The sequence below is a fragment of the Ruditapes philippinarum genome, unplaced genomic scaffold (assembly GCF_026571515.1).
Source record: "Ruditapes philippinarum isolate M1 unplaced genomic scaffold, ASM2657151v2 ctg895_1_1_1_1, whole genome shotgun sequence".
NCBI classification, from domain to species: domain Eukaryota; kingdom Metazoa; phylum Mollusca; class Bivalvia; order Venerida; family Veneridae; genus Ruditapes; species Ruditapes philippinarum.
In genome coordinates this window covers 150,775-222,863 of record NW_026856197.1, presented here as the reverse complement: position 1 = coordinate 222,863, position 72,089 = coordinate 150,775, and the positions used below count along the sequence as shown (strand labels likewise).

Genomic DNA, 72,089 nt, shown 5'->3' with positions numbered 1-72,089 from the left:
AGCTGAAGCGGATAAATTGCGTTTAAAATAATAAATTGTGATTAGCTTAATTTTTAAAAATCTTTTTTTTAAACACAAAATTTACGGTGTAACGCCTGTCCCGATCCTTGACTTCCTTAATTGACGCCGCAGTCAACGTTGACTTTCTCCCACGACCCGTCGTCTTCAATGTCCTCCCAGCCGTCTCGAAAACGCTTATGCCACTTAGAACGAGTGATTGACAAACAGGAGGTCTCACTTTTGCAATCTCCAACATCTCCTGCGTGTGTGTTGGCGTCTTCCCAAGATTAACACAAAACTTGATGACAGTCCGATGTTCCGCGTAATCCGTGGACGTTATTTTTTGTTAAATATCCAAGAGCAACGGTTGTCAGTTGTCCGCTGGTAAACAATAACGGAAACAGCTATGACGTCAAAATTTCAAACGAACGTTCATATGACGTCACTGCATATGCTAACGACGTCGCGCCATTTTTTACGTATAAATACGCAAGATATACGAAAGTAAAGACAACTTATTAATACAAAATATTAGACTGCCCCGCCCTGCGCATACTGCGTTACTATAGCGACGTAAAATATAGAGAAGCAATGTTAGATATTTAAAAATAATGGACATATTCATTAAGGATATGTTAAAGGTATTGTGTACAAATTTGCTAAAAAATGCATTAAAAAATAAAAAAGTTATAGCAAAAGTCCACGTAATTCTGGGACACCCCTCGTATATAAGATAAATTGTACATTAATAAATAAAAGACTAAATGCATGGTGCTTTGAAAAAGATATAATTTCCGAAGGTCAGAATGGGTGTTAAAATGTTGAATTCTGCTTAAGCCGGTGCTAGGGGGCGTGGACGGTAACTTGCACTTTCCAGTACCGTCCATGAACAGGCTCAATCAAACCGAGCCTGCAACATTTTCAATTTTGCCGTGTTGGGCTTTCTTTAGGGATTCTGTATTTATCTATATTAGACCAGGTCGGAGTACAGTAGATCACATTCAATCTTTAACAAGTATTATTGATACTAGAAAGAAGCAACGTCTGACAACTTTCTGTGCCTTTATAGACTTTAAAAAGGCATTTGATTCAATAAATAGAGAGCTTTTATACATTAAATTGTCTAAACTTGGGTTTCCCAATCAACTTATAAATGCTGTAAAGTCAGTTTATCAAAATGTACTCTACTCTGTTAAACTGAACAATTTTAACACTGATTGGTTTTATGTGAACACCGGACTTAAACAGGGTTGTTCCTTGTCGCCTGTCACCAATCCTGTTATATGCCGATGATATTGTTCTTATAGCAGAAAGTGAAAATGATCTTCAAAGTATGTTAAATGTTCTTCATAATTGGTGTATTACAAACCATATGAATGTTAACCCACTAAAATCTAACATTCTTCACTTTAGAAATCCATCTTTAACTTGTTCAGATTATGTATTTAAAATAGGAGATACAACTTTAAACTATGTTACACAGTATAAATATCTCGGTCTTGTTTTGACCGAACACCTTGATTATTCTATTACAGCTAAAACTGTTGCTCAGGCTGCTCATAGAGCATTAGGAATGTTAATTGCTAAAACTAGAGTTTTTGGAGGTATGCCTTATGAAATATGAAAAACAAGATCAACAAGGAAAGGCGGCGTTCAATGAACGCAACCCCCATATGACCCAGCAACAAGAACCAATGGCAAGGAGCCCAGACTGAAGCATACACAAAAATGTACGAAGCTACTGTTGTTCCAGTTATCACATATGCATCGTCTGTTTGGGGATGTGATACTTTCTCTTGTATTAATGCTGTGCAGAATAGAGCTGCACGCTACTTTTTGAATGTTGGAAGATATACTCCAAATGCAGCAGTCTGTGGAGATATCGGTTGGAAACCTATAATATATTTTTGTTGGAAAACTGTTTTAGCAAATTGGAGTAGATTAAGTAATATGAATATAGGGAGGTTAAATAAACAAATATTTTTATGGGCAAGTGATAAGTCAGGTAACAGATGTAAGAATTGGAATTTTAAAGTCTGTACGTTGTTTAAGAAGTATAATATGGAACGATTTTGCAATGTTGAAAATCCGATACAAAAACAAGAGTTTAATATTATATTGCCTAAAGTACTGGAAGATTACATTCATAATTAGAACTGTACTGTTAATCTAGAATCAGGCCGAAATGGCTCTGGTAGAAACAAGTTAAGATTATATAAAACATTCAAGAATAACTTTGAAACTGAAAATTATTGTAAGTTAATTTTGAACAGGTCACACAGGGGTGCCTTAGCTAAATTTCGCAGTGGCACAGCTCCAATTGGTATAGAGTTAGGACGCTACAATGGTTTGCCAGTGGAACAACGATTGTGCTCCCACTGTCAAACTATTGTAGAGGATGAAAAGCATGTATTATTATACATTTGTATTGCCCTCTATATGATTCCATTCGTAACGACTTGGTTCGAGAAGCACAAATGCTAAACGATGGCTTTGATGCTCTCTCAGACATTGATAAAGTAGGATATATTCTCTCAAATGCAGACATTGTATTTTTAACTGCCAAAACCTGTTTTAACATATTGAATAGAAGAAAACTAATTTTATACAACTGACATTATTTTAAATAACTTTTATGTGTTCTTAGATATACATGTACTATCTAGAAAATACCTTTGCTAATAATCTTCTAAACCGGATTTTGATTAAATTTAACCACAACATAATTTCTATATAGAATTTTTGGAGGTACTTTGCTACCAATTACATCAGTAGATTCATTTTATCATGTGTTATTCATAACTCTAGTTTAAATTAGCAAGGGTATTTTAGAGTTTTACATGTAAATAGTAAGTCAACCTTTAGTCTCTTGTAAATCTTATAGATTGGCAATGTGCATTTATATTGTATTTTATATGTATTTTAACTGTGTACATTGATGAGACTGTAATAAACTAATAAATAAATAAGCATTATTATACCTTATTTTCATGCGCTTTATGTTTTGGACATGTCATGAGATGGGATAAAAACCAAGCGTACACCTTACGTAGCTTTAAAACACATGTCATTATATGAAAAACTGATGGCGAATATATGTTATATAAATCACTTATTACATCAACTATCTCTCATGTGCAAAATCTAATAAGGTCTTTGACTCAATCAAACCGAGTCTGCAATTTTCATGTTATTTTGCTGTTTTTGATAGGATCACATTTTTTTCAAGATATTTAAGTAAAATGTTTATTTACTGTTTCAGTTAATCCAGAGTTCATGTAGCAGAACGTCAAAGCTTTCATGTAATTAGCATGCTTATCAGTTCCAACTGCCTACCTATTTTTGCAGGCTGCTTATAAGAGTCGACTGCTTATAATTGTCGGACTGCACATTAACCCGAATGCTTGTCGGCTGCTTAAAAGTGTCCAATTTCTATTTTTGTCGGGTTTTTATAACTGTCGCATGATTAATAAATAATGAACCATCAAAAATTCAAACACGAAACAAAACATTGTACTACTTTGTTTCAAGAAATAGTATGTATGTGAATAAAATCACGTTTACCAATTAACTATAAAATGACTATACATGCTATGAATTTAAATTTATCCAGCTTTTGTTTTAAAAGTATAATAATTATTCTATATTTGCTCGTTATAACCTTTAACTTGTGTTAATGATTTAAACAAATGTGTTACCATACCACATTATTTGTAATTCCAGCATCATTAAAATCAGTTTATCATTACTGCTTTGATATTCTACTACGCTGGCGATCAAGTAGAGCGTCAATTAGGGAAAAAAGTCTGATTTAAATGACATTGTTAAAAATGAAAAGACCATCATTATAGTTTCATTGTATTTGTCCCTTTTATATTACAAAATATTAACAAAAAAGAAACAACAATTTGTAAACAACCTACAGAGCACGAACCCATTGAAATAATTGGTAACCGCAAATTAAATATTTACTAATTTATTTCTTTACTAAGGGGAAAAGTCTTTATTACATACGAGATAAAACATTATTTATAGATATAAAACATATTTAAATATGTTCAATGAAAAATATGATACTACTGAGTATGAACCGCGGATTTAATATACCTAGTATGATTCATCATAAATTATATGTTATTACATGTATGTTTTTGCCATGGCATATATTACAACGATTTTCAATAATAATCTTGTAATCATCATTTTGATTTAAAATTAATTACACAACATAATACTTGTCTTTAATATAAAATTCTATATAGTGAACGCTGTTTGATTTCACAATGGTGTAAATAAAATAAGATTTTCATTGATTAAAAAAAAATGTTATAAAATTCATTATTCAACATAAAACATTTCGGAAACAAATCTAGAACTTGGAACAGCATTTATTCCAAAGTTACAAAGTTACATAAAGGAGTTTCGGAACCGAATTTTCTGGTTTGTTTTTCAGTCATAAATCATAAATGGTAATGCTTAATCTACACGTAAATCGTATTTTATTCTAGCAAAAGCGTTATTAGGGAAAAAAAACACCAAATTATTAAATTCGTTCACTAGTGCCCCTTATACATGTACATTTCTATCACTATATTTTAAATTTTCTTCGAGATTTTCGTCATTGGTATAGTGATATGTGTCAGTTAGATTATCACGGATGTCTAGCGAGATTTTGCATGTAAACACATATACAGAACATAAATTAAAATATTTACAAAAATAATAACTATGTTTCCCTTGAAAATTAATAATGTAAAGCGGTTATTTGCGTAGGACATTATTGTCATTTTATTGCACGACGTCAACGTTTCTTACGAACCATATATTGCTTAATTTGTGTTATTTGCATACATCCTCATGTTGTATTTGTAATACTTTGAGTGAAAATAAAGTTTACTGTCTGTCTGTCTGTCTGTCTGTCTGTCTTAGTATCAAAATACCATATTGTCTTAACTCCGATAATACACAATTAAAACCCCATATTTACGCTATGCTTTTAGGGTTCAAGAAATATTAGTACAAGTACATACAAACTACGAAAGAACAGTTTCTATCAACATGCCTCATGCTATTGCTGACCATATAAATAGTTTCTGATCGTGCCTCGCCTATGTATGAAGTGCTACATGAACATTTGTATTAATGTAAATATTTCGCTAAAGCAATATTTCTGAAAAGACTCACGAATCCATGCGCTTATGTGTGAACACGATAATTGTACAAATAAGTGAAATAACAAGTTAAATGTTGATGCTTCACACCAAAGACGCCGACAAAGGATGTGAACAATCACAGGTAATGTACAAATTTAGCCTTGACAATTGTTCTCTATTACAGTTGAATATCCAAAGCACTAATCAATTTTTCTTCATGTTCTTGGTATATGCTCGTTGTTTAATAATTAAGTAGAACCTTATGCATGAATTCACAAAGTAATGCCATGTATGAAATTCTGAAATGTTTTTCTGTTGCGACAAAGATTGGAAGGCATGGTCGAGACAAAATAAATTGGATAACAAGTAAAAATAAATGATTGGTAAACTTGAAATAAAATCAAGACAAATACAGAAGTAAGAAAAATATCTCCGTTGTGCCGAGAATTTGTCCATTTAAATATTTGTGCGAATTGCATAATATTCGAATAATTTTGAGGACGAACTGTACTGTTATTTACAAATAGCAAAAATATGTCTGCAATATCAAATAATAGTTAAGAATAAATTATAAATATATTTATTAGTTACGTATTGTTTACTTATTTATTAAAGATTAAACTACTTGATTAAACACAATATTGCATATTTGCCTGGAATTTAGGTAGAGAACCACTAGATGTAATAAAAAATACTTAAAATAACACAATTATTCCCGAATGCTTCATGATAAAATTTGAAAATCTCCATGATTGTAATAGTAGACTGAACCATGAAAAGATATGAAAGTAACATTAAATGACAATTCATCTTTCAGCTGTAAGTCTATATCAAGATGGAAAATATAAGCCACAACTGTATTACAGAACCATATCATTTGATTTGAAAGTGAAACTAGACATAGATATGAAAATATTTTTTCCTGACAACATTTTGTTTATTTCTTTTTTTTCTGTGTGCGTTTCTTTTTTTTTTTCGTCATTCGATATCGAGATACTTGTTGAAAAGATTGATATCAGTTTCTGACAATGGGGTCTTATCTTTATACAATCCCTAAATACAAAACTTTTGAAAATGTCCTTCAACATCGATATAATACAGATGTTATACTAGAGGTGTGACCTTCAAATAATGTATGTCAACGCTTTTATCACATGCCAGACTGGTGCTCTTTAAAGATAGTTTGATAGATATTAAAAGTGTTGGAGAAGAACTATATAAGATTTTTTATCTTTCGTTCTAATCCATTTCAACATTGTATATATTGAACGATTGTATATTATGTACTGTGTATGATTATGAATAAAATATGTTTAAACTAAGTGTTGGTAATTTTGCATAGTCATATTTCAATTGTTATTATTGTATTTATTAATACAATACTTTTGAGAGCTGAAAGTTAATATTTATTAAGGTAGTACACCCCTAATGCACTATCTCCACTTTGAAGAGTATTCAAATAGGCTAGAATCACTGTAAAGTCTATTGAAACTGAGGGGGCGTGGGTTCAACCCCCAGAAGGGGCAACTTTTTTTCTTTCTTTTTTTTTCTTTTTAACATTTTTTATTAATCTCTCAGATCCCTAATGGACGAAAAAAGTGTTTCATTTTAATTATATAATTATTTTAGTTATTTATTTACTAAATAATGCAAAATTTAATAGCAAATATGATACCAGATATTTTCAAAGTTTAATAAAATAAAAAGTACACGGTAAAAGTATTTTATATTTTGCAAGATTAACCAATATACATTAAAGAAAAATTAGGCAAACTTTGAAAACAGCCCCTCATTGTGGAAAATTTTAGGGATATTTTAAATAAGGCTTTTTACATAGGGAAATGGTCAAATAAGTGTTAAAAGTGGGTGGGGTAGGGTTACATTTTTATACATATTGAAAATATTTCGTTTAAAAACAATCATTTTGCTTGTTTAATTTGTTACCTTAATGTCATTATTTGTTTCTTAACAATGAGCAATAGGAAAACATTGTTCATAATGATGATATTATAGATTATTTAGAGTTTCCTCAATTCTTAAAAAAGCCCTTCTAATGGCAAAGTTTTAGATCAGAAAAATACTCATTACTCATAAACCATACGGTAAATTTTGTTTAAAATTTGCATACGGGTGACATTTAAGGCATATAACTTTCCTATGTTGTCCATTTTACAGTTCCTTATAGTGCCCATTAGGGGCGTTCTACCTTAAGGCCAGGACTTTGGATGTTTTATCTTTTGTTAAATTTCTAATTAACTAAAAGATGTGAAAGATGTGCAACCCTCAAATCATTTATTTCATCAACTAAAAAGAGTATCGTTCCTTCTTTGATAGTCTTTATTCAATTCACTCACACTGTATACGCAAATTATTTATAATGATAAGGCAAATTACTTCTACTGACGAAGGTGATATCATATACGTGCAACACACCTTAGGGAAACACATTAATATCTTGCATTAAGTCCAACCGAAGTAAGAGATGATCTTATTTCTTTACATTGTGACAAAGTAATAGGCCCTGACGGCATAAAATAATAGCTAAATAATTTCTTCTTTGTGCGACCTATTCAATGCACCTTAAAAATGTTGCATACAAAGAACCAAATATTTCTGCAATTAAACAGGGAAATAAATAGTTCTGCAGTTAAAACGGGAACAAAATAATTCCTAAGTTTATTATATATTTAGTTTACTAAATTGACATAACATCATTCCCAAATAATTGCAGACAAATAAAAATTTTGAACACTTAGGGGTATTTCAGAATATATGCAATTTCACTAAAACTTTAAAAAAAAAAAAAAAAAAGAACAACACAGTAGTAACAACACATTTTAATTTTGATCAAAATTTCATCCACATTTCAATAGAGTTTCAAAGAAAATTATTTTATATCGCTAGAAAACAAAGATAAGAGAAGACTAGAAGTACATTGTCAATAGTTTTAAACCATCTGATTGACCGATTTAATTACACCCTTAGTATTACTTACAGCACATTAAGTGTTAGAAATTGAATACCATTTCAGTCGCTGCTATATGGCGAGAGGGATGTTGCACACGTGAATATGCTAAATCAAACCGAGTCTGCAATTTTCATGTAAGTTTGTTGCTCTGTAACATCTGCGGATGCTAAGGGTGTAGACGGTTGCTTGCACTTTCCAGTACCGTCCTTGAACAGGCTCAATCAAAACGAACCTGCAACATTTTCATTTTGGACGTTCTTTACGGACTATTAGTTTGTGTCTATTACTAACTCCCTTTTTCAGATATTTATGCCGGATGGAAGCTGAGAAAATTGCTTGATCAGTAAACCCTGAACTCTGACTTGTGCCATTTCATAGTTCTCTTAATTAAATTGTGTCCAGATCATATCTTTCAATTCTTTTTACTTAATGATATTTTATTTAACATATATATATTTTAAGCGGAGGTTGAGAAAATAAATCTGCTGTTTAAAAACGAATTATTATATTAATTTTTCTACCTTGACAACCCTCTTATTGAAATAACAACGATACTCATCAAAAATATTTAATCGTGATTTTCTATGCAATTTCTTACTAATGGAAGATACCTTTGATACAAATAGATTATATTATTGAATTCGTAAGCTTTTAAAATGATGTTTTACCTTCGGCCATTTGACTGAATATACGGAGAATTTCAAACCCTTTTTGTTTGAATTCCCGACATAAGTCACGATTCCATTTATATATTTTATTTATGGCAAAATTAAATTATATTTATCTGTTGACATAACAAATAAAAGAAGAAAGAACTATTATAAATTTTTTCTTTTGTTTAAATTTGTGCCTATTTTAAGCAAGATATATTATTATTTTTAAACCTATTATTAAATATTTATAAACCTTATAACCTTTATGTGATAAACGTAAACTGTGTTTTCTCCAGAAATTATGTCAATTGCCAAATGATTGCCTTAGCAAGCACATATTTGATATGCGGTTAAATATGTTTATGTTTAAAAGCGCTTATCATAAACTAGGATTTATCCCTGATAAATGCAAGATATTGGTCAAAAATGGGTTATTCAAGTATTTAAATGACTATATCCAATTATCTGAGCTCCCAACTAAATGGGCTTGGGAAAACATAGTAAGAAACAGTATTAATTCCTATCAAGATATTTATTGGGAAACGAGAATAGAATTTGATCCAGAATTCTGCAGATTTTGATCAATTCATATAGCAGTCTCTCCCTCTAGGTTATACCTTTTAGCAGATACAAAAATATTGTACGTTACGTCCTCAACGTCATAAGGATACTTAAATTCGCCAGTACAGGTAACGAGATCACTTGCAGTTTGACCATGGCAAGGCTGTGATATAGATATGCATTTATATCCGATCGCCCATTATTTAACGAAATAAGACTCGCATTTCTGGACTTTTTATAAGTGTTTAATGTCAGTCTAGTATATATACAAAGACTGAAAATTATGTCAGAATATATTTATATCACACATACATACAATGAGGTATGTCGGTTTGTTTTGCATTAGTATTCTTAGAATTTATCCTAAATTTTCAACATTTAAATTAAGTATTAAGTCATTAGAATATTGTATTATATGAATCGTTCATTTTCTGTTAACTAATAATAATAATTGAAAGTATTATTAGCTTCATCACTCTGTGAAATTGTGAATGCCTTAACCTCATGTTTAACGTGCATTATATTTACACCGGACGTTATTATAATATTTAATATCTTAAAATATTGTATTGAATGCATTTTTGTGGAAACGAAAAAAAAACAAAAACAAACAAACAAAAACAGCCAAAAACAAATGTTTTTAAATATTTGAGAGATAGTAGATAGACACACGAGGTATTTAGTATTCAAAATATGAGATTCCCATGATGTGCTACTAATGCCACTCTTTACCAAAACTAGTTTCACTTGTGCACGTGTCGGGCATTTATTAGATAAAGTGCAAAATTATAACCGGAAAAAATGTTAATAGTTATCATTTCAATTGGATTATTGATAAATAATGCTGAATAGTTACGTATCATGCTAACATATCTTGATTTCTATGCAAGACTAATGTCATGTTATCATGCTTGAATACTGAGACTTGGGAATGGTCGTGCTGTTGGTAATTTTGAACAATATCAGTGCCTACAGTGCTTTGATTACAGTGTGTCAGATACCATATATTTTTATTTTTGGTACAAGATAGTACCCAAATTAAATTACAACGTCTAAATTAATGTATAATGATCATGTTGAACATGAGACAGCCTTTAATGTGTCTATTGAATATTTTACAAGTAATCCACAGGGTTCAAGAAATGTGTGATTATGAAAATATATGTAGGCAGATATGGCCATGAAAAGTGTGCTACATTTAACAAGAAATCTTGTTTCATTTAAAATCTGAGACGTAAAATATCAATCTCATTAACGTATAAAGAACAAATAATCAAATATTCTCCTAATGTGTAATGCTGCTTGAGTTGAATGATGTAAGACAATCAATCTTGCAAGTTTTTTTTCCACAAAAACTCTATTTATTATTTATTTTTTTCTTTCTATTTTGAACAATCTAGCCGTTTAGAAGTGTGTGATCAATTCTAGGGAGGGTAAATGTATGTAATTTCTGAAATCTCCATATCAAATCTCTTAACCTGCTATATATGTATAGTGGATTTGCTATGCTCGAAATTTTAAATTTGAAACAATCCATTCAAAATTTAAAGGCCCACTATGCCTCAGAAATTAGAAATGCTTTAATTTCTATTATTCAAAAGCTGTTTATTTTAGTGTACTTTTATAGAATCAAAAAAGTTACTCATTGCCCAATTACATCAACAATCTTTTTCATATGTTGTCTTTTGGCAATAAGTACAGTTTTAGTGAATTAGTATGACAAATTATTTCACTTTTATAGCTACTTTAGTCAGGTAACAAGCACCTAAAATTCTCTAAAACCATTATCTAAACATACTCTTTATACAGAAGTAAATTTTTATTATTTCTCTGAGGCATAATGTGCCTTTACAGATATTTTATCTTTAATATTACAATACAAAACAATAATGAGGTAGCAACTGTTTTGAACCAATTCAGACTGCGCCGATCTGCAGGAAGGCCCTGCTCTATACTGCAAGCACATTAAGAGTTATGAAATAGACCTGAAAATTATCAGATAGGTAGAAACGTTAAAAAGTTTATGAAATTGGCAACTGCAAAATCCAACTTTAAAAGTATAGTTAAACTATAACATTTAGAATTATATATCTGTAAAGAAAGTATCAAATTTCAATAAGGATTATCTGAATGTTTTGTATGTTGTTTGTTTTGTTGTTTTTTTATTTCCTTTTTTTCATAAAACAAAATTATTTCATTCAAGTTTTTTCTTTGTTTTTTTATGCCCCTTAAGGGTTACCCCGTTAATTTTAAACATAATAAATCGTACAAGCATAAACACACGCTAAATTCAAACAAACGTAAGAAGAAACGTGTGATTAATCCAGAATCTCTTTTTTTTCTATGTATAGTTTTATAACCCTGTAGGTAATTGAAACAACTATATTCCTTGCCATATTGAATCTAAAATTATTAAATGCATAATACCATGCCCACACTCAATCATGAAATAAAAATACATTTGAAACTTTCCCATAGTTTGTATGTTTATTTTTTAATAGAAGGGAAGTAACTATCCATTAATAGTTTCTATATTCAATCAAGATTTATCCACCGTGTTTGATACAATGCATACTTTATTTCAAGAGTTATCTCCTCTTAGTTTAAGAATTTTAAAAATGTTATATTCTGGTAACAACCAGTGATGTTTAAATATTTACCCTCAGAGTCTCTGTCAGTTGGTCAGTCTGTCCGTTCCTAAAAACTGTTTCTTGAGATCACTTTTAAAGAACTTTTCCAAAACAACTTAAAATAGAAAAAAGTTATAGATATTCATCCTAAGAAAATTGGATCTTTTGATTATCAGTTGTATAAACATAATTTCCTTACTGGACAGGCAAACTTAGCACATTGCTATGTGTAAAGTTTCCGTGCCCAGTAAGGTAATTATGTTATTGCACTTGTCTCAAAATTTTTAAGAACAGTCAGCCATGACGTTTCGTTTGAAGACAATCGATGAGAAATTAGAAAGCACAACAAAAGCAGAAGGAAAATATCCTGGGAGGGAATCGGTTTATACGATTTTAAACTAAACTTTATTATGATCATTAACTTTCAGAAGACACCTGACAGGTAAAGGGAGTAAACTAGTATAAATATAAGCATAATAACATGTCAGGGTTGACTCCCTTCTAATAAACTGCATGATTTCGTATAACAAAGGGCGGATAATTTGGGACTGTAAATAAATCTAGTGCAGTAGATTTATGTTTTCTGAGAGTTATTTTCACCTAAAATTGCAAAATCTAAAACTTAGAAATTTGCAATTAAACATTGTGTAGCTTATTGTTTTGTGGAGGTTTTATTCTGTCATGTTTCGAAAAATAGTAACGGTAAAATATAGTTACAATATCAATTAGTCCTCCACAAGAAGTTTTGTTTTTATTTCAACATTTCTAATCACATTTTGTTGTAGAAACAAATTAGTCATTAATAGTCAGGGTCATTGGTGTACGGCTCAGTCATTTTTAGATAATTTTGATCATTCCTTATTTCAACTTTGGTAAGTGTACGCAGCGAAAGGCGCGCACCAATGAGGGTCGCATAGAATAAGTTTTCCCAGGCATGCTTGTTCCAATTATGAAAAAGTCCCGCAAACTAAACGTTCTACTTTTAGCCCTTCGATATCTCCATTGTGAATGTTTTTGACAAAATATCAGACTTAATGAATGCACGGGGGGATCACGTCACTTTGTATAGTAATACAAACGAGTACTTCTAAGCCTCGGTAAGTTCATTATTTGAGAAACGTTTCCTAAATCCAAAATAGCCCTTGCCTATCATATACAGGGTAACTTTTTTTAAATAAAAATACCAAGTGCATTGTTCTACGTTTTATGATTTTCTAGAACATTGTTTGAATTGTGTGAAAATTGCAAATTCAGCTTAAGTACGGTATAATTTTGTACCAAAATGAATGAAAATAAGCTTTCTTCCTTCATTAAAAAAACAAAACCAAGCATAATATTGACATCTTTTATTGTAGAAGTCCATATAAAATCTTGCTGAAAGATCTGTACAGTATAAAAGGTCTTTAAATATTTCTTGTCCCAGATGTAATTCGAAATCAATAAAAGGTCACTGTTTTCAAGACTTTAATTAGTATGTACTGTCCATATACTCAATGAACTCAGCTCTGTCAATGCAGCCTAAAATAGACAACAAATAAAGCATTTGTACAATACAACATGAACCAAGTTGCCTACTACAAATAAAGGCGGCGGGAAAATATCCTCGTAAAAAACATTTTCTCATTTTAGATATATATATATTTATATGTACATAAATAAAAATGTAATATCGCTCCAGTTTTGTATCAAAGTCAAGTGCCGGACAAAAGAGGAACCTTATTAAAACATTAATTCATGTATTTTGCTCCTGGCAATCACTTCAAAAAGCATATTTTATTACCTTACTTTAAAATATGTGTTTGTACCTATTATTAAATATAAATAACATGGTAAAAGTAAAAAAATAACCTGATCCATCTTTGTCCGCAATTTCAAAGCCTTTTTTGAGCGCATTTTTATCTGTAAGACCTTAAAAAAACGTCATTTTTTTGTGAATATTTTGTAATAACTGTGGCAGAATTTGAAGAATATGATAAACAAGATCAACAAGGAAAGGTGGCGTTCAATGAACGCAAGCCCACACGACCCAGCAATAAGAACGAGAGACAAGGAGTCCAGGAGGACTCCAAACAAAGACAGGACAGGGCACAAGGCAGAGCACGGACGGAAAGCCTCGGTCACCATTTGGCAAAGAATTTGTTTTTTTACAAGTTTTTTTTACACAAATTGTATTAATTTGTTTTACGTGGACCATTAATTCATTTTGAGGGACTGCAATGCAGAAAGAAACCTAACAGTCGATTAATTTATTTATAAAAATATATGTAAATAAATGTACAGTGTGTATGTATTTTATTGATGTATAAGGTTTTTTAGTATACAACAAAAATAAATAACTAAAATCGGGTTTTACAAACGTGATGATAACGTTTCTATTTATAATTATATTACCTGCTAATGCACAAGCTTTCTCCATTTCATCTCTTGACAAGCTACCAGAATGGTCTAAGTCAGCTTTATCAAATATTTCGTCAATAGTTTGCCTGTAACATATTGAAATGTAACATATTTCTGATTAAACTGATACTATCAAATATATACGAGTAAGTGACTTCATAAATTGAAACTAGTTTGCATTATTTTTTTCCTTTTGAGTTTTTTTCGGTGCCTATTATTAAGTGTCATTTTATAAATATCTGGAAAAACTGATCCATCAGAAGCATTAAAACAGCAAAATTACATAAAAATTGTAGATTCGGTTTGATCGAGTCTGTACATGAGGAATAATGAAAAATGCAACATCCCTCATGCCTCCCCTAGCACCGACTTGATCTGTACTCAATTTTCTACTCTTAAAAGTGCTGGAATCAATGGAACCATCAAAAAATGCAAAAACCGTATGTTTCTTTTTTCGTACGGTATTACATTTTCCTAGGCATGTAAATGTAATTGCCGATTTTGTGAAAGTGATTTGTTGAAGGTTAAATTTGACCAGTGCAACTCATTCAAAGTTATATATATTTTAATGTTAAAATACAAAAAGTAAGATTAACACAGTTTAGAGCCTGACCAGACTGAACGGAAATGTTGGCTCCCCTGGCTCTTTACTTTTGGCAAGACTAACAAGAACCGGTTGAACCGGTGATGCTCTCCGAATAGGTTTTGGACACAGAAAAGTATACCTCTTGTAGTTTCAGAGAAATGTCCCGGACAAAGTTCAAAGTGCAATAATTCCAAACTTAGGCAAGTTTGTGCACTGCACGTCTACCCAATAATATCTACCATAAATCTATCTACCTACAAAGTGTCATGTTGATATCTCAAATACATGTAGTTTAACAGTTATGTCCCGGACAAAGTTCAAAGTGAAAATATGAACAAACGGCAATAACTCCAAAATTAGGCAAGGTGGAGTTATGTTTCTTTGCACTGCACTTCTATCCAATGATATCTATCAACCTACTAGTTACATGTTGATACCTCTTGTTGTTACAGAGCAATATCCCAGACAAGAAAAGCGGACGGACGGAAAACCGGGCGGACGGACGGAAAACCGGGCGGACGGACGTACTGACGTAGACTTTGATCTTTTAAGCTATTTTTAGTCACACGAGGCTTAAAACAGACACACAAGTAAAAACGGAGTGAATAGGATCAAAGAGAATTTACTGTAACCTATTGTTCTCCATGTCACAAAAGTACCTCTGGGTTTGTACGGACAACCAGACGGACGGACAATGCGGCGACTATATCCCCATCCTTTGGGGAGCATAAAAATATTTGGTTCCAGTAGCAAGTTGATTTTTTACCTTCTTGGTACTTTACACACTTCGTTAATAAACTCTTCATATGTAATTACTTTGTCACAATCTTTGTCAATGTCAGCAAACCATTTCTAAAATACATTAAATATGCCACAATATGTAATCTATAATGAAATGATAAGCAAGAGCAATTATCAAGAAAGCAAAACAAAGGAAAGTATCTGTTTATACAAGTGGTTATAAATAAAACAGCATCTCTTACGTTATTTGTAAGAGCTACATTTAATACTGAAACTATCATTTGACTTTTTTTGCAGTTTGCTCGGATATCTCAGAACGATAAGCTTTAAATTTGAATTCGAGTATTCGTTTATTGGCGAAGTATGTGGTTTATTTTGACCATAGTTGATACGATATACGACAATATTCCTGATGCCATTTGTCTAAGTTCAATCTACACGATCAGCAGTTTTGTAGCTCATGAAACATGCGGAAAAATCGGCTTTAATATAGTTCAAAGCTAAACATGACATTTTGATACATGGGACAAACGGTATGGATGTGTAAATATAGGATAAAACCAACACTTTACCTACCACTCAACACCTGTAAAATGAATAAACATTCACGAACGCGAGCGCGCGAAATCACAACGCACACATACACTTGCATGCATGCAAAGAAAGAAAAAAACAATACAAAAATACACGATACCATCACTTCTTTTTCGTTGAAGCCTTCCAGTACCATGGCGGAAACAAGTTCTCTTGGTTGAAGTTTCCCATCGCCGGTCTTGTCAAGAGAAGTAAAGAATTGTTGACATTCTTTCCTAGATGGAACTTTGGACATGCTTTTCGAATATAAAGAATATAATTGATAATGAAGAAATTACTATTCATGATACAATATAAAACTAACAAATGATAAAAAGACTGCCTTACTCATTTTAAGAATTGAGCGTTGCCGATACATTCTGAAAGATATTTATAGACATTTCAGTTGGTCATGCGGATTATTTTAATCATAATATAGACAAATAACTTTACAATCCACATACAGAGAATATTTAATACTTTATAAACTATAAATGATCATCTTTTCTTCCTATGATAAACTGGCTATGAATTCAGTGTCCCAACGGTGGTGGAGGTTTTTGTACATTATAGTTTACCATCCGGATCACGGCAGTAAGTATTATATATATCTTTTATTAAGTAGTAAGCCATTTATGGCCCATGTACATGCAGCAATATAACATTCAATGTTGAAAACAATATGTAATTATATAGGTGTTAACAATATTGTACTGGATATACATGTAGGTAATCATATATCAATGACAGATTTATTTCTACATTTCATTTCTATACTAACATACATGTAGGGAGAGACAAAGCATCTATTTATAGAAAACATGTAAACATAGTTAGTATAATATTATAACCACATGTGTGCATTTCTTTTTTTTTAACATTTAAACATATAACTAAATTGTTGATAGCAGCAATGTTCTTTTTTCAAATGCATTGTAAATATAAGCTGCTAACTTCTTTATGTCGACTACATTTGTGGTATTAATCAACTCTACAAATTTAATATAATTTGGATGAACCCAGTAATTTCTATTTATATAATGACGCCTGAGATCAGCGTAAAGTGTACACTCAATAATAAAATGAAATTCATCCTCTAGTACATTGCAAAATTTACACTTTCTTTGTTCAATTGGTGTGCTTATAGGTTTCCTCCATCTACCTGTTTTAATTTCTAACCTATGGGATGACATTCTCAATCTAGACATTGCCTTTCTATATTTTTCTACATTTAAAACATTTAAGTAATTCTGAAAATTAAAACTAGAAATTGTTCTGTAAAATAATGCTCTTGATGATTCCTGTAAACTTGCATTCCAGTCCTGTTGGTATATATCGTACAATCGTGTTTTTAAAATATTCAAAAATATATTGACATCACCAACTCCTTGGTTTAACCAAACATCATAAAATCCTAATCTAGATAATAACCTTTTTACATTGTATACCCAACCAATATGATTAGGATGGGATTCAAGATCACTTTTTAAAACATTGTACATTTTCTTTGCATATTTAACATCATCACTTTGACATAACTTTAACCAGTACCGTATTATATGTAAATATCTATGAGTAATATAAGAGACTCTTCCGGTTTCACCATAAACAAATGCATTTTGACAACTTATTTTAACACCTAATAATCTTTTGCAAAAACTAAGATGCGCTCTTTCTATATGAGTAGCTTTGTGAAATCCCCATACTTCAGAACAATAATTCATTACAGGCGTGACTAATTTATCATACAAATTTAACATATGTTTAGGTGTGATTGGTGTAAACTTATACAAATATTTATCAAGTTGAAAAGTTGCTTTCAAAGCTTGGCCTGCTAACATTTTTGTCCATTTCATTAAAAACACCTCCTATCGTAAATATAACACCTAGATATTTAAACTTGCTAACAATTTCTATATTTTCATCATTATAAGTGAATACTAAATTTTCAGGAAGACGTCCAGCTTTTCTAAAAATCATAATTTTTGTTTTCTTAGTATTGACAGTAAGCTTCCATTTAGTACAATATTCTTGTAACACTGTAACAGTAAGTCTATGTTTAATTCAATAAATCACTGTTCGACTACAGCGTCGTTCCTGTATGGGCTGTTTAACAGTGCAAATAAGACTTTTTATATCGCTTCTGTTTGACTGAATGCTTTCCTTTTCGCAAAGATATGCTATTACTTCTGTACCTGCCAGAGCTGAGGTATAAAGCGAATGACTGTAGTTTTCCAACGGATAAGATTATCTAAATAATAAAACTTTCCTAACAAGGAAACTGATATTTTTAAATACGATAAATTAACAATGTTTTAAGATTTAATAAAATTTTGCTTACTTAAGATAAACACTTTAAGTGAATTCCTACTTTCTTTTTAACTGGAATTATAGACAGAATAAAAATTAAAACAACTGAATGTTTGCCCGGTGAACTGACGGATGATCAGATACATAACATAGATGACATTGTACAACGATTTTTTTCTTGGTCGTATGGAAATAATGAAACAAAAAAAATGTTTAATTATAAAATTAATTCAAAATATAATAAATAAATTATTTTTAAAAAAATAACATTACATGAGCAAGTAAGAAATCCTCCAAACAGTTCTATCCAATGTTCTAACAAATATAGAGAATATGTTTCGTGATATTCCAAATATATTATGGTAGAATAGCTTATATATCAAGCTTTTTCGATAGTCGATATTTGGCAACCATTAGCAACCTTTATTTTGGAAATATCGTTAATATCATTGTCTATAATTAATTTTGGATGATAGCTGTTCTATGGCTCAGAGGGAATTGAAATATTCGACCTTTTTCGCGTTAGTATGCATGATAATCGGACAGATATAAAAAGCCTCCGAGGATTTGAATGTTTCTGTAACATTTCGGAGAGCTATTGAAACACACCGCTTGACGCCAACCTTCATAAATTGATGGAATTTATATCCTCTCACCTAATTAGCATGTCATGCCGCCAATGACATAAACTCGGATATGAAACCCATGTAACAGTATTCTGGTGTGACTTGGAGCGCATGTTTTAAAGGCGTTAAATGGGTAATTCACGTACCGATGCTCAAAACGAAACAATTATCTCACATATACATAAATATATACAAAAAACAAAAAGATTTGATATATAATAATATCCGTTTAAAAAGAAAAAGATCCTTCAACTCCATTAGTAAAGTGACTTTCTTTCTTTCTCTTGTTTCCTATCTCTTCTTTTTTCTTATTACTTCTCCTTCAATGCGCATGTTTTAATAAATAAATTTTCTCAACATATTAGTTTAATAGACCAACCACTAAACTAAGCAATGTATTTCTTTAAAAAATGAATTCATACTCGTGCTTATACATCTAATCTAACAGAAATGTATCTTAAATTTAGTTCATGAATAATTGACATAAACATAGTATGTATAGTAAGAGAGCAAAACAAGTCGATGTGATATTAGATATTTTATATTTTGTTATCATTTTTTTGAAATTTGTTAAATACTGATTACGGAGAGAGTTTTCAAAAAAGCTTTACAAGCTTCCTGCTCAATCCGTAAATTTTATTTTATGTACTTTATTATGTAAATGTGTGGATTATAAATAAAATATTGTTTAAACTAAATGGGTAAGCAAACAAATTAGTTCATGCCTAAGCTACACAATATATCAAGGCAAATAACTAAGCTCTAACTTTTGCCGTTTCAGGGGAAGAGTATTACTATGTGATAACTGTCAAAAAACACGCAATCTACTTGCACTATATCTATTTAAGATATATTTACATTCCAAAATTGTCCGCCTTTTTGAAGTATCGGAAACCCTATCTATTCACTTTATTAAAGTGTGCCGGGCCGATTAGTTCCAGTAAGTCTCGAAAGGCACGAAAATAGTACGCCGGTGTATTATTTTAAACCTAATCATTAGCAGTAATTGTTGTAATAATAAATATCGGTATCTTCTGAGCCGCAAATAGACTACAATTCCTCGCTTATTCAGGCCAGTAACTGGTTCCTGATCATAAACATTTCGTTTTTTATACCAAAATGTTCGGATCTGGATCTTTAGACGAAAGTACTGGGGCCTTTTTCACAACTGATTGATCTTAAGTTATTTCTTAAGTTAAAACATAAGTTGAAAAAAAATCTTAGCTAAGAATTTTTTCCGAACAAGAGTGCGTCTTGTTGATGGAGATACTGGGTTAGGTTCCGGAGTTAAATCCAAAACTCACCAAATATCAATATCTGATACATAAATTTACAAATGGTAAGTAATTTTAAGCTGTAACTTGGTCAGTTACCAGCAGTGACATGCGTATATATACCATGTATACGTCTTATTCAGTCGTCCATGTCTTTACTGTGTACATGTATTACACAAAGTAACAACAAATCTTTGTTAAGGATAAAAGAAAAAACAATTGGATATTTTTAAACCTCAAAGTAAATTTAAATTGAACAATATTATGTTTTTTCCCCGGTATGTCTGAATACTGTTTTCCCTTATCTTTCAAAAAGTTTGCCTATGAATATTCTTAAAAACCTTTTTTTTTTGTCAAAAGAGAGCAAAATGAAGGTTTTCTTTTTACCCCTTATGCATTCAGTACTATCACTTAATTTTAAATTTCCAATATGCCTATTATATGAATTATTAATCTTTTATTCCCAAATTAAAATTGTGTTGAAGGTATTCTAAAATATTCTCTTTGATGGTTACATATATGTGCTCTAACTGAGTGATTTAAGTGTGGAATAAATGATGAAAACATCTCAAGTTCAGGGTTCAGATTGTATTTTCAATGAGGAAATAAAAAAAATCACTGCATTTAAATACAAAGAACAGAAAATAACTAACAAACAGAATATAAATTATGCAAAGAATATAGCTTTTCATTTCAATAGAATTCAACATATATATAATTCATATAATTCAAAGCACATTATAGTTCTTAAAATTTCTAAAAAAAAATATCATAAAACAAAACATTGCCAGCTGCAACTGGCTGATCTATGATAATTTTTACACTGATCATAAATTTAAAGATTATTTCTTTTTAGAATTAAATAAATCCCTTTCAATAGAATCTACTTTATACCGGTAAATTGTTAAATATGGAACATTAGTTTCAGCTCAACTGTTGTAATGGACAGGAGGTACTGTAGCACTCATGTAGAAATTTTTCCCTCCAGTTTAAAAGGGTGAATTTGTTAAAGATAAAACTCATGGTGTTCATATATATATCATAGTATCATCATTTTCAACAGTGCTCTTCTTTCTTATAGGGATAACCTCTAAATCAAAGAAAGGACAATGGCATCTCATACACAACAGGTTAATGCCTGTTCAGGGACATGTAGAACTCAAGATGAGTTAGAAAAGAAAACCAACAATCTCGTACAAAAACATCGGAATTTGTAGTCTGATTTTAAAAGAAATTTAAGTCAGACAGGTATGTTATGCATTTAGTTATGCCAAGGATAGGAAAAATAATTCTATCAATAAATCATGTTCATGATAAACAAAAACATGTTGATGATAGAGATGTATTTAACTGAAGCTTTATGTAGGTTTTTAAAGCTCATGACTTTAAAAACAGTTTTTAAACTTAGTAATTTGATAATTCCTAATTTATAAACTGCCTTTCAATGTATGCCTTACCAAACTTATCATACCATTTCAATAATTAGACTTTTTATCAGTTAAACGTTTATGCAAATGATATGCAAAAAGTATTGAAAAATTGTTATACCAGACAGAAATTTATAAGATTCAAATGTCAGCAAGACCTTTGAATATGTATTATGTAAGAAATTGTAAGAATCCATTAATGACATATTTATTTTCAACACGAGGCGGACCAAGAAAACATGCCCTTTCCTGCCTTACAGAGGCTGTTTTGCCGTTGTAGGAAAGGAAAGTGTCAGTGTGGCTGGGGTATGTTTGGCAGAGCATACAGATTCTACCATAATGGCCATAGTTGACAACAGGTGATTTATATTTTGATGTTCATTTTCTTTCTATTTTTTCAAATGATTATGCATACAAAATATTTCAATATTCAAATCATATATAAACAATTATACTAATTTAATGTACATGTAAGTTAATGGAAGCAGTGACATTATGATCATAAAATTTATTAGGGTTATCACAGGAGTACCTTGATCAGAAACTTGTATTTGACTCAAGTTAAATTTACTAGGTAAAGATCTCATGAGGCACAGAGATCCATTCTAGTAAAAACCATAAGAGCAAACTTCAAGTTTATAGAGGATACTGAATGAGTGTAAGTTTAATACTGAATTTATTGAACAAGTTGAATTAAATTATATTATACCAGCCTCTGACGAGCATAACATTATTTTATTCAAAGAGTTCAATAAATTCATTAATGAATTTAGATTGATCACATACCAAAAGTAAAGACTGTTAAAAGTGAAAAAGAATCATTTTGCCTTGACGGCCTAAAGTTAAAGCTAACATTTAGTGCATCTTTACATTTTGTCAAAATATATGCACTGCTGAGCAATACCATTTTTACGAAGTCGCAAGGGTATGTGATAAACACCCATAATAACTTAATTATTTATAATAATATCTATATATCAAACTATGAATTACTTTGTATATTTTAACAGTTCTGAAACTACAGTACAGCTGCCAGAGCAAGAGGTGCAGTCACCTTCAACTTTATCAGATACCTCATCAATACAAATTGAAAAAAAAATGAAAAGAATGGAAAATTTTTACCTCCTACTAGCTTGAAAATATTAACAACTTTGAATATAATAGATTTTTTTTAATTCATATGAATTTGGCATATCACTGCCAATGGGATAGAACTTGCCTGATTTAATCAAATTTACCAGGCTCGGCACGTAAAAATGAACAGCCTCAGCATAGCCTTGCCCTCTATCCTTTTTCTAAGCCTTGCCTGATAAAATTTGTTATATCAGCCACAAGCACGATGTTCTTTATTTTTTGTAGACAAACTGTTTATACTACCGACTGTCTTTATCAATGTGTGAAGTTCAAATAGGGATCTGCAGGACACATGGAACGGCGGGCGGAAAAATGTGACGACTTTAGGCTCTCTCCTTTTCAGGAAGCACAAAATATAGTTTCAGTAAAGTATGTATTGATTAAACAAGCAACCTGATTTATATTATTTGCAGGCCTTCATTGCCAGTGAGTGCAAAAAGCAAGTAATTCACAACAAAATCTACTAATCAGTGTGAGATATGTTGCAATTCGAAACAAGAACTTCACCAACTGAAAAAAAGAAAATTAGAACTTGAAATTGAACTCCTTCAAAAGAAACTACATGTATAAGAAGAATAATTAAGTGATTAAATCTTTAGTTACGAGGATCATTCAAAACTTTATGTCACATAGAGGTTTCCATATTTTTATCCGATTATTAACAAGAGCGATCAGTGATCAAATGTGTCGCCTCATGATAGCCAATTGCATTTTGCAGCTGCTGTGTAGCAGGAGACACAAAATTGAATTTAGAAGGCAAAACGCACTTTATTCAAGTGTCATAACTCAGCCAAAAATTCATTCAACCGGAAAACTTGTGTAATATGTGCAATTACTTTAGCTATCAATCCAGTAAAGCTTCAATGAAATTGCATTAGTGGTATATGAGGAGTTGCCCGGACAAATTTTTAAAATAAAAATCATTAAAGGGACATAACTGTAAGAAAAAACATTCAACCAATAAATGCTGATTATATGGACAAAATGCATTTTGGTACAGGGGGAATACATTGTACATTGCAGGTTTGCAAGAGAACAAATGTTTATAAAACATAGCAGTTACAAAATTAGAATCCAATAACTTATGAATGATCCTCATTAGTAAAAACATATGCTCATTTTTCATATTTGGTATTCTTTATGTCTCTAAGTACAAATGAAATAAGGAGTTTGATTTTACACAGAAAACTTAAAAATGTACACACTAAAGGTAAAAAAGAACTGTATGAATATGTATGTATCGATAGAATAATCTTGCATTTTCTTTGCAAGGATGTAGCAATTTAAGAAGACTTGTAATTATGGGAAATCACTTCCATTACATTATAAGTTATGTTCACTTATATCACTTTATTATCACTTTAGATATTTAGTACAAATTTCTTAGATTTCAGTTCATTTGCTGCAATGAAATTATTATGTTTAATGCCTTCCAATATACAGTGAAATTATAGTGCTACTTTCAACAGTGCATTTATCTGGACTATGTATGAATTCAGATGAAAATATTAAAATATGATAAACAAGATCAACAAGGTAAGGCGGCGTTCAATGAACGCAACCCCCATATATGACCCAGCAACAAGAACTAGTGGAAAGGAACCCAGGCGGACCCAAAACAAAAACAGGACAGGGTACAAGACAGAGCACGGACAGGTTAATCACTAAATGATAAATAATTTGTAACTGATTAGGATTTCAAAGAAAACAAATAAATGATTGAATCACAAAGTCAAAGGGCACAGGAGACCGGGGGAAGGGGGGGGGTGTTAATCAAAGAAATAAAAACTAGGGGTAAAGGGGGAAGATACTTACCGTCGACGAGAAAACAACAAGGGACACAAGCAAAAGTGTCACCAAAACAGTATGAAACAACATAGACATACATCTGAGAAAAACAGAGGGGCGCCGCCTTGGAACGGTCAGCAGCATAATAAAGACTGCTGGGGAGTTTAAAAATCTGGAAACAAAGTGATCCCTCGGAAGCATTAATCACAACAAATTAAACCGGTTAATGGTGCACCAAACATCGCTCTTAGCCCCACCATGTTCCTATAAACGAGACAGTGTCCGCGCCAAGTGAAATTCTAACAGTTGTTATGGTTACAAAAGGTTAAATAAGGAAAACACCAAAATGATCAAGTAGAAACATATAAAAGTAAACCCAATGACCATAACAAAAGTACTCGATGTCCTAAAGGAAGACAGAGCAACAAGAAAATCACCTACAAGGGCCCGACGAAGCAAGGCAGAAGACGAACATTAAGACAATTCTTATTGTCACATTGAAGGTTCCATGATAACCGCCGTATGAACACATCTGCGGAGGTTTCTAAATTCAAAATTTTACTATTTCATGTTTAAATGTTGAATTCTGCTTAAGCCGGTGCTAAGGGGCCTGGACGGTAACTTGCACTTTCCAGTACCGTCCATGAACAGGCTCAATCAAACCGAGCCTGCAATATTTTCAATTTTGTCGTGTTGTTATATTGTTATATTTTCTGGTCCTTCGGGATCATTGATGCCAACACTATAAAGTGTTGAGAATTGAGTACCGCTCAAGCCGGTGCTAGGGGGCGTGAGGGATGTTGCACTTAATCATTATCCCTAATGTACAGACTCAATCAAACCGAGTCTGCAATTCTTATGTTATTTTGTTGTGATTAATGCTTCCAAGGGATCACTTTGTTTCCAGAATTTTGTACTTCACAACAGCAGGTGTCAAGTGCCGTGTGGCAGCCGTAAAAAGTTGCCCCGTACTTCACTTCAGTGTTGTTATATTTTCTGGTACTTCGGGATCATTGATGCAAACACTATAAAGTGTTGAGAATTGAGTACCGCTCAAGCCGGTGCTAGGGGGCGTGAGGGATGTTGCACTTAATCATTATCCCTCATGTACAGACTCAATCAAACCGAGTCTGCAATTCTTATGTTATTTTGTTGTGATTAATGCTTCCAAGGGATCACTTTGTTTCCAGAATTTTGAGCTTTCTTTAGGGATTCTGTATTTATTTCTTTATTTAATAATAGGAATACTGGACCCCCATATAGAGGTCAAAATTGGCACCGCCCCTGAGGTCATTCATTTTCCTTATATGTTTATAACAAAGATCAGGGGATATTGATTTTCCTTATATGTGTTACAACAGTGTATAGCAAAAACAGTCATTATTATGCTGCTGACCGTTCCAAGGCGGCGCCCCACTGTGTTCCTCAGATGTATGTCTATGTTGTTTCATACTGTTTTGGAATGGCACTAACGTGTCACATTGAAGGTTCCATGATAACCGCCATATGAACACATCTGCGGATGTTTCAAAATTCTAAATTTTACCAGTTCATGTTAAATGTTGAATTCTGCTTAAGCCGGTGCTAGGGGGCGTGGACGGTAACTTGCACTTCCCAATACCGTTCATGAACAGGCTCAATCAAACCGAGCCTGCAACATTTTCAATTTTGCCGTGTTGGGCTTTCTTTAGGGATTCTGTATTTATCTATTTTTTAAAAATCTTCTTTGAAAAAAACCTGAATAGCTCGAGTTCAGGGCCCTCTTGTTATTATTTCCTTTCATGCATCATTTAGTGATTTTCCTGTCCATGCTCTGCCTTGTGCCCTTTCCTGGCTTTGTTTGGAGTCCTCCTTGGCTAATGTTGAATCACCCTTAGGATATGTTGCCTGCTTTTTAAATTTGTCTTTTGACGTCTTATCTGTGATACGCAGGCTTCATAACCTCTGATCCCCTTTCAAAATTCCATTTTATTTAGTTCCGCCCATTGTTTTCTCGTTTAGGGCACACGCTTTTAACCGGTTTAAACTCCCCAGCAGTCATTATTATGCTGCTGACCGTTCCAAGGCGGCGCCCCACTGTGTTCCTCAGATGTATGTCTATGTTGTTTCATACTGTTTTGGTGACACTTTTGCTTGTGTCCCTTGTTGTTTTCTCGTCTACGGTAAGTATCTTCCCCATTGCCTCTAGTTTTTATTTCTTTGATTAACCCCACCACCCCCCTTCCCCCGGTCTCCTGTCCCCTTCCCCTTTGTGGGCCTATTATTATTTTCTTTGAATTCCTAATCAGTTACAAATTATTTATCATTTAATGATTAACGTGTCGTTGCCCTGTCCTTTTTTTGTTTTTTGTGTTTGGGGTCCGCCTGGGCTCCTTGCCATTGGTTCTTGTTGCTGGGTCATATGGGGGTTGCGTTCATTGAACGCCGCCTTTCCTTGTTGATCTTGTTTTTCATATTTTATTACTTGGGGACCATACGCCGCTTTTCATGGAATGGCACGGAAGTGTCACATTGAAGGTTCCATGATAACCGCCGTATGAACACATCTGCGGATGTTTCTAAATTCAAAATTTTACTATTTCATGTTTAAATGTTGAATTCTGCTTAAGCCGGTGCTAGAGGGCGTGGACGGTAAAATATGATAAACAAGATCAACAAGGAAAGGCAGCGTTCAATGAACGCAACCCCCATATGACCCAGCAACAAGAACCAATGGCAAGGAGCCCAGGCGGACCCCTTTCCTTGTCGATCTTGTTTATCATATTTTCTCGTCTACGGTAAGTATCTTCCCCTTTGCCTCTAGTTTTTATTTCTTTGATTACCCCCCCCCCCTTCCCCCGGTCTACTGTCCCCTTCCCCTTTGTGGGCCTATTATTATTTTCTTTGAATTCCTAATCAGTTACAAATTATTTATCATTTAATGATTAACCTGTCTTTGCCCTGTCCTTTTTATGTTTGGGGTCCGCCTGGGCTCCTTCCCATTGTTTCTTGTTGCTGGGTCATATAGGGATTGCGTTCATTGAACGCCGCCTTTCCTTGTTGATCTTGTTTATCATATTTGATTGAGCCTGTTCATGGACGGTACTGGAAAGTGCAAGGTACCGTCCACGAACCCTAGCACCGAAGTCTTGAATTTTTTATACATTATTTTTGGATCTTTATATTACCGTCAAAACCTATTCTATTCACACGAAAATCTATGATTATAAGAGTTGTGTAGTTAATTATCTTCATTTTGATGGGGAAAAAACAAGAATAAAGATCAACAAGGTAAAATATGATAAACAAAATAATATAGAGAAAAACAGAATCCCTAAAGAAAAATCAACACAAGAAAACTGAAAATGTTGCATGCTCGGTTTGATTGAGCCTGTTCATGGACGGTACTGGAAACTGCAAGTTACCGTCCACGCCCCCTAGCACCGGCTTAAGCAGAATTCAACATTTAACACGAAAATGGTGAAATTTAGAAACATCCGCAGATGTGTTCATACGGCGGTTATCATGGAACCTTCAATGTGACACAGTAGAGCCATTCCATGAAAAGCGGCGTATGGTCCCCAAGTAAAAGAATGCTTGTGTCCTAAACGAGAAAACAATGGGCGGAACTAAATAAAATGGAATTTTGAAAGGGGATCTGAGGTTATGAAATATGATAAACAAGATCAACAAGGAAAGGCGGCGTTCAATGAACGCAACCCCCATAAAATATGATAAACAAGATCAACAAGGAAAGGCGGCGTTCAATGAACGCAACCCCCACATGACCCAGCAACAAGAACCAAAGGCAAGGAGCCCATAAGTCTGCATATCACAGATAAGACGTCAAAAGACAAATTTAAAAGCTGGCCATATATCCTAAGGATGATTATACAGCCGGTGCTAGGGGGCGTGGACGGTAACTTGCACTTTCCAGTACCGTCCATGAACAGGCTCAATCAAACCGAGCCTGCAACATTTTCAATTTTGCCGTGTTGGGCTTTCTTTAGGGATTCTGTATTTATCTATTTCAAGTAGGAATTCTGGAATCACCCAGATTGGAAAGGTTAAAATATGATAAGCAAGATCAACAAGGAAAGGCGGCGTTCAATGAACGCAACCCCCCCCCCCCATATATGACTCAGCAACAAGAACCAATGGCAAGGAGCCCAGGCGGATCCCAAACAAAAACAGGACAGGGCAAAGACAGAGCACGGACAGGTTAATCATTAAATGATAAATAATTTGTAACTGATTAGGAATTCAAAGAAAATAATAATAGATGTGATAAACAAGATCGACAAGGAAAGGCGGCATTCATACATCTGAGGAACACAGTGGGGCGCCGCCTTGGAACGGTCAGCAGCATAATAATGACTGCTGGGGAGTTTAAACCGGTTAATGGTGCACCAAAAAGTTTGCGGACGGCAAGAGGAATGGCAACGCCGTCATGACACTGTAACAATACCTCTTTTTTACTTTAAAAAAAAAAGATTGATGGTGATGGCTAGTATATATATCCATGTTTGATACATAGAGATTTTGTATAGCATAGGATTAAACAGATTGGTCCGAAATCCTTTAAAAATATTTTCTAGTCTCAGTAGGTTTTTGACTGCTAAAAATGTTAATATCTTGTTGGAATATGCAGACTTATCTGCAAAGGAATTATGATTAATAGATTATATAAGATATTATCAAATATGATAAACAAGATCAACAAGGAAAGGCGGCGTTCAATGAACGCAACCCCCATTAGAGGTTATTGTAGACCTGTGCGATAAAAAGTTACAACATCCGCACCTCTTAGAATTACACTTATTTATAGAAGGATACACTCTAGCTCTATGAGGATAATTTGTATGTGTGATATTATATTTCTTTAGAATGGTATGTTAGGTGCTAGGGGGCGTGGACGGTAACTTGCACTTTCCAGTACCGTCCATGAACAGGCTCAATCAAACCGAGCCTGCAACATTTTCAATTTTGCCGTGTTTGGCTTTCTTTAGGGATTTTGTATTTATCTATTTTATGATCACATCCGTGTTATTTGTGCCGTGTGGCGGCTGTAAAAAGTCTCCCCGTACATTTAATCAATGATGTTATATTTTCGATCCTTGAAGATCGTTCAGCACGACATTATTGTTGTGCTTGTGGTATTTTTAGTTTCAATTTTTCGGCATTTTCTAGTTGGGTGGTTCCAATATTCCTACTTGAATAATGTTGAATCACCCTTAGGATATGTTGCTTGCTTTTTAAATTTGTCTTTTGAGATCTTATCTGTGATACGCAGGCTTCATAACCTTTGATCCCCTTTCAAAATTCCATTTTATTTAGTTCCGCCCATTGTTTTCTCGTTTGGGGCACACGCTTTTTGTGTCGCCTCTACGGAGTAGTGGCGACATATAGGGATCACTTCTCCGTCGTCTGTCTGTCTGTCTGTCTGTCCGTCCGTCCGTCACAAAACTTGTCCGGACTACTCCTGATAAACTACTGGTGCAATTTCATCCAAACTTTACAGGAATGATCAGTACCAAGTCTAGTTGTGCATATTGTCAGCATTTTCCGGTTCAATGATTTTTGTCAGAGTTATTGCCCTTTAATAATTTTTAATTTAAAAGTTTGTCCGGACTACTTCTCTTATACCACTAATGCAATTTCAATGAAACTTTACAGGATTGATCTGTAGCTCAAGTCCTTGCGCATATTGCACGGGTTTTCCGGTTGAATGATTTTTGGCCGAGTTATGGCCCTTTGATAAAAAGGTGTTTTTTTCTGTGTGTTGCCAGATACACAAAAGCTTGTCCGGACTACTCCTCATAAACTACTTGTGCAATTTCATCCAAACTTTACAGGAATGATTAGTACCAAGTCTAGTTGTGCATATTGTCAGCATTTTCCGGTTCAATGATTTTTGTCAGAGTTATGGCCCTTTAATAATTTTTATTTTTAAAGTTTGTCCGGACTACTTCTCTTATACCACTAATGCAATTTCAATGAAACTTTACAGGATTGATCTGTAGCTCAAGTCCTTGCGCATATTGCACGGGTTTTCCGGGTGAATGATTTTTGGCCGAGTTATGGCCCTATGATAAAAAGGTGTTTTTTCTGTGTGTTGCCAGATACGCAAAAGCTTGTCCGGACTACTCCTCATAAACTCCTGGTGCAATTTCATCCAAACTTTACAGGAATGATCAGTACCAAGTCTAGTTGTGCACTGTCTGTCTGTCTGTCCATCTGTCACAAAATTTGTCCCAACATGAAATTGGCCATCATGAGGCGACACATGTGATTACTGATCGCTCTTGTTATTACTTGGGGACCATACGCCGCTTTTCATTGAATGGCACGGAAGTGTCACATTGAAGGTTCCATGATAACCGCCGTATGAACACATCTGCGGATGTTTCTAAATTCAAAATTTTACTGTTTCATGTTGAATTCTGCTTAAGCCGGTGCTAGGGGGCGTGGACGGTAACTTGCACTTTCCAGTACCGTCCATGAACAGGCTCAATCAAACCGAGCCTTCAACATTTTCAATTTTGCCGTGTTTGGCTTTCTTTAGGGATTTTGTATTTATCTATTTTATAGGAGAAAGCCTAATGCGTAAAGAATTATTGAAAATATTAGAGTTAATGGATCGTGGAATATAAAATGAATTAACAGATGAAAAGTTTAAAGGCGAAAGAACGACGGATGGTGTTCGTCTAGGTGTACTGTGATGTAAAGAATTAGTAGACGTAGAATGTACCCTGCATATAATGTAACTCTAAATGGCGTCCGCGCCAAAGCGCGGCGCCCCTTTATGAAATGAAATCAGATTTTGTGAAAGGGCGACAGCAACTTCTCGAGCCTTTTAGTCGGTCATAATAAAAGCCGATCATTCCGATCGGTATGAAGGTGCTTGATTATTTATTAATCCGTGGTACAATAAATAGCGAACTTGCAAACATTTTCAAATGAAATAACCTTTTCTGTCAATAAATCGCGCTCTTCGTTTTTTTTTATTTACACAGTGGGTTATTATGGTATGTTAATGTTGTACATTTATCCGAAAGCTGTAAATAGAATGATGAGTTGATGACCTAAATATTCCGAAAATCTATTTATAGAGAGGGATGTGCTCCTATCGGTAATTCCCGGTCTCTCCCGGTCTATTTTGACCGGGATTTTCTAGTGATTGGCGAATAGTACCACACGGCTATTGTCCGGTCTCTCCCGGTTTTGGAGTAGATGTTTGATATCGTTACAGAACAGAACAAATAATTTACAGATAAATAAGCTTTTTTTCCAAAATGAATGTTTGTCAGTTAATTTGGCTACAATAATTAATGAACACAGATCAACTCTCAAATTTATTGATTATTTTTATACATAAACATACAATTCGGAGAAAAAACCAACATGAATAACAACAATAGCATGTTTCATTTTATCTTTATGAGATAAAAACAATAAATATGTACAATAATTGAGAAAAAAGGTACATTTTTATGGTATTAATACGACCACGGATTTATATTACATGTAATATAAATCCGTGATACGACACTATCAACTTTGAAACATTTTATTTAATTTGTTATTCGTGGTTAGTAAAGATGCCGAGGAATTATTCAAAGTTACAAATTAGATTTTATGAATTATTCAATTGATTGAAAAATACAAATGTACATGGTTTAAGAATATAAGAATAAACAATATTATATATTGAGAGATTAACCATTATTTACTGACTTTTTCCAGTTAATTTTTTACTTATAATCGTCGGTCAATATGACAATTGAATTCTTAAAATTTATTTTACAATTTAAATTAAAAAATGTAAGTAAACATAAAATAGCACATAAAACACAAAAAAAGAAAAGAAAACAATATTCATAAAATCTGTATTTTTTTATCAAAATTAATAGATATTACAATTATTATTATTACTACATTATGTTATGTTTCCCGTTATTGTGGGACTTTTGCATATATTGAAAATAAAATCTGATCTGTATAATAAACAATTATGCTCAACATGATCAACATGGTAATATAACCAGTGCCATATTTTTACTAAGTGTGAATAGATAGATGCCTTAAGAGGGAGTCTTCGCTAATAGCGATAACATAATACGGGACAATTACACAAGTGTGGTGTTGATCATGCGTTACACATATGGATTATAAATGATTGTATACATGTATGTCCGTTGCTCGCCCATATGGTCTCTTTCCAGTGGCGAGGGTAAACAAACGCAAACACACAAAATCCATTGCTATTAATAACCACGGTCATAAAGAAATAACAAGTAATATTCTAATCTCTAGCATGTCAATCAAAGTTCATAATGAACAATGTCTTTCGTCCGCTCATTCATAAGTGATATACAATTCTGGTAAAAATCATTGAAAAGTTTATAAGAATATCTTGTCATCATATGTCTACTAGTTCATCTTAACTTGCTGCATTTCTTGCTTGGACGCCCTTTGATGCTTTGCATCAATGCTTTTCTTGTATACCTAATATAACAACAATAGACTGTACTGGTGATCTGTAACAGATTACTGGACAGTGTCCTAGAGTGTAGTGTACTGAATCCGCTGTCCCAGAGTACCCTAACTACCACCACCATTTTTATGTGACAATAATTTAAAGAGACAACCAAACCAAGATTTATTTCAAATCAGAAAATATAGGCAATGTTTAGCACGGTATCATTTACTAATATGATACAAATAAGCATTCAATATTGAAGAATTTGAAAACAATATTTGTCTTTTCTAGAATTTCACTTTGAAATTCACCTGTCCGTGCTCTGTCTTTGCCCTGTCCTGTTTTTGTTTGGGGTCCGCCTGGGCTCCTTGCCACTGGTTCTTGTTGCTGGGTCTTATTGGAGTTGCGTTCATTGAACGCCGCCTTTCCTTGTTGATCTTGTTTATCATATTTGAAAGGAAAAAAGTACATTGTACTCGCCAGACTGACTTTTACTGAATTTGCCGCCATGAAACTTTTGTAGGGAAAGAAGCCTGACAAGATCAATCATCTGCATGAATCAGATTCTGTATTTATCTATTAAATCAAAGAACAAAAGGTATCAAAATTCCCTTAGTCCCACAGTGCCCCTTGTCCTTCCCTCCTGTCCCCTTCCCCTTTGACTTTGTGGGCCTATTGTTCAATCATTTATTTGTTTTCTTTGAATTCCTAATCAGTTACAAATTGTTTGTCATTTAGTGATTAACCTGTCCGTGCTCTGTCTTTGCCCTGTCCTGTTTTTGTTTTTGGTCCGCCTGGGCTCCTTGCCGCTGGTTCTTGTTGCTGGGTCATATGGGGGTTGCGTTCATTGAACGCCGTCTTTCCTTGTTGATCTCGTTTATCATATTTCCTTATTTCTTTCAACCTGACAAGCCTTGCAATGCTTGGCTCTTTGGTATTTATATCATACAACCAATTTTTGTTGGTTTTTATAAGGAACTATTGAACAAAGTCCATCACCAGGCAGTTCCAACATGTGGTATTTTTGGTAGTCTTAGAATTTGGCACGTCTCATCTACAATACTATTGACTAGAATGCTTGTCATGGAAAGTGTTGTCCATTTTATATCAACAGATTCCAATTGTCTGCCACTGCTACTATACTAGCTTTCCTCCTAGGTCTTTTGGTATAATGATGTCAGGAATAATACCTCCAGATTCTGTTATCTTATGTTACGCAATATACTGTTCAGCTGCTGCTGTCAAGAATGATCCGAGATATGGATATGATATGCAGTATCCGAGAAAGAACATATCTTAAAGAGACGACAACTCCCAAACTCGTATAGGTGTAAACCTAGGCCCTAACGTTTTGGGGATGGATTTGATGTGACAAGTGGCGTAAGGTCAAAGGCAACAGCTAAACATTTTGTCTTGGTCCTTTAACTCAGCTACATCCTTGTGACATTTTGTCGTATCACCAGCACTGCCTTGCATTTTCCAAACTTTTCTTTTGAACCCCCCCCCCCCCACACCTTCAAGGAGAGAAACATAGGCTTCCAAATTGAATATTTAATTATATTTCTAGAAAAGCTACAGTTCTAAGAAAAGTAAATGGAGACTAAAAAATCATATATAAAATTCTTGCTTGAAAAAGATATAGAGTTCTGTAAAGGTTTGCTTATTTGTTGACTGAACAGAAAAATGCCAGTTTAATATAATATTATGATAAACAAGATCAACCAGGAAAGGCGGCGTTCAATGAACGGGGTGTTTGTTTATATTTTGTGTAATATTTACAATACATAAAGGACTCAATTAACCGACATGATTGAATTCATCTGTGCTATGAAAACGCTAGACAAAAAGTAGTTCCTACTGTTCCAACACAACAGTCCGACACTTGAAAAAGCTGCTACCGCCGTTCCCAGCCAAACATTGAATCAACGTTAATATTAAGTATATGTAAAACGTGTATGTTATTTCACTTAAGCTGATTTAGCTTTTAATGTTACTATTTACATTGTTTTTGTGGGTTTAAATCATTTATTTCTTCCCTGCATGTTAGCCGCCGTTCTTAACTTAGGCAGTACGAAATCTTCGTCGGAAGAGAATTCCGCACCCCAAACCTAATTCTCATATGTATAGGATTCCTTGGATTGGCTGAAGCTTGCTTTCTTCTTACTTTCCAATTTTGTCTCGTCAAAGCCTTTCGGGCAGCAGACACGCCTCATTATTTGTTTTTCATGTCTTTTGTGACAATGTAATATCTTCCTGACTACTTTGGCTTGTTTCACTCATAATCTCCCTTATGACCTTCAGTATTTCAACCATTTTCTTTTTCAGAGGTTGTCTAGAAGCAGTGACCGAAGTAGGTTGTTCAGTTACAGTCTTGCATACTAAAGAAACATGTGTATCATCTGAAATTTATGATAATTAGGTTTATGTTAGAATTTCATTCCGTACATTTATTAGGTGACATTTATCCAATAGGAAATTGAGCTGTACAAGTTAAATTATAATAAGAAATAATTGCAATGTACATTTCGGAAGAAACTGATTTTTTCCCTATAATAATTGCTTTCCCTTGTCAGAACCTCATCTTCTGTCTACAGCTGTAGAACATCTGTATCAGTGCTACCTGCGTCGCTGACGACAGGATGTACCATGTCCTGTTGTGATACTGCACCCTCCCAGGAGTCAACTAATGGAGTAGGAAGAGTGACGTTTGGAGGTCCAGATAAAGTGAACACGGACTTCAGGAAATTGAAAAATTCCTTATGTACAATCGCTTTAACAACACTACACCACATAATCTGCATTTAAGAAATGCATTTTATTCAACTTGACGAAAATTATCATGTTAAACTTGTTGAATTTAATGTGTAGTATAGAGATATATGTTAAAATATATCATATCTAACCGTTATGCTTTATTAAAAATGATTAACATTTTAGAAGTGTGCGTAATTAAAGGAAAACTAAGTTTGTAAGTTAATTGTATTTACTAACTTCGGTCATATGTGACCTTCCCACTAAGATGCCTTTGTGCCAGACATCTTCCGGAAGTAATCATTCGCATGATTCCATGCACCCTCGATCTTATTGAAGTGGACCATTTCAACCTCTCCAGTCTCGGTGTGCTTATAAGTCTTCTTGAAAAAATACTTATAAATTACAGTGAGGTGTCTATATTCAATATCATTAAGCTGGAAATATGCTGAAAATCCAACACTGTGAATTGTTGACTCCAAGTGCCTTTCAATGAAAGGAATGTGTGGCAGAACTTTTGTCTTTTACTGGATATAGTATGGCGGAATTTAAACATATTTTCACCATTCCGAACACCCAAACCTTTAAGCCCTTACTAGAGTCTCCACTGTGGAATTTGACCCTTCTACCAGATAGACTTGTCTATTTCTACAATTCCTGTCACTTTCTTCTTGCGAAGATGCACGTGAAAATATTCTTTTTAGTTCCCTGATGAAACTACCCCAGTCCACGGCAGTCGCTGTAGTATGTATAGCTTAAACCCGCATGCTTTGATATCATTCCTAAAGACAGTCTCTCTAAATATGCCTTTATAAACTGCATTACATCCCTTGCATCAAATCTTAGAATGTTGCCAAGGGGTCTACACTTATTTTTGCCAGACGCATGTCGCCATTACAACAGTGTCTCTCTCATGGTCTAGAACGGCCTAACAGATCGTGTTCAATTAGCCATGTAGCCACTGTATGGTCATCTTTGCTAAATAATGTGTAAAATGTCAAAAAAAAGAAATTTCAAAAACATTCTCTTTTCTCTTACGGAAATTACCAAGAACTGGAATTTGCCTACTTTCAGCCATGGTGAACAAAAAACTTCTGTTTCACATGTTCAAATCGTCCAAAGATAGCCAGGCCCCAGTCTTTAAAGCATTACACCGATTTGACAGCTAATTGCCGTTACCAGCACTTCCAGTATGCCGGTGTGGTACTTAATTGTTTAACGAAGACAACAAACCATTTTATTTATTCATGATTATATTGACACTTATATAACTAAGGCCTGTCCAGGAGATTATCCATATTACCTAAATTGCCCACACTACAGATGAACAGTGATTCTATGGAAAGTGTGACTTCTGTATTTCAAAATTGTATGAATCCAAAGTGTGACTTATATTTCAAAATTGTATGAATCCATAAACAGAGACTTAAAACATTTACTTCCATTGTAAAAATCTTTATAATGTCCGAATTGTGGTTACGTCTTTTAGAAATATAATTTGTTTGGCCTCAGGAAAATAATTATTACCGTTACGTAAATAAATGAGATATTTGGAGTCATTCATGTCAATATTTCCAATTACTGGCACATTTGTTTATACTTTTTACGCACTAGACCTTTACATTGTTTATTCACATTAAGTGTTTCCAAAGACATTTCGATGTATGTAATTTCGCGGGAATAATAGCAACATGATTTGAGTGTAACGGTAGTTAAAATGAGTAACAGTTGTGATACGGCTGTAACGGTAATTACATTAGAAACTGTAACACATGAAAACTATTGTCATTAACTTATTAAAACTGAACTCATAATTTTATCGCAGTGTTTTTTTCTGTTGCTTTCTGTTTCATACAATACATGTAATACATACATTGACTAACATTTTTCAATAAAAGCTACTTAGTTTTACAGCATTTGACTTTCTCCGTTACAAAAGATATTTCAAGTTTTTGAATGAACTGTTTCTAACACGTTTTATGTCAGTGAATATTCTCACATAATTGGGAAAAGGTTTTTGCCTCTTGATTTTGGGGGAAATTATCTCTAAAACTGCTAATTTCAAAACATTTCCTTTCATATGAAATCACTCCGATTTATAATATAGTTTCTTAATATTTACCAACTGACAACAATGGTGCTTGATATCTGAATCATTTAAAAAGGAGAAGAAATAGTTTGATTATATCATTTACATAAATATGTAACATATGAAATGTAAATCATTCACGTCGTAACTTTATTTGTTTCAGCGAGTTAATTACTGTTTATTCAAATTACGCCGCATGTTAAAATAATGCAAAAGCAACATCCAATTATAATAAATATATTTGTACCTTTTCTAAAAATGTCGATGTACTAAAATGTGTGATAGTTGATGAGAAACAGTAGCAAAGAAATTCATCCGGCAATCAACAAAAGCAAGACACCAATCTATGAGCTATCGTTCCAGGAGTTTCAAGTACCAACTGAAATAATTTTAAAAAATTGAATAATCATTCTTTTATTTCTATGAACATATTTTATTATATACAAATCTTTTATAACACGTATATCTCTATCATTATAGACAACTAAGTTTTAATATAATGTTAACAAGGTTAGCTTTTAAAAAAGCTAGTAGCGACTCGCTTCGTAACTTTTTTCCAGGGGTGTGTTTAATTGTAAAAATGACAGTTCTGTTGTGACATATAAAGTTATGGAAGCCAGTTCTCTCAGTTTAACAAAGAGGAATATGAGTATATATGAAGATGCATGTAAACAGATAGAATGAAGTCCATATGTCTATGCACATTTACTATATGGCCTATTGACCTTGACCAAAAAAATGTTAGATAGGGATGTCTCTTTATACGAAGTTAAGTTGTAATATGTTATTTAGTATTAGAATGAGTGACAGATACAAGTCTTTAAGTAAACACAAGTTGACAATCAATTCAGCCAGAAAAGCCGGGATCGTATTAAAAAATATAGGGATCCCGGAAATTGACCAGTCTAAGATGTTTTTTAGATAAGCCGGGATCGTATTAAAACATATAGAGATCCCGGGAATAAACCAGTTCAAGAATATAGTTTTCAGAAAAGCCGGGATCATATTAAAATATATAGAGCTCCCAGGAATTGGCCAGTTCAAGAATATAGTTTTCATAAAAGCTTGGATCGTATTAAAACATATAGGGATCCTGGGATTTGACCAATTCAAGAATATAGTCTTTGATTTTTCCAATTAATAAGGGATATAATTATAAGATTTGTGACTTCCGCATTTTAAGTTTGTTATTAAATAGCTCTAAATATATCTATATCCTAAGTTAAATTAATTTAACGTTCATTACAAACAATAAAAAAAATAAAAACTTAACGTTTAATGGCCTTTCATTACGACAATAATCAACACAAATATAGTTTATTAATTTTTCCTCAATATCTAATACGATCCCGGATCCCGGGCGTCCCGGATCCCGGCCAGTAAATACATACACTAAATACCAGAAAGGATAAAATGACCGGAAAAAAAGAAAAAGAAAAAAATGCACAGAACCAGATGTACACTTATGTTAATTAACCAAACGGAAACTTTCTACAGAGAAAACAGGTGAAATCGCTAAATCAAAAGTCAGTGTAAATATGATTTATTGAAAAGAATTCCTGAAAACAAACATTTTAATCATCATTATATCTTTGCGCTCAAAGCAATACTTGCTGCTTTTTAAAAATGGCGTGAAAATTGAAGGTTTTTTGACGCTATGTAAGATTACATTTGATTGGCTTAATAATTTTGGATTCCAGCCCTGACAGATAAATTTTGTAGAAAGCTGGAAGCCAAGCATCGATTAAATTTTTGGATGGATTCGGAGTTTTAGGTTGTTTCTCAGTAAAATCCTATCGTAATACCGGCTCGCCGTGGCGAGCCGGCATAATTAAGGGATTTCATAATGACCTTGTTATTGGGCTGAAGACTGACATATTAGCCTGAGGCCAATTCAACATGAATACATATTTCATCTTGTTTAAGTATTTCCCTCAAATATTTTAGATTGATACTGATGTCTTGTTACCTCTTTATTGATTCCCTCTGAAAGTAATTGTTTTATTCCCTGCTCATTTACTTTTATTGTTTTATATATAATTCTTTTGTCCTCCGTTTCCGTTCTTACATTTTTCCATTCTGACCAAGTGACTTGTGTTCCTTCAATTTCATTAAGAAAATGGGATCTTTTTCACCTACGTTCATTGCATTCTCTATACATACATTTGGGTGATATAGTTTTATTAAATTTGTGGAATAGTGCCACTTTTTACAACACTTAGAGATTTATTATCAAAATATCTTATAGCATTTCTTCATTTATTTTTTTATTGAAGGTCAGTGGGGATAATCTTACTTTTATGATGTAAAAGGTTCTTATAATGTTACTCTACTGTTAACAATAGGAACTAACTATCAATTGTAAAGGGATAATGATAAGTATATACATGTACATGATATAGTCTCTTATAATTCTATTGTAGAATGGTCATATGTACTTTTTATCAATTTTTAATATGTTTTATGTATATATGTATGCATATGAAAGAGACTGAAATAAACTTTGAAACTTCCGTCGTCACAAATATAGTCTTTAAGAGTCCATTAACACCTTTTGTTTTGCTCATATTATGGATAAGTGCTGTTTGCAACTTCAGCGCAATAATATCGTGTATTTTACGCATACATGTCTGTCTGTCTTTTTCTCACGGCTTTATTGTCCAGAAAGGACGTGTTTAAAAAATAAACTGTAAGAAAATATCTGGAAACAACAAAATTACATAAGAATTGCAGATTGTGTTTGATAGAAATGTTGTTATTTTCTGACAGATATTTTGCATGTAGTAGTTTCAAGTTATCAGTGAGAAGTCGGATGTGTTTTTCATGCCTTTCTTTGTAATGGTTGCTTGTTTATCACCTTTATTTTAGAAACATCATCCCTCTGAAAAAAGAAACAACATTGTCCTTGATACGGATCCTTTCTCATTTGGGCTGTTTAGGCAACCTTATTTTCATGTGTCATTTTGAGATGCCTAATACCTCTTAAGCTAATGTACTTAAACCATATTTTTAAGTCATTGCTCTCTAAAAATAAGGCCTGAAATCATTCTCTTTTGTTTGTTGGTTTTCGATTTCTCGTAACGCTGTCAAATACTTCCAATAAGATGTCTGTATAGCAAATAACTCTTTTTGGTGAAATAAGAATTTAATTTACATACACGTTTTTTTTTCTATTTCCCATTCTCTTTCTTTTTTCATGCGCTGACATCTCTTTTTGTATTTGTTTGTCAGTCTCTCTTGAAACTTTACTTTTAGATTCAAATTTTCTCTGTAACACTTTGCTTTTTTTCCTTGTTCCTTTTCTTTGTTACTTTGTGCTTCATTGTTGTAGCCCTTCTGTTCTCTACTTGCTGTTCTTGTAGATTTGGTGAATTCGGATGTGTTTATATGTTTTCAACATCGTTTTGCCTTATTTCTGTATTCTGCTGAATTGATTCGCCATGCCCTTCTGGTTTTTCTTTGCTCTCGACTGGACAATTCTTTAATTGACTTAAAATACCCTTGTTCCTTTCGTTTGAGGTTTCTTTCTCTTCCCTTTTGCTTGTATTGTTCGTGCAGGTTAGGATCACTTCTCTGTTTTTGTCGCCATCTTGCCATTCGTTCCTTTGCAGTGAAAGGCATTGTTGAAGTATCTTCGTTCTATACAAAACTTCGTCTTTGGTACTATAGATATTGACTCTCTTGTCGCCCAGTTTTCTTTTCCTCCTTTCGTGAACTTTTTGACGAACTAAACAATAGAAAAGCTTTTAACAGTTGCCCAAATGCTTATCGAAACCATCAAGTGTAGTTTTAAATGCTGAAAATATAATTTATTATGACTTGAGAAATATTTCATATTATTAAATTAACATTTTTGTCATTTTGCCATTCTTTTCTTATATATAATTATATGTTTTAGTTTCAAATACATGTATTCTTATTATTATTCTCTACTATTAATATTATATGACTGTTTTTATTATTATTATTATGAAAATGGCTATTCATCATCATCATTATTATTATTATGGTCATTCTTAATTGATTTTTATCATTATTATAAATTTTAATTATCAAAAGTAATAATTATACCGTTACGATTAAATCACAAATACGAAAAAATACAACTGTACAGTACTTAACGGTTATGGTCGTAACGATACTGATATTTAATTGAGAAACATCGCCATCTTGCTCAAAAAGGGAAGGTGGTGTACTTCTTTTATAGATAATGCATCGTTTCAATATAAACTGTGTATGAAATAAAGAAAACCAACATGAAAATATATGATATAGACAAAAGGACTTATACGGTAATGATAAAGGAAACAAGTACACTGTGGCATAGGTACCTTACGTATTGTCCTGTAATTTATCCTTTCTCCTTCATTCTGTCCTCCGCCTTTGAAGTTTTCGCGCGATAAAACTTCACGTCATACAGTGACATACAAAACAGTTGCTCAAGGGACATCACTCGAGCAGCAATATTTTTTCACATTATTCGGGGATGAGGGATCAAATACTACGAATATCTATTTTATTTAAATCAAGATTAAAAAAGCCCTCCAAATCATCATCTGCAAGAAGGGGTTTTCTCTGTAGCATTTAAAAAATATTAAAGGGTATAAAAACTAAAAGTAAAATTTTGAAATAATTTATTTTGCACTTTCATCTGAATAAAATATTAAGTTTGCTCAGTCATTACTACGTAACATTTTGATAGCTATATAAGTAAAACTTCTGGAAGGTGCACGAAGTCTGAAGGAGGTACTAAAGGCTGTTTATGCCAAATACCTGGGAATATGGGTAACATGGAAATATGAGCACCAGTATATCCTCCACAAGTGTTCGGCGCGTTGATTGGTCACTACACCCCCGCCCCAACCTCCCTTACCCATCCTTTAACCTCTCTAAAGCCATGTAAACTGCAGTATTTTTCATTTGAAATATGTTTATGCTTATATTTCAATTTCCTTGCTTCCCCACAATAAAAAAAGAAAAGAAAAAGATACATATATGATATCACAGTACGGAAAATATTCAAATATAAATATTATACATGAATGAGATTTTTCTTCTATCTAATAAGTGAATCTTTTCCAAAACTGTTTGTCAAGAAATTATTTCAAAAGATCCAATTAAATAGACATTTTTTAAACTATTTCCAATGTCCGCCATTTTGGGTGATTTCAGATGAGGTTACTATGGCATCACCGTAATCCCCAAAATTGCAAGTATCACGGATTTATATTGCAAGTATATGGAAGGATAGACGGGTCAAAATCTTCAAGTTAAGTTGTGAAAGACTTCCAGCAATCAACTTGCTATAAAATTCAAACTATATGAACAGACGATATTTCAGTATAATTATGTGATGTTATTACATATTTAAATTGACTGTGTAAAAACAATTAAGAAAATAGAAGTCGAATAGATTAGATTTTATAAAATTGTTTTCTTGCCACGAATTCATTCATTATTCACAAAATTAATTTTATTCGCGGATGAAAATTAATTTAGTGTGCCAGTTTTAAAAATATACTCAGTAAGCACCATTTTGTGTTGCATATACTTTATAATTTAAATGAAATAGCTATCCCTGTATCCGGCCATATAATTATGTTTGTGTAAATATCATTTGTTATCCAGGAAGGAAAAACATATTTCAAATGAAAAACACTGCAGTGTACATGGTTTTGACACAGATATCCTGCAACTCCATAGTTTTAGAGAGGTAGGGAGATTGGTGCGGGTAGGCTTAGTGACCAATCAAAGCGCCGGAACATATATATTTAGCTCTATGGCTGGACACAGGTCTGTGTTTCCCGCGCTTATTAATTTACTGTAAAGAATTTAAGCATAAATTATAACGGTATGAGATTAACGGACAACGTCAACCTAAACACCATAGTGTTGCCATTAAAAAGGACAAAGCGAACTGCTGCTATTTGTTTAAAAAGAAAATCCCCTATTTAAGAAAGGGGAGCGCTTCAAAGCCAGCAACTATCGACCGGTATCCCTCACCTACATAGCCTGCAAGATGCTGGAGCACATCATCGTTACCAACATAATGAATCATCTGGATAGTCACAAGATACTCACCGACAGCCAGCATGGATTTAGAAGAAGGCGGAGCTGCGAAACCCAGCTACTAACGCTGACAGATGAGCTCACCAAGTCCATGGACCGGCGTAAACAACATGACCTTGCTGTACTGGACTTCAGCAAAGCCTTCGACCGCGTCCCACACAGTCGCTTGCTTGTCAAGCTCCATCATTATGGCATCAGAAACCATACCCTGAAGTGGATTGAGGCATTTCTCACAGGCCGCACTCAGCGCGTAGTTGTTGATGGAGCAACGTCCGACCCAGCACCCGTTATCAGCGGAGTCCCCCAGGGAAGTGTGCTCGGACCCATACTCTTCCTGGTCTTCATCAATGACCTGCCACTTCATGTCACGTCCAAAGCCAGACTCTTTGCTGACGACTGTGTGGTATACCGGGAAATCAACACTGAAGAGGACTGCCACGTTTTACAGGATGACCTGAAGAAGTTGGCATTGTGGGAGAAACGCTGGGGCATGAGTTTCCACCCAGAGAAATGCAGCATAATCAGGGTCCACAGGAAGAGGAACCCCATCATATACCCGTACTCCTTGAAGGGCCACACACTTGAGATAGACTCGATAACCAAGTACCTCGGAGTCCATATGTCTGGAAACCTCTCCTGGAATCAACATGTTGACAAGATCGTAAAGAAGGGCAACAGCTGTACACTCGGCTTCCTTCGACGCAACCTGCGCATCAGCAATGAACAGGTCAAGAGCACAGCCTACATGTCACTCGTGTGACCAGGCCTTGAATATTGCTCCACCGTCTGGAACCCTTATACCAAGGACCTTACACGCAAGCTCGAGATGGTCCAGAGGAGAGCTGCAAGATATGTGACGAACCGTTATCACAACACAAGCAGCGTATCCTCAATGATCCAACACTTGGAGTGGGAGACATTAGAGTCACGACGGACCAAAGCCCAGCTGACCATGATGTTCAAGATCACCAACGACCTTGTGGACATACCAGTCATCGATTATCTCACCCCTGCCCCGAGCCGCACTAGAAGTGACCACTCCAAGAAGTTCCATCTACCATCAACATCTACATCGTACTACAAGAACTCCTTCTTCCCTCGTACAGCCACAATATGGAACAGCTTACCTGCCTCCGTTGCAGAGGCCCCTGACTTGGTATCCTTCAAGCAGGGGCTATCAGCCCTCACATTCTAAGTCGCCTTATGGGCCCAGCTACAAGTACCCACTAGTGATATCCAAGGCTGTGCCGGCAGCGGCCACCGTAACCGGAGAGGTTTGGGTTGAAGAGGCGAAATATAGCTGGCCATACTTTTTGTCTATATCTCTACCTTTGTACTATCCAACCTCTTCTAACTTTCTATCATTTCTTGTATATTTCTTTTTCTTGACCTAGCACCACCCGTCGCGTCATAATCAAGTGTGATTGCGCCGACGTACAATGTAGATGTAGATGTTAACTTGGAAAAACTACTTATAGAAGCCTACAACCTAAAGTGATTTTCACTACTATATGTTCTCATATAAACAAATAAAAAATGGAAAGATAAAAAATGCAGTAGGTTTTCGTTATTGGAACGATGGTTATTGGTATGATTTTTTTACGCAAATTCTAATAGTAAGAATTAACTTTCTTTCATTTTTTTACTGTCAAATATATTCTGCTGCATATATTATGTCATGTGTACAGTACAGTACACGGACTCAAGTCACGGATTTATGTAACAAGTTGACTAAATTTGTCCTACTTTTTGACCTAGATTTTGCAGGATTACCAGATTACGTAATTACGTTAAAGTAAGTTGAGATTCATATTTACATAAGCATAGTTACTCATCGCAACAGATAAACTAAAATGATAATGGTAAATTAAAGAATGTTGTACACCCGGTATCAACATGTATCATAATGAAGCTAACAATATATATATACAGTACTGTACAGTAGTGAGATATTTACAGTAGACTTGTCAAATTATCTTGACCTGCTAATAGGTCAGAGTTTAGAGATACACAGAATAGCACAATATTAGCAGATCTACATTTAATTAGACTTGTGAGATATTGTGATATTTTATGTATAGTATGGACAAATAATTTTATATCTGAGACCTTAGACAGCAACAAACTGTTTTTGCAAAAATGACATACATATAGATCTGAAATAACCCATGTGTATGTTTTCTATGTTGAATGAGGGTCAATCCTCTGTTTAGGCACTTAATTGATGCAGCTTTCATTGCCAGCTTTCACTGCCAAGTACAGACCCAAAAAATGTCATGAGTCATGCCCTCACAGGGCTTTTTTTCCTTCTATAACAGGGGCTGTTATAGGGTAGTCTCAATATTTCGACGGCAAGACAGACCGATTGTATAATCTGATATTTCATAGATGTCTGTCTTAAGGGCGACCACCGAATATACAAAAAAAGCCCTAAAGCGCACAATTTGTTGGGCTAGTTATAGGGCTGCTTCCCCAAAGAAAATTTCTTTAAAATCGAGCAGTTTTCCCCAAAAATTAAATTTACATCAAGTTTTTTGTTCCCCTTTTGCAAATATACCATGTAATTTTCCCCCAAAATTAAGGGCTGGGCTGCTTCCCCAACCTGTGAAAAAAAGCCCTGCCTTAAAATCATTGTATGGCGTCAATGAATACCTGAATGTATGTAACCTGAGCAATATTGAAAGGAGGTAGTCTTGAAAGGGCTGTTGGTTTTAGCAAAGCCTTTAAGAGCCTGCCTTTCAAGTCTTCATTTCCTGTGCTAGGGGTTTGTTGACTTAGCACACTTTTCTCATCATCTCTGCCTGCTTTGTAGGGCCACTTCCCTCAACTTAAGTCAAGACACCACCAGTTAACTTTATCAAGTTCATGCTACAGCCATAAACTTTACCCCCAGCTCTAGAAAACATCCAAATTTGCCATCTTACACATTGCAGGGGCTCTTTAAACATCTGCTTATGTCCTGTGCCTTCTCAAAGATGTACACACACTTAGGGGATCTGAGAATTCTTTAATACCCCCTTTAGATGCTTACATTATATCTGTTGGACAAACCTCAGAAATTTTCACTACCCCTATAATAATCAGGTCTTAAATACTGGACACATCTTCCCCACTCCTCACAAACCTCATTTCAAACCCCCTTAACACATTGACATGTAAATAGCCCCCTTCAAAATCTTTCTGAAATACCACCCTTTGAACCCTCCTTCCATACCCTTTGGAAAAAGTGATTTCTTACTTCTTGGAAAACTTATCAAGGAAAAAATGACTCTTGGCCAGCATGTAAAAGAACCTCTTGGACACTCTTTTCAAAAATTCTCATGCAATAATGACCCCCATAGACCTTTCTGAAATAACACCCCCTTGAACACTTCTTACATAGCCCTTGAACATATCCTTATTTCACACCCCCTTAGTCAACTTGTTAGCATAAAAAAGCTCTTGCACACTTCTTCCATACCACTTGGACAAACATCATTTCACACATTGAACAACATACAGGCACAAAAATGACCCCTTAGATGACCTTTCTGAAATGATTCCCCTAATTCTATAAAAACAAATGACCATGGACAACCTTTCTGAAATAACCTCCCTTGAGAGACAAAATTGCCCAAACATCTTTGACAAACATCATTTATTCCCCCTTGGACAACTCAACAATACAAAAATGACCCCATTGAACAACCTGTTGTCTGATATATCCACTTTCACACATCTTCATCTCCTCCTTTGGACACTTTGTTAATACCCCTTGGACTGACAACATTTTCCATTCCCCTTGGATAAAAAGCATTTGACACCCCTTGGGCAATTTATTGATGAAAAATGACCCCCTAGGACTTTTCCTTTATACCATACAGAAAGATAAAAAAGTCAATACCCCAAGGACAACCCTGATTTTTTAGCACCTTGGACAAAATTGAACCACTTATTTCCAAAAATGACCCACCTCTGAAATACCCCTTGGACAAAAAATACCCCTCTCCTATGGTGGGGAGGGGTGCAAATAATTTCAGGAAAAGCCCATATATTGCCCCTCTTGTAGAAATGAAATTCTGAGCCAGAACCAAAAAAATATTATAATCTAGCAAAATATTTTGACTAAATCGAAACTACTTAGCATGCATCATTAATTTTGTTCTAATGGAAATAAACCAACATATCTCTTCCATAGTTACACTGGTTACATAATTTTGGAATAATTCTTTTTTTAGAAATTCAAACAGTTGCTGGCTGTTAAAATATTAAGCTTTATGCCTTAAGTAGTTGAGTCTGTCATTTTCTTTAACAGCTCTTAAAGATTACAAAATGTTTTGTTGGACCCAGACATACAGAAAGTAGTTCTAAATTGCACTACAGGTTTTATACTGAGGATGTCCTATCTTTTAACATTATCACAATTTCTAGGACATAACCGGCACGAAAAATGATCCTTTAAACTGGTATATTTATAAAGATAAGTTGATCTAAGTTTCATCAAAGCAGGATTTAAATGTGGTCAAATAAACAAACAGGTATGTCATACTGGCAAAGTGTGTTAAATAATTCAAGGTATAAATGTTAAATCTTTAATTCTTGGGATTTTATATTTTGGAAAACATTTTAACAATCTAACTTGAAGGTTGTGATTTCATTTATATATAATGTGAAAAAAAATTGGAATTTTACTTAACAAGTAATTGTAGTCCTTTTCCTGCTATAATTTGGGAAAAGGCTTAAATTAGAAAAAAAAGGGCAATTTTTAGGAAATTTATTTACTTTATATATATAATTTATATATACATGTAACCTTCAAGTTTGATTTATCTGTATGATCACAATAATAAATTGTGATCTTAGTGCAGTAATGAGTTAACATTTTCTATAAATAAATTAAGTTTCTTTAAATTTCTCTAAAATCTTTTTGTTACGGGAGGGCTTATGTCCGCCCTCTCATCTACATGGGAATGGGAGTGCTTTTGTCCACCTGTCATTTTCACGGGGGTGCTTTTGTCCCCCTTGTCATTTTTGGACGGAGAGCTTTTGACCAGGAGGGCTTTTATTCTACACACACTCGAAACACTTCTTTAATATACAAACCAAAACACTTCTTTAAACAGAAAATAGGTTGAATTGTCATTAACATTATTCATATTATACTTAGTATCATTAAATCAACTTTATTCACCTTTTATTATGCTAAGATCTGTTAATGACAGTTTTGTTTGACATATAAATGCATAGTTACTAAGATATCCACCAGTTTCTTTTAACATTTTTGCTATCCCATTACTCTTTGTTTCTTTTAACAGGTAGGTGACATACAAACTTTTCAAGTGATACCATTAATTGTGCTGAATTAACAAGTTGTCTTATGAGAGGCTTGAATTTAATGTTTCTTTACAGGTATAGTTACTATGTTATTATTTCATAGATTCTTTCAATTAATAGCATGATCCAGATGTCAAAATAAATATTTTTTTAGAATTTACTAATTTCATTCTATTGTTAATAAAGGTAAGGTTCACATGACAACTAATACTACATTTTCTACCAGATATTATATATAAACATGTAACTACATACGGTAAGCATGTCTTTGATAATTGCCAACAACAACTCAACAGAGGAATTTACATGTATAATGTGAATCATATCATGATATAAATATGATAGTGATGATGCTCACTCCAATTTAAACATGTAAATGAATGGATATGTACATTGTATAAATTTGGCATGTAAGTAAAGGAATGAACTTAAACATGTAAATGAATGAATGAATGAATAAGTATAAATTTTACATGTAAGTCAATTTGAATATTGTAAATGAAGGCATAGATTTAAACATGTAAGATTTTAACTTCATAAATGTTGATACAGATTTAAACATGTAAATTTAGTGACGATAACAAATGTAATAAATTATAACATGTAAAAAAAAGGATCTATTCATGTTGATAAACGCATGAATTGAAACATTTCTAAAATGAAGGCATAGCCTTTAGTAATTGAAAACTTGAATAATTGGCCTTTGTGACTAGAATAAGTAAATATATATGAATTAATATATATATGTAAATTATGTGTCAGATATATGTAAATTATGCATTTTATTCCATGTTAAATTGCAGTTTGTAGAAGATGTATTTTCTTACGGCACTAGTTCTGGTACCCAGCATTGTGTTGGGTTATCCAACAGGTCCACCACCAGAACGCTGTGACAATATGATACCAGAACATGGTGTTGCTCAACAGTCAACTGCACCTCCGTATGAGATCACATTTTCACCAGATAAACTTACCTATACAGACAATGAACTTATACAAGGTATATTAATATGTTATTTAATACAATGTCATCCTTTTTGTTAAATATTTTTTCCAGGAAGCTATCTAACTAGCTTACGAAATATCAGTGTTAGTACCTGGATTCCCGTTTGTGCCTTAAATAATGCAGGGAAGGGCACCTGAGGTGTTCTGCCACAAGTAAAGCTGGAAATTTGGTAGTGAACTGATAGGGAATACTGGGACGTCCTGTCTCACTTAGTCAAACACCAATATATTTCAGTTAGGGCAATGACCACCACATGACTAATAATGTGTTTTTAGTCAGGTTGATTGAAAAAGTAATATCTATTTTGATTAGCCAAATGGTCATAGATCGATGGGATCATTAGTTTTTGAGGCTAATAATTGTTTTTTATTCCACTTTTCCTCATAGTAATAGTTTTTTATAGTACTACATATATATTATTAGTTATAAAGATTTTTGACAGGTAATATGGCCCTATATAAATGGTTGATTGTAAATATAACCGGAGCCGCTAGAGGAGGGTTATATTGCAAATAACCGTTTATACACGGCCATATAACCTGTCAGAAATATTTATAATGAATTTATAATACAGCAAGCATCATTTTTAGAGAAATAAAGCGAGATTTCTATATAAATCCACAGCAGCTGTGTATATAAAACTATATAAACGTCACGATTATCCAATGAAAATCGACTTTACCAACGTGCAGTATTATAAACATATATATACTGTATAAGTTTTAATTTAGATAGGTCTTTATTTTTAGTAACATTAAAAGGAAAAGGGAACCGAAAATTTCGAGGATTCTTGATTGAGCCTCGACCCAGTGCTGATAATTACACAACTTTTGGCTCACTACAGTCCTTTCCTGACATTACCCGAAACCCTTGCTCCAATGAAAGAGCTAACAAGGTAAGTTTATCTTCTTCTGATCATATAAATTAATGTTATACAAGTCATTCAAGAAACATGTAGTGGTATTTAATCTAAATATATTGAATTGAATTGAATTTAATCAATTTTATTAGCTTGTCTGTTAAAAAGTTGAGGTAATATGATTGCTGCGACATCATTGTCATTGTCATTGTTGTGCAAAAACATTATCATAGCCTATTATTCAAACATTTTAAAAGGTATCAACTGGAAACTTGATATACTCACTTATCATGATAATTTGTAAGACAAGGGGCATTATTCTGAAAGCTAACTTTAGAATATTTGTCTAAATTGCGTATTAAGTAGAATGATTTTGAAACTGGGAAAAGTTATCAACATCAAACTTAGTATACTCACTTATCATGACAATTTGTAAGACAAGGGGCATTATTCAGAAAGCTATATTTTTTGCTGTTATGTCCGTTTTTATCTTAAGAATATTTGTGTAACATTGCCTATTAAGCAGAATCATTTTAAAACTGGGAAAGGGTATGAACATTAAACTTGGTGTATTTGCTTATCATGACAAGGTGCAGACTTGTAGAACATTATTCTGAAAGCTAAATGTTGCAATTATGTCCCTTTTAAACATAGAATTTTTGTCAAAATTGCTTATTAAATTGAATGATTTTAAAGATATCAACATGAAACTTGGAATACAAACTTGATAAAATTGACATTGCACAGTTATGACAATGCACAGTTGCAAGACTAGGGGCATTATCCTGAAAGTAAAGTTTTAGGAGTCATGTCTCACATTAACTTGAATATTGATATAAAAATTTATTATGATAGCCATTCCCCTTAACAGACAAGGGTAACAACGCATGTGATGTTCTTTGTTTTGTCAGTGTTATAGGCTTATCATTTATCTCAATAGAAAAAGTACAGAACAAATTAATAATTACCCCTGTATTTTGAACTTGAGGAATTAAAGGATAGCTATGTTATTTACTGAATTATACCCCTTTGTGAATTTAAAATGCACATGAATCGGCCATGTTAACTGGCCAGCATCAAGAGAAGTCCAGCACGCAGTTCTTGACAATTCTTGTTTTATTTGTAGAATGTAGCATTGTCACAATCTAATAATTCGGACAAAACATCAATTACTTTCACATGGAAAGCACCTTCATCAAACGTTGGAAACATTGTGTTTGTGTAAGTATAAATGAGTGTAATATTTAGGAGATTGATATAAATTTTGTGTGCATTGTTGGTAAAATAATGCATAGCTGAAGTTCAAACGAGTAGGAATATAATCATGAAGGCGGATTGGACTAATCATGCATTATCATACTATAGTGCAAGAAAAATTTATATCTATTTCTATTCTAACATGCTAACAAAAAAAAAAATAAAAACAGAATTGATATTCTTATGCTAAACTACATTGAGCGTAGAAATAATTTTCCAGACGTCCTTTCGTTTATTGATGTCATATGTGAGGTCATATGATATGATATGTAAGCATTCCTTTTTTATGCTTTATGCTGTGCATATATTGTGTAATATCTGTTTGATAATTTCGCAAGGTATTAAATTTTGCTTATTTCTTGAATTTAACTTTTTCTTAAGAAGATTTTTTTGATATTCACCAAGTGTCAAAGTATCATATCAGTTAAAAAGACCTGAAAGTAGAAATGAGCAAATATTTTAAATATGGAAAATTTCATGAAATTATGGCCTTGAGTAAATATATGATTTCACTGTAAAGTTTCTTTAACTTTTACCCATCTAGTCGCAAAGGATGTTAAATGGACTTGCCCATCATTCAATCTGGACAAAACCATTCATCTTTTTTAGGGAAACTTTTAAAATATGTACTGGTTGAATAGCGAAAAGTACAGACCACAATCAGGTGGCTCAAATTGTGCCGACTGATATTGGTCAGCACTGGTTGCTTGGGTAGATTCAGTTGCTAATCCTACAGGATAAGAGATAAAGTTGTTTTAAATATAAAGATAAATGATTGAAGTTTCAGAAACAAATAATTATAACATTTATTATGGAGGTAATTCTTTCAAAATATTGAGGTATACAATGATCATGTTCAGCGGCAGCATGGCTGCGTGGTTAACACTCTCACTAGTAATCTTATGATTGCTAGCCCCATGGGTTCAAATCCTGTCAGGAGAAAGTTGTTTCCATGAGCAAGAAAATTTACACTCATTGCTCAGTACTGGTTGGTTCCAGGAACTGATTTGAATGTGTGTCTATAAGCTTATATCATCCTACACAATCTAACTCAAATAAATTCTGTTACTATAAACAAATGATCAAGTTGTATAATTTAGAAACTACATGTACAAAGATTTGTAACTTTACCTGTTTTTTTTTTCAAAAGAGCTGCTAAAAGTCTGAAAAAATATTCTATTGTTTTCTGTCTCTGTTGTTTGTTAAATAACCGTGTTGCAGTAACAGGTTAAATTCTATTATATAATAAATTTTATCAGGAATTTAATCCATTACTGCATTATTACGACAAAACAATGTGTGAAAGTGTTATTTTCCAGCTTTACAGTTGTTGAAACAGCTGCAGTATATTGGGTAAAAGGTTTGTCGGAGACATTAAGATACACATCAGAACAACCTACACAGACCTCTACTGGTGCTCAAACTGTGCCTACAACACAGCCATCTCAAACATCGTCACAATCACCCTCGTCAATGGTAAACTTTAATACAGTATACAGTATATCAGGGTATTTTTGCATAGGGCAAATTTTGTGATTTTGGCAGTGATCTAAATTTAGTGAATCTAATTTTAACCATTTTGTTGTACATGTAATGATGTTTCTTTTTTCGCGGTTTTTTTTGCTGATAAAGGGAGACCTTTCGTTTTGACATAGATTTATTGTATTCACAGTTAAAATATTGTTTTCAATTTTAATGATTTGGATATATTATTTCGATTCTTAAACACAACATCAAAAAAATTAATGTTGCCATACCTATTAAGCTAAATTGAGCCTGATTTGTTTCTGTACTTATTTTCAGCGCATCACATTTTTAGTGGTTAATTGTCACATGTATAATGATTACGTCACATGTCCAAATATAGAATGGCAAAAGTGGTTTTATTGCATTATAACACACACTTTTGGTTCTTCTATATTCAATAGGGAAAAATGCGGGTCATGTTAGAATTTATATTTTAAGACATCTTATTATTATATAGATTATTTAATTGAATTATGAGAATTGTAGGATACAGTAATGTCATAGTATCATACCTACTCTATAATACTTCTCATTTTGTAACATGGATTTTCATTGGATAATCATGATGTATATATGTCATCAATAAACACTGCAGCATAAAAGTTGATGAATTAGATTAATATTCTAATGCCATAAAACAATTGTGAAGTAATATAAATTTGTTATTGAGACTGTATACAGGTAATATGGCAGTGTACATGTGTACAGGACCTGTTAACTGTCCTTTAATCTTTGTAATCATATGTTCATGTTATTATACCACCGAAACGAGGGTTGGGGGGGGGGTATATAGGAGTCACTCGGTGGTCGGTTGGTCGGTCGGTCCAGCCGTCTGTTGCATTTTCCTTGTCCGGAGCAGAACTTGAAGACTAATGGTTGGAATTCAATACAACTTCATACAATGGTCAAGCACATAGAGAGGAAGTGCAGTGCACAAGAACCATACTCAATCTTGACTAATTACAGAGTTATTGCCCTTTGTTACTTTTCCTTGTATTGAGCATAACTTAAAAATCTACTGGTGGGAATCCAAAACAACTTCATACAATGGTCAAGCACAATAAAGGGAAGTGCAGTGCACAAGAAGCATAACTCTTTCTAAAGTAATTACAGAGTAATTGCCCTTTGTTACTTTTCCATTGCTTTCTTTTGTCCGGACCAGAACTTGAAGACTAATGGTTGGAATTCAATATAATTTCATACAATGGTCAAGCACATTGAATATAATATTTCAATTCTTTTGCAAGGTATCCTGTGACTAGTAACTTCCTCATTTCCGTAGCAGTCTTGCGGGGGTATTATTCACATTTAGTGATAGTTCTAGTTTATATTAGTTTTTATGGAGTTTTGCTATGTTTTAGTGTCTTTTATAGTGTTTAAAGTTGCACTAACACAGTAAAGATCATATGGCAACTTTCCAGCTTCACTGGTGGAGGAAGACCACAGATTCCATTCAATGCATTATTTCATGCACAATTAGGCACTAGAGTAGAAGCCTCAACATTCCCTTAGCTAGCTGGATAGCTTCCTCACATGAAATTATCCAAAGTTCCTGTCAGGATTCAAACCAAAAGCAGTCAAGGGCAAATTGTTTAAGTCAGCAACCTTAACCAGGCAGCCACAGATGCCTGCTTTAAAACATAAGAAAAATATTTGAATATCATTAGATCTTACTTGTAAAATGAACTGTAAAGTTTTCTTTGTTTTCTAACATTATAGATAAGCCGGGACCCAGAATGTGGTAAAACAAAAAGCTGTTTTCCTGCTCCCTCCGAGTGCTCAACAAATTGTGATTATCTTGTATCATGGAAAGAATCAGGAACAGAAGATGTTGAGTTCACCCTTCAGAAAAGAACCACGGAAAATAATTATTGGATTGCTATTGGGTTTTCCAAAGATCCTATAATGGTTTGTACAGAAATAGATAATTAATTTTATCCTTCAAAAGGGAATGATCCTGTCTGTAATTTGCACAATATTTGTCTACATCTTATGAAAATCACGAATACAAAGTGCATGATTATGTTCTCATATTATTTGGTGACAAATATACAGGCAAACTCTTTAACCGTAAGGCTCCTGCAGTTCTTTCATTAGGGTACTGTTTCTGTGTTGGGAACCAAATGTTAAACATAAAGATACTGTTACTGTTTTAATACTTGAAAGAAGGTGATATGTTTTAGTTACTGGATATTTATTTCAGGGTGATGACAGTGTTATTGAATGTGTATCCTTGAATGGTCAGCCTAATGTCCAGGTGTCATACAACATCAAAAGTGACACATATAAATCAAATCAACGCCTTGATTCTGTATTTTTTCCCTTTTTTTACCCCTTTTTTTTGTACTATTTTGTTTGTTTTAAAAAAAATTTTTAAATCATTTTTAAAATTTTGGCAGTATATACCCCATAAACATTTTTTTGGATTTAAACCAAATGTAAAAGAAAAAATTCTTTTTAAAAAAAAAAAAAATTGGTTTAATAAAGAGCAAATTGATTTTTCATATAAAATCATATTATAATGAAAAAAGTAACAAAAAAGTGCATATAAAAATAATTAATATGTCAGCTGGCTTTTTATATAATGACGTTTGATTGGTTATTAAAAAAAAAAAAATATAATTGTTAAAAAAAAATTTTTTTTATAAATCTTTTTCCCCCTTTTTTGGTAATGGATACATTCATCTGTTATTTTTCATGAAAATTTTTTAAAACCAAAAAACCTGTTATGAAAAGGGGTTTTGGGGGTGTCCCCCCAATACTGATGAAAAAAATTTTTATTAAAAAAATTATTTTGCCAAATTGACTGGTAAAATTGTCATAAATTATGGTATTTCATTTAAATAAACCCAAAATATTTGTAACAATTTGCGTTTGGGGAAAAAATGCTGGTGAGCCCTTTTTTGAAAACGTTTTGGTTTCGCTGTCCGGTTTATGTCGGGAATTTTTTTTTTAAACGTTTTTGTTATTTAAAGACATTTACTGATTTTGAAATGATTTTCATGTGCTGAATAAAGTGTCCACTAGAGCTGACGAAAGTGAAAATAATAATAAAAAAAACAACATTTGTTTTGTAATCATTGATTGAGCTGATTTTGATGAAACTTGACAGAAAGGATTGTTATATTGTGCTGTATAAAACAAGTTTCATGTTTCTAGTCTGATGGACAGGGTGGCGATAAGTTCTAAAATAATTGTTAGTACATAGTGAGAAAATCTCTGGATTTTATTCGTACAGTCGGTTGAGTGTTTAACATGGTTGTTATGTCGCCATTTAAATGGTTAGATTTTGTCTGTCTGTGATACCCCTAATTTTAGTCTGCACTGCTTGCTGTTCAGTCAAGAAATACTGTGAAATTTTCCATTATACTGATGAATTAAGTTATTCAGATTAAAAGATGGACAAGTCATTTAAGAATTAAGCAGTGTATATTCAGGGTTAATTAAAGTCTTTAGTATTTGTTATAATAGTAAAAATAATAATAAACATTATTCTGGCCTGCTGAATAGTGTAAGTGCCAAAAATAAAGACAATATTGTACTTAAAGAGTGGATTTTGATAATACTTCACACATAAAATCCTGTGGGCCTTTCTGTATGAAGAAATATATGAAAAAAATATGAAAAATAAAATTCTTTTCACAGACACTTCTATTGTATTGTTCATTTGCTCATGTGGGAAATTTTTGTGAAACATGGCAATCTTGTTTGCTTTTGAATTCAAATGTATGATGAAATTATATATAAATTAGATTCACATAGAGACTGTTCACATTGATCTATTATTGTGGCATTTTCAGGGATTTTAATGAAGCACACAGAATATCCAAAGGTGTCAGAAACAAAGATTAACTTCCTTAAAGTTGATGAAGACAAGAACAACACCAGATATCAGTGCCACGGGTGGGAAAAAAGAAAATTAAACCCTTTCCCCGCCCGAAACTGGGGGCTTAAAACCCAAAGGTTCTGGATTGCCGGTCCAGTATGTTAACCAATTCACCAGAGCGTCTGTTCCCTTTTTTTGCTAATTGACCTTATATATTTATACTGGACCGGCAATCCAGAGACCAGTGATTCGAGTCCTGGCTATGGTGTGTCAATTTTTTGTGTGATTTTTCTATGTAAAATTTCCGGCTCATATAATTATGAATGTCACAATATGTAAAAGTATGTTCATACATTTTGATCAGTAATATACATATTTGATTTTCTAAAATATATTAATCATCTTATGTATGAACCTTTTCCAAAGGTTCAAAATGTTAAAATCACCAAACGTATCCTCAGTATTATAAATGGCTTTCTTTAATATTCTGCCAGAGTTACCTAATTTGAAAAGTCACCATTTATATAAATTAAGTTCAGAAAGGTTTAAAAAGCATAATTTTTAGAAAGTGCATGGTCAAATAATTTAAAGTTTTTGCCATATTCAATTTATCTTACTTCCCAGTTACATAAGTTTTACCTACTTTCATATTATAAAAAAATAAGAAAATTACATGTTTAGAAGAAGACTGTTCAGAATGATTTTTTTTTTACTTTCTATGTTTAGAAAATGACATGTTTGAACTTTGAAGATTTATAAAATCTATTTATAGGTGATAAAGAAGGACAGTAAATGTGGGGAAAGTGTTGGATGTTACCATGATTGTAAGAACGATGGATCATGTGGGTTTTTATTGACCTGGAAGGAAAATGGAGACAATATAGATTTGACCTTGACCTGTAAACTTGGCGGGAACAGTGTCTACTGTGCTATTGGATTATCAAGTGATAACAAAATGGTAGACATTTGATTGTATTTTGTCCTATGGTTATGTAACTTATATATATTTATGATGTACATTTTACATTGTAATCTTATCAGGGATAATGAATTCTTACCAGCCAGTTTGTGAAATTTTGGTGGTTTTACCAAGTAACCCACCAGAGCTTGTAATCATTAGCATGTGCTGTAAAAGATTAATATTTATCTAGCATTTGGCTGTTTCCTCACAGGAATGATAGTAAAGGCAATTACAGTGTGCTATTTTGTTCAACTAATTTTCTTCTTTTTGCTCAATGTTGTAGGAATTATATAATAGGTCTTTATCAGTGGTGAAGAGCTTTCTGTGAAGTCTTCAGTTCTCAGGTTTAGCAATTCAACATAAAATCCCTTAACTAAACATTAGACAGTTCAAATTTATAAGCAGTACATTGCAAAAATGTATCATTATACATTGTAATAAACCATCCTATTTCATGGATACATCATTTTGCATAATTTATATAATTTCCCACACAACCGACAAATCAAATCTATTGTCACAAGCATGCCAATATTACTGGAGATCTGGGAATCCCACCTTTGCAAATATTTCCTCACGCAAAAAGTCCGTTTTTGGACAATTGCAAATGTAAAAATATTCACTAACATTGTATGTCGTAAATTGACTTGCCTATCTTTCATTCTTGATATAACCATTCATAATTTTATGGTAAATTGAAAATTATTTACTTACTTGATAGTGAACAATGCACACTATGATCAGATGACAGATTGTCTTTGTTTGCACTGGTATCGTGGGTAAATTCACTGCCAGCATACTAGAGTTAGATATAGTTATATTTTTGTTTGTTACTGATGTTTACAGGGAGATGACAGTGTGTTTGAGTGTATTCACAGTGAAGATACAACAACTGTATCTGTATCCTACAATGATGGCAGGTCTAATAAAAGACTCGATCAGGTATAACGCTACATTATTTTCTTTTTTTTATTCCACAAAATTGTTTATTTGATCATAGGATTGCCAATTTGTCTGTCTGACTTTCCTTATGGGCGCCTTTGTCCTTATGAGACATTTCTAGTTTTCTTTCATTTGATAAAGTTCCATTATTATACATTGTATATATAAATCTTTTACAAAACCAGAAAAATTACTAATTTATAATATTTTATTGGGTATATTATACATGTATATCTGTGAACAAACAGTTTTTAGAATCAGAGAGTTCCATGCAATAGACGTAAGTCCAAGAGCTTTAACTATGTTGCAATATATCCCCAGTTGTTGTAAAAGACAGATTATTTTATATAATATTACAGGACAAGTTTGGTCTAAGTTCTATATCAGCTGCCTATGGAGATGGAATTCTGTCGTGTACATTTTCACGCAAAAAATCATGGACATCAGCTGCAGCAGGACGAAAGAAACGAGCAACTGCCTCGTCAGGCACATACTTTGATATGAACAAAGACTGGACGTTGTTTTATGCTTATGGTAAAGCAAGTGGAGGTTAGTTTATTTTACAGTTTTAAATTCTCTTGTGGTGGCAGCTCCTTTAGATTTCAAACTTCTTGTTACGGTATTGCTCTGAGAGGACAGTTTGGTCATAAAATCTTCTCTACTAAATGCCACGGAACTGTAAGCTTGACAAGCCCCCTACTCTTTTGTTGTAAAAAAAACAAAACAAAAAAACATGGCTGACAAATGCAAAATATATTTCAGTACTAGGGGCTGAATTTAAAGGGTTTAATTTATCTGTCTTTTATTGTGTAGAGTTTACACCTCTTATATATAGTTATGGAATTTTTAATTAATTCTTCCCTATATATATTTATCATTTTAAAAATAGATACACAGACTGAAAATATAATATTGTTTTTAAGATGTATAACTTTAATAACAGGTGTCACATTATTGCCTACAACTTTTCTTGGTTTTCATTTTAGATATGATATTTTTCAGGTTTTATTGGCAAGCATGCAAAGACACCAACAATATCAACACAGAAAGCTGACTTTCAGAGTTTCATGGACATCAGCGCTACAACTGTAGATAGATCAATGATAAAACTACATGGTATGACATGATTGGTTGACCCTTATCCTATATTTGTTTAAAATATAGATTAACCTGCTACTAAACTATCTTTTATTTTCCAGTGCAGTTTACAGACCTGCTAAAAGCATGCATGTTTATCTTCTATGGCTTTGATTAGATGCTCGTATTTCCCGAAGTTGTAAATTATGATGTTATAACTTCTTATATTTATTTAATTTATTCTTTAAATGCCAGCTCAATGCTTTTATCATGAGGACATTGATGTCAGTTTTTTTTAGCTCACCTGTCACAAAGTGACAGGGTGAGCTTTTGTGATCGCTTTTCGTCCGGCGTCCGTCCGGCGTCCGTCCGTTCGTAAACTTTTACTTTAAATGACATCTCCTCATAAACCATTAAGCCAATTTCATCCAAACTTCACAGGAATGTTCCTTTGGTGGTCACCTTTAAAAATTGTTCAAAGAATTTAATTCCATGCAGAACTCTGGTTGCCATGGCAACCGAAAGAAAAAACTTTAAATATCTTCTTTTAAAAAACCATAAGAGCTAGAGCTTAGATATTTGGCATGAAACATTTTTTAGTGAGTGTCTACCAAGTTTGTTCAAATAAAAGCCCTGGGGTCAAAATTGGCCCCGCCCCAGGGGGTCATTGATTTTCCCTATATACATATAGTAAAAACTTAAAAAATCTTCTTTTAAAGAACCCAAAGAGCTAGAGCTAAGATATTTAGCATGAAACATGTTCTAATGGGTGTCTACCAAGTTTGTTCAAATAAAAGCCCTGGGGTCAAAATTGGCCCCGCCCCAGGGGGTCATTGATTTTCCCTATATGCATATAGTAAAAACTTAAAAAATCTTCTTTTAAAGAACTCAAAGAGCTATGGCTAAGATATTTAGCATCAAACATGTTTCTAATAGGTGTCTACCAAGTTTGTTCAAATAAAAGCCCTGGGGTCAAAATTGGCCCCGCCCCAGGGGGTCATTGATTTTCCCTATATGCATATAGTAAAAACTTAAAAAATCTTCTTTTAAAGAACCAAAAGAGTTAGAGCTAAGATATTTAGCATGAAACATGTTCTAATAAGTGTCTACCAAGTTTGTTCAAATAAAAGCCCTGGGGTCAAAATTGGCCCCGCCCCGGGGGGTCATTGATTTTCCCTATATGCATATAGTAAAAACTTAAAAAAATCTTCTTTTAAAGAACTCAAAAGCTATGGCTAAGATATTTAGCATCAAACATGTTCTAATAGGTGTCTACCAAGTTTGTTCAAATAAAAGCCCTGGGGTCAAAATTGGCCCCGCCCCAGGGGGTCATTGATTTTCCCTATATGCATATAGTAAAAACTTAAAAAATCTTCTTTTAAAGAACCAAAAGAGTTAGAGCTAAGATATTTAGCATGAAACATGTTCTAATAAGTGTCTACCAAGTTTGTTCAAATAAAAGCCCTGGGGTCAAAATTGGCCCCGCCCCGGGGGGTCATTGATTTTCCCTATATGCATATAGTAAAAACTTAAAAAAATCTTCTTTTAAAGAACTCAAAGAGCTATGGCTAAGATATTTAGCATCAAACATGTTCTAATAGGTGTCTACCAAGTTTGTTCAAATAAAAGCCCTGGGGTCAAAATTGGCACCGCCCCGGGTGTCATTGATTTTCCTTATATGTGTATAGCAAAAACTTTAAATCTTCTTTGAAAAAACCCAAATAGCTAGAGTTTAGATATTAAGCATGAAACATCTTCTAGTTAGTGTCTACAAAGTTTGTTCAAATAAAAGCCCCGGGGTCAAAACTGGCCCGGCCCCAGGGGTGTCATTGTTTTTAACTATATGTGTATAGTAAAAACTTTAAAAAAATTCTCTTTTTAAAAAAGCCCAATGAGCAAGAGCTTAGATGTTTAGCATGAAACATCTTCTTATGGGTGTCTACCAAGTTTGTGCAAATAAAAGCCCTTGGGTTAAATCGGCTCTGCAACGTTGGGGGTTGGGGGGGCCTATATACAGGTGAGCGACCTCAGGGCCATCATGGCCCTCTTGTTTTTAAATTGTGCTCCATTTTGCTATTGTCTGCTTTAAATTATGCAAAACAATATTTGAGCCACACCATGACGAAACTAGTGTAATGGTTTTGCTACCAGCATGGATCAAGACAAGCCTGTGCATCCAGGCAGTCTGATTTGGATCTGTGCTGTTTTTGTGTAGCCTCTACGGAGTAGTGGCGACATATAGGGATCACTTCTCCGTCGTCCGTCTGTCTGTCCGTCCGTCCGTCACAAAACTTGTCCGGACTACTCCTCATAAACTACTGGTGCAATTTCATCCAAACTTTACAGGAATGATCAGTACCAAGTCTCGTTGTGCATATTGTAAGCATTTTCCGGTTCAATGATTTTTGTCAGAGTTATGGCCCTTTAATAATTTTTAATTTTAAAGTTTGTCCGGACTACTTCTCTTATACCACTAATGCAATTTCAATGAAACTTTACAGGATTGATCTGTAGCTCAAGTCCTTGCGCATATTGCACGGGTTTTCCGGTTGAATGATTTTTGGCTGAGTTATAGCCCTTGAATAAAAAAGTGTTTTTGTTTGTGTTTTGTCAGCTACACAGAATCTTGTCTGGACTACTTCTAAGAAATTACTGGTGCAATTCCATCAAAACTTTACAGGAATGATCAGTACCAAGTCTAGTTGTGCATATTATTAACTTATTTTGGTTCAATGATTTTTTTGCAGAGTTATGGCCCTTTAATTTTTTTTATTTTTAAAGTTTGTCCGGACTACTTCTCTTATACCACTTATGCAATTTCAATGAAACTTTACAGGATTGATCTGTAGCTCAAGTCCTTGCCCATATTGCACGGGTTTTCCGGTTGAATGATTTTTGGTTGAACTATGGCCCTTTGATAAAAAGGTGTTTTTTTCTGTGTGTTGCCAGACTTCTCCTTATAAACTACTGGTGCAATTTTATCCAAACTTTACAGGAATGATCAGTACCAAGTCTAGTTGTGCACTGTCCGTCTGTCTGTCCGTCTGTCACAAAATTTGTCCCAACATGAAATTGGCCATCATGAGGCGACACATGTGATCACTGATTGCTCTTGTCTTACAAACAAGTAGAGCCTTAGAGAAAATGATAGTGAAAATAATGGATCCGGATCAGACTGCCTGGATGCACAGGTTGGTCTGGGTCCATGCTGGTGTCAAAACAATTACATTGGTTTTTGTCATGGCACAACTCATTTGAGGCTTTTCAGTGGCATGCTTTCTGTGAAGGAACAATTCAGCTGTCTAACAGAAGACTTCTGGTTCTTAATAAGTCCTTATTTGTGCATGAAGCAATGATAGGAAGTTGCAACCCTGTCATTACCACACTATTTATCTTAAGTAGACTTGTCCATCTTTTAATCTGGACAAAACCATTTAGCTTTTTAGGGAAAATTTCAAAACATGTAATGACTGATTAGGGAAGAGTGCAGACCATAATCAGACAGCACAGGTGTGGGTAGAATCTGTTGTTGCAAACAGGCTTTTTTGGGTTAAGGAAAACTACAGATTGAACGTTAAAATGTTTTAACACTTATACAATCAAAAAAAAAAAAAAATAATAATAATAATTTGAATTATTCTTCTATTGTAAGGTATATTAATGACAGTGGCATGGATGTTCTTTGCTGTAATGGGAATATTTATGGCAAGATTTTACAAATTAGTCTGGCCCGAGGGTATGGAATGGTGCGGACAGAAACGCTGGTTTATAGTAAGTACACAATTCTGTTAATATGTTGTTTTATTGCAAGCAGTTTAATAACATTTGGATATAAAATAACCCTTTACCTGCCGGATTTCTGTAATTGATGGGCCTTTCTTTGAATTTGGAAAAGACCATTCAAAGTTTAAGGAATTAAATATCAAAATACAAAAATTAAGCATGCTACCATACAGATAATGGTCAGACTACACAGATGTGCAGGGTTGCATGACTATTGTTTATACTTATGACAAATGCAAATCACTTTTGGTCCAGCTGATAAGAATTATTGATAAAATTAGGACCTTGAACAGAATAGCATCATGAGCTTAGATGTTACTGTCATCAATTTCAAATCACTAATCCATCTTCACTGTGTGTTCAATTCCAGCCAGGAACTTTGGATTCTTTTATGTGAGGAAGCTATCTAGCTAGCTTTTGGAAATTTGGTAGTTGTAACCCAGCACATAGGCTGTCCAACATCAGTAAAGCTGGAAATCCCCAAATGACCTTTACTGTGACCATGCAGATTAAATCCAGCATAACAAAAAGTTGTTCTAGAAATATTGAGGATTGAATAAAATAGTTAATTTATCATACCATGATTTGTTTCAGATTTCACAAAATGTAAAGATCTGATAATATGTTTTACCACAACTAGTTGTGTTCACCTTTTATTGCGAGAATACATAAAAAGATCATTTTAATATCAAGATAAATATTAATTATTCAGGTACACAGGTCTTGTATGGTGACAGCATTTCTACTGACAGCAGCATCTTTTGTTATAATTTTTGTTCATGTCGGAGGCTATGCAGAGGTATGTTAGTTAAGATGTTACCTTTAAGATTGTGCTTCTAAAAAATGTCCGGAGTTCAGTACTCTTCCCAATCAATAGGACTTAAAAAAAGATCCTGTATGTTGTAATTAAGGTTGTTACCACACTAAAGTGAAATTTTATATATGATTATAATCATTCTTCTAAAACAATTTTTAAACATCCAAGAATATGTAAAATATGCACTGCAAATGTTTAAACACATTAAATGTAATAATTAAAATATATGCATTCAGTTCTTATTGAAACATTTGGCTTAGACTTTAAAGAAAATAAATTTCTAATTACCTCCCGTTATTTGCATGAAATAATGCTTTTTGGAACTTACAATATTGATAAATCTTCATTTGAGCATCATAATTATGATAGTAAACCATAAAAAACCAGTTACAGGATCTTTAAAGAAAATATTAGAGTAATTTTAATCATGAAATATAAGTATTCATAGATTTTCTATTATTTAAATCTATCTTTAAAATCATTGATTCATAAGGATAAATTTATTCATAGATGTTTGTATGTATAGGGATATTACCCAGTGTGAGTTAAAACATCAAATTGATTATATATACACTTTACAGTATGAACCAAATCAAGTCTTAGAGTCCTAAATGATTTATCAATAGTCCATTAATATTAAATAAAAGGGAAATATAATTTTGTGATTTTCATACTGAAATAATGATGTACATGTATATTACAGATAGAGGGAACAGGCTTTGAGAAGTCTCATCCTATAATTGGTATAGTTGTTATGTGCCTGGCACTCATCAATGTAAGTATATGGACGTGGACGTATATATATTATACATGGATAAGTCAATTCATTGATTAAAGATCCCAAAATATCCTATCTTCTGCTGTATGAATACATTTATACATAGCATTTTACTCTTCTTTTTTTTGTCTCGTAAGAATGGACAATCCACAAATTTAAGAACCAACCAAAATGTCATTTTTGAAAAAGCCACGAAATTTCATGCCCACGAAAATAAGTGAACTCAAAGTATATCATGTAGTTCCTAATTTTAGTTTGTACAGAAATTACTTTAATTTTGTCGTGAAGTATGATTTAAGCTTATAGACACACTCTTGAATCCGCCCTTTGAACCAACCAGTTCTGAGATACGCGTGTAAAGCTTTGTTGCACAAGGAAACAACAGCTTGCCCCTGATGGTGATTTGAACCTATGCTGCTAACAATTCTTATATTACATGTCCAGCATGTTAACTACTCAGCCATGCAGTTCCTAACTTTACATTAAATATTTTTGCAAAGACAACAAAAATCTATTTTAAAGATTTATATGTATTGAATTATTAAAATATAACAGTAGCGATGTTTTTTATGTCTGTACATATATGAGAAAAAAATCAGATTTATTTGTTGCCATCCTTGGCTTACCGCTTTCTTTAAAAACATATCTTATAAGAAGTACACTTGTAAACTCAGACTACTCTTTTCCATTGGAACCCTGCTGAAATGAATGAGGCATAATTGCAAATAAGCAATAAGTCATATTATTTTCCAATTACCAAGTACAAAAAAAGTTTAATTGAATAAACATGTGTATTACTGGTAATCATTTCAGCCAATTATGGCAGTGTTTAGACCACACCCAGGAACACCAAAAAGACCTATTTTTAATGTGTTCCACAAAGGGGTCGGCACTGGAGCTGCTGTGTGCTCAAGTAAGTGCAATTTTACTTGATAATGTTTGTAAAATATTCTGAAATAAGTATCATATCATAGCTTGATTATCAGTATAAGTTGTAGAATAACAAGAGCTGGGTAATATAAGGGAAAATATATATTAGGAAAGCATTTTACGTGACATACAGTTGACTTTCGATAAATCAAAATCGCCTTACTCAAATCGCTCAAAAATTCTGCGTCAGTCGAAGAATTTCTAAAGTCCCGTCAAATTTCCTTCTTTTTCTTTGTAATTAACTCCAATTAGAACAAATTTTGACTTACTAGTCAAAAGGAGTTTTTGGTCCCGTCAATTAAAGTCCAACATATTTACATTTCATTTAGTCGAAGTTTGAAAAACAGCTGACTGATCAATGGTCGGCGACAGCCCTTGAAATTTGAGTTACTGAGAGTCAACTGTATATACGTAATACTCAATACAATACTATATTTTGATGCTTCGTTGTTTTATTATACATGTATAGCCAGTTAAACTATGTTGAAATATTATGTTAGTTGTTACTTATTATGATATAACAGACTAATTCAGACCTGGAAATGTTCGTCTCAAACTTGAGACCAGTATATGTGGTACTATTACATTTTTTGATGAAGATGCTCATAAATGATGACTTAGACCATATCAGAAAGAAATATATCATTAGAGTGTTAACTTTACAATTTCTTTCCAAATTATTTTTTTTATGTTTAAAAAGTATGTTTTTCATTTATTCTAAATGTTTTTTTGTTTTTTTCTAATACAATAGTTTATAAAGTTCTAGTAAGAAGAAAAAGAAGATACATTATTCTACTGAACACTCATAAAATCAAAACATTTTTTCTTTTTATGCTGGATGTATGAAAAGTAATGGAAACTGCATACATCTATATATATTATACGATGTGTATATTTCTTACGAGAAAGACATAAAAAATTTGGTCTTTTAAGTGACAATGGGGAAATAATGGACAAATGTTTTATTTGATTTCACATATTTTTCTCTTTCTTTTTCAGTTGTTAACATTTTCTCGGGGACAATTCTAACAGGAGCATTTGTTCCGGACTATGTTCGGATAATACTTTGGGTCGCAGTTGGCTGGTGTGCACTTATTGAAATCATATCTTATATATATGACTGTAGAAAAGAAGAAGGTATGTGATATAATACATGGTTTTTCACTGGATTTTACCTTTCCTGTTTCAGCAGGGTTTTCATTATTATTGGCAGTCCATATTATTGGTGGAAATGCTGTTAAATTGGTTGTTTTTTTCGGCCTGTAGATATAAATATCCCCCTAACCCCTTGGCAAAATGAGGCTTTTTTTGTAAGTACATCTGTTGCCTAAGATGAAATTGAGCATTAAGATTTCTCAATAGTTGTCACAAAGAGCTCTGGAAATGTTAAAGAATATGTCAAATGAATGACTTAGACTTGTTTCAATCAAACAATATCCAAAATATCTGTTATTGTAACTTCCATGGTTTGTTCAAGTTACATTGCCTGTTTTAAAACTACTCGGTGATTCTATTGGCGTCTAAATTTCTTTCAATATATCTAGATATATTAACACTTCAAACCCAAAATATATAGAATTCATGCAGAAATTCATGCTGGGACTTTAAAAATGTCATTTTATCGTGATTTGAGTACATTAAATCATTTTAATATTTTTGTCATTTATTTGCTTGAGTTTCCCTTTAACTGTTCCTTTTTGTGATGCATTTTAATTTTGTTTTTTAACTGGTAGATTTAATGCAGCATACATGTATATGCTTGGTTTATCTCAAGTAAGTAGTTATGTAAGGTCAGAAATGTGAAGAATATATCGCAACATGTTTATATGAATACTGAGTTCTCTGAATTGATACATAAATATTTATTTTCACAATTAATCCTTCAGTAAACAGTGGTCAATCTTATGAGCTGAAACCAGTTGGTGGGGCAACTGAGAAACAGCAAGATTCATACAAGGTAGGAAAGTACCATTTACTGGGTTAAAAATTATTTTTATCACATACCCGTGCCGATTTTGCTTCACTGTAAAAATGGTATTGCACGGCCGTGCATATATTTTGATGTGACGTTTACGTAAGCTTTGCCATGTATTGCCATATATTTTAGAATTTTATTAAGTGCAAGAAATTTTAATAAAGCGAGCCTCTTGTAAACTTTGTAACATTTTCTTGGACAAGTTGAATAGACTTTTATGACAACAAATGTGAGATACTTTTTTATCAATTGACTTTACCCATTGAAATTAATATTGAAAAACATTGTTTTGACATTTTACACATGCTTTTGTAGATCTTTGACAATATTATTTTACACATGATTGTGTTATATAAAGAGATATTATGTTATATTAAATATTATATATATTATTACAAGTTATATTAAATGGAAAACAAGTGATGTCATTGGATGAAATTATATTTGAATTATGGTAAACATGGTAGGGGTATGGCCTCTTTCTACAAAAAAGCATTAGTCTAAACTCTTACTTTTAGATAAAAAAATTGTTGCCATGGTAATTGAATATAACAGTAAAACACTTGACATCAGAAGATTGATTATATCATAATTCAATTATTATACAAACTTAGTTAACTTTATAAAATTTGGTATTTATGTTGATCTTTGACAATGTTTTGAATATGAACTTAAGCCATAAGGTATATTTTAACAACAGTTCATTGATTATATAGAACAGAGTAACCCCACAATAAAGACCACTTGTCTATAAAGGTCCTGTTTGGTACATCCCCTTAGGTGGCCTTGTTCACAGGGTTGTCTGTATATGTAAATTTTGTGACAGCATTTTGATTTAGAATGTGAGATTAATGTTAGTTAAGGTCATTTATTGGTCTTGCCTTGTGCATACTTACCCTACCATGCTTAGTATCTTAAATTTTTTTGTCCATCCTTCAATCTGGACTAAACCATTCATCATTTTAGGGAAAAATTTGAAATATAAAGAGACTGAACAGTGCAGACCATAATCAGGTGGCATAGATGTTTAAGGTGATTTTGGTCTGCACTTGTTGCAAGGTTAGATACTGTTGTCATGGTAGTCTCAGAACAAATTAAAGATATGAATATTTACTCTCATAATGTTTATATTGCATAAAATACCAGTGTATGTCTTTGTGTGTTATATTATATGCCAGAAACAAGATAAACAATGTTAGATTTTGCAAAGAGCTATCACTAGGAGTTTGTTATTGCAAATTATATTTTTATTTTCAGAGTGTTCCCCAGTTTAAAGTTATCATTCTTGGATTACATTCTCTGGCACTAATTGGCTTGACAGCAGGCGTGTGTGTTATAATAGGAATGGGAGATCAGTTCTAGGCCTATATAGTCATATATATGCATTTACATGACTTTGATATATTTTATTTGCTATTTAAGTCTTGAAAGAATGAGTTCTCTAGTTGTATGGCAAAAAAAGGAAAAAACAACAATAGGGATATACAATGTATTTATAAACATACATGATTTTATGATAGATATGGTATTGCATCGATATTTAGATGTCTATGACAGATAGAACAGTATTTTTTTCTGTGATTGCAATCATTGATGTTAATTATGGCATGAATTTCATTACAGTGGTTAGTGTTTCAAGTTACCAATTTTCAGGGTATGTAAATGTTGAGTTTAAATTGTTGCTGTAGTTGAAAGTGTAACTATGTGCTTTGCACCTTAATTCACGTTGGAAGCACAGTTAATAAAGGAAGGGTTTTTATCATAAGTAATTTAAATGGAGCTGAAAGGGTTATATGTGGAATATTTTAAGATAATTCTTACTTTTTTAAATCCAATAATATGAATGTAACTTTGTAAGGTTGAGTTTTTTGATCATTGACTTGAAATAACTTGCCCTCATCTCTGTGGACTTAAAATCACACCATGTGACATAAATATTGGAAAGTCATCTAACATCTTCTTCAATAAAAAGGGGCACCTGTCATCTTCCACAATAATCCTTAAAGTCGCATTTTGTGCCTTTCATAGTGTTGCAGTGACTTAAAAAGGTTTATTGAATAGCAATATATTTGTGCAATGATTTTAGAAGCATTGTCTGGTTTGCTCAATAGAGCCTTGGATTGTGAATTGGGCAACCTGGGTTCGATTACCAGACAATGCAGGCCTTTCTTTGTTGTTATTGAACATGAAATCCTTTCTACAGTCATTTACACTGTACCTCTGCTCTAGCGTGTACAGAAGTAATCAGTTCCTTCTGAAAGTGAAGAAGGTACAGGTACTGGTAAACTGCCAGGAAATATGTGGTGGCTGAACTGTGCTCTGATGAATTCAAAGTAGCTTTAACTGTCATCATCTAGAGGGTGAACTTCAAAAACAACTACTGTAATAATTTTGGTTAGAGATACAATTTTGGTTACAATGTATTTGTTTGATTCATTATGGACAGTATTTATTTTCTGACTCAAATGAAAGGGTATTTAGCTGTTAAATCTACATACATGCAATTGGCATTTACTAGCTTTCTATTTTTGTCAGTATTGTTGTTAAAGATTGTATTCTACATAAAGTTTTGTGTAAGACAAAATAAAATGAAGGATCAAAATGAAAAAAAAAACCCACAACACTTTTATTCAGAGAGAGAATGTCACACTATAAAAATGTATATGGACTTGAAGCATACATGTGTATTTCAGTAATCAGATATGATAATTTCTCTTTTATGTTATGTTTGTACCAATTTTTTACTGTAGCTTAATTCTGTTATTTATTTCACATTTGTTGTGTCCCTTGGTCTCAATCACCTTACTTATTATATATATACAGAAAATGCAGTATTTTGTTTTGATT

General features: G+C 33.2%; 2 protein-coding genes across 3 annotated transcripts; one reads left to right on the top strand and one right to left on the bottom strand.

Annotated features, from left to right (window-relative positions):
• Window positions 1-13,296: 13,296 nt before the first annotated feature.
• Window positions 13,297-38,461, bottom strand: LOC132745746 (uncharacterized). 2 transcript variants are annotated; one of them, XM_060734717.1, is made up of 6 exons: window positions 38,370-38,461; window positions 16,384-16,519; window positions 15,715-15,800; window positions 14,357-14,448; window positions 13,814-13,873; window positions 13,297-13,483 (listed from the first exon to the last, which is right to left on the bottom strand). In XM_060734717.1, exons 2-6 carry the CDS (start codon window positions 16,516-16,518, stop codon window positions 13,434-13,436), a joined length of 423 nt encoding a protein of 140 aa, XP_060590700.1. In that variant the 5' UTR covers window position 16,519; window positions 38,370-38,461; the 3' UTR covers window positions 13,297-13,433. The 2 variants fall into 2 exon arrangements, with proteins under 2 accessions (XP_060590700.1, XP_060590699.1); XM_060734716.1 differs by lacking the exon at window positions 38,370-38,461 and adding an exon at window positions 18,846-18,951.
• An 11,856-nt stretch (window positions 38,462-50,317) lies between these two features.
• LOC132745751 (ferric-chelate reductase 1-like) lies at window positions 50,318-71,877 on the top strand. The gene is made up of 17 exons (XM_060734722.1): window positions 50,318-50,504; window positions 51,260-51,405; window positions 52,496-52,590; window positions 53,946-54,102; window positions 55,873-56,061; window positions 56,357-56,464; window positions 58,752-58,937; window positions 59,787-59,882; window positions 60,242-60,431; window positions 60,885-60,998; window positions 64,612-64,730; window positions 65,455-65,541; window positions 66,263-66,334; window positions 67,151-67,250; window positions 68,267-68,404; window positions 69,154-69,224; window positions 70,500-71,877. The coding sequence occupies exons 1-17, from the start codon at window positions 50,318-50,320 to the stop codon at window positions 70,602-70,604; spliced, it is 2,160 nt and encodes a 719-aa protein (XP_060590705.1). The 3' UTR covers window positions 70,605-71,877.
• The last annotated feature ends 212 nt before the right edge of the window (window positions 71,878-72,089 follow it).

Excerpts from the sequence above, each read along its gene's own strand:
- LOC132745746 (XM_060734717.1), bottom strand. The coding sequence starts at position 16,518 with ATGTCCAAAGTTCCATCTAGGAAAGAATGTCAACAATTCTTTACTTCT. Across the intron at positions 15,801-16,383 it reads TCAACGAAAAAGAAGTGATG|AAATGGTTTGCTGACATTGA; the intron begins GTATCGTGTATT and ends AATGTATTTTAG. Across the intron at positions 14,449-15,714 it reads GTGTGTAAAGTACCAAGAAG|GCAAACTATTGACGAAATAT; the intron begins GTAAAAAATCAA and ends AATATGTTACAG.
- LOC132745751 (XM_060734722.1), top strand. The coding sequence starts at position 50,318 with ATGTATTTTCTTACGGCACTAGTTCTGGTACCCAGCATTGTGTTGGGT. Across the intron at positions 60,999-64,611 it reads ATCAATGATAAAACTACATG|GTATATTAATGACAGTGGCA; the intron begins GTATGACATGAT and ends TTCTATTGTAAG. Across the intron at positions 66,335-67,150 it reads TGTGCCTGGCACTCATCAAT|CCAATTATGGCAGTGTTTAG; the intron begins GTAAGTATATGG and ends TAATCATTTCAG.